General features: G+C 39.2%; 1 protein-coding gene across 2 annotated transcripts; it reads left to right on the top strand.

Moving 5' to 3' along the window:
- Nucleotides 1-12,452: 12,452 nt before the first annotated feature.
- On the top strand, nt 12,453-62,066 carry GMPS (guanine monophosphate synthase). 2 transcript variants are annotated; one of them, XM_037526241.2, is made up of 16 exons: nt 12,453-12,523; nt 24,315-24,496; nt 30,154-30,268; nt 37,115-37,212; nt 39,900-40,003; nt 40,559-40,752; nt 40,969-41,134; nt 43,248-43,399; nt 43,893-44,066; nt 46,750-46,855; nt 48,523-48,638; nt 50,872-50,997; nt 57,413-57,528; nt 59,388-59,518; nt 60,735-60,907; nt 61,944-62,066. In XM_037526241.2, the coding sequence occupies exons 1-16, from the start codon at nt 12,479-12,481 to the stop codon at nt 62,043-62,045; spliced, it is 2,100 nt and encodes a 699-aa protein (XP_037382138.1). In that variant the 5' UTR covers nt 12,453-12,478; the 3' UTR covers nt 62,046-62,066. The 2 variants fall into 2 exon arrangements, with proteins under 2 accessions (XP_037382138.1, XP_054556963.1); XM_054700988.1 differs by lacking the exon at nt 12,453-12,523 and adding an exon at nt 13,439-13,513.
- Nucleotides 62,067-72,089: the final 10,023 nt, after the last annotated feature.

Below are 72,089 nucleotides of genomic sequence, written 5' to 3'. Positions count from 1 at the left end.
TGAGAGGATTCACCAGAGACAGAGTGGGGAACAGAACAGGCAGATTGACCGAAATACACTGCTGAGGGGAGTAGCGGGCAAGACAGGAGGTCTGCTGTGTTATGTGGTTTGCTCCCTGGACAGCTGGGGATCAAACACAGGCTGCAAATTGCTTCATAGTGCTGTGCTTAACCCCTTGTGCCACCAGAGAGGCCCTATTAGCCAGTTTAGAAGAACCAAGAGTGGTACAGGATGATCTCCTTTGCCCCCTGACAGCTATTCAGTTTGTGAGAAAAAAGAAAAACGAAAGAGTGACAGAATTTTACCAGAAGGATATTGATGGCATCCCCAATTCAGTGGAAGGGTGGGAGAACTGAGTTAGAAAAAACTCAGAAACCAATGTTAATCAAGACTTGAAAGCTGGAGTTATAGCCATGATTATAGAAAAATTTCCCCAAACTACTCCACTGCCAGTCCTGTGATCTGAGTTTCAACTTTTTCCTAGACTGTATTATAAAAATTAATACCACCATCTAGTGGCTCTTTCCTAAATGTGTGGGTGCAGATTTCTTGACTTCTCAGTTCACTATCATCTAAATGGTATCTTCTATATATTCCTCAGATTTCTTTAATTGCTTTTTTGTGGGGAGACAAAGGAAAGTTATTGAAATATACACCCAGAAAATTATAGTGTACAGCTCTGAATTTTGACAAATAGTAACCATCAAAATATGGAGCAGTTTCATCACTCCAAAAAATTACCTTGTGCTTTTTCAAAGTCAGCATCTCCACCCATCCTCCAGCCCCTGGCAACCATTGACCTGTTTTCTCTTCCTCTAGTATTACTTTTTCCAAAATGTCACGTAACTGGAATCATACATATATAGCCTTTTGAATCAGCCTTCTTCCCATCAGCATAACACATTGGCATTTATGCACATGTGGTCCTTATTGATAGTTTCCGTATTGATAATCTCTCACCTCTATCCTCCACCCTTTTATATTTGGCAGGGTAGTATTTCTTGTATGAATTACCAGTATTTGCTTGTCCATTCCCCAGTTCATACATTTGAACTGGTCATGGTGATTGTGAATAAAGTCAGATGTTCCAAGTTTGGGTGTATAGTCACTATAAATACTTGTGTATAGGTTTTTTACCTAATAATAAAACTTTGTAAGAAACTACCAAAATGGGGCCTCCCTGGTGGCACAAGGGGTTAAGCACTGCACTATGAAGCAATCCACAGCCTCTGCAGCAAGAGTTCTATTCCCGGCTGGCCAGGGAGCTACCCACATGGTGCACAGACCTCTCCTGCCTAGCCCGCTGCTCCCCTCAACAGTGTATTTTGTCAGTCTGCCTGTTCTGTTGCTGGCTCTGTCTCTGGTGAATCCTCTCACCCTCCCATGCATCTAGCCTGTACCCCGGTTCTTGTATAAAATAAATAAGTAAATCTTTAAAAAAAAAAGGGGGGGTTGGTTATGAGATGGAGAAAGTTATAAAGATGTGAGTGGGAGGCAAGGAAGTGGAGAAAGGACACTCCATGAGTATTGGGTAACCATGTTTGTTCCACACTAAAATTCCGTTGAGTATCTTTATAATACACTTTCACATTTTTTTAAAGATTTCTTTATTTATGCATACAAGAACTGGGGGACAGACTAGAGGTGTGGGGGGTGAGAGGATTTACCAGAGACAGAGTGGGGAACAGAACAGGTGGATTGACTGAAATACACTGCTGAGGGGAGCAGTGGGCAAGAAAGGAGAAGTCTGCTGCACCATTGTGGGTAGTTCCCTGGCCGGGGATTGAACTTGTGCTGCAGTGGCTGCGGATAGCTTCCTAGTGCTACATCTTATAACCCCTTGCGCCACCAGGGAGGTCCCACTTTCACTTTTAAAACAAGATTTATTTATTTATTTATTTATTTTAAAACCAAAGATAATAGTTTAATTTTTTTTTCGTTTTTTTTTTAAATAATAAATTTTATTTTTATATTCCCCATACAAATTGCAACCCCCCAATTCTGACCCCAATCCCTCCCCTCCCGCCCCCCCCCCAAAAAGTGTCTCTGGTTCATAGTTTTTTGTTGATTTTGATTTTCACTTTCTTATAGTTACTCATTTTCCTGGTCCCTTATTTAAGTTTTCCAGATTCCTGCTATGAGTGAGACCATCCGGTATTTTTCTTTTTCTTTTTGGCTTATTTCGCTGAGCATGATCCCTTCCAGCGCCATCCATGTTGCTGCAAATTGCATGTGTTTATCTTTTTTGAATGCTGAGTAATATTCCATGGTATATATGTACCACATCTTCTTGATCCAGTCATCTAATTTTGGGCATTTGGGCTGTTTCCAAAGCTTAGCTATTGTAAATAGTGCTGCTATAAACATAGGGGTGCAGGTGTTCTTTGGAATTGATGTTTCTGTGTCCTTTGGGTAAATACCTAGGAGTGGAATTGCTGGATCATATGGAAGCTCTATGTTTAGTAGGTCCAGAAATCTCCACACAGCAGATTTCTTTATTTATGCATACAAGAACTGGGGTACAGGCCAGAGGTGCAGGGGGGTGAGAGGATTCACCAGAGACAGAGTGGAGAACAGAACAAGCAGACTGAATGAAATACACTGCTGAGGGGAGCAGCGGGCTAGTCAGGAGAGGTCTGCTGCACCATGTGGGTAGTTCCCTGGCCGAGGATCGAATTCAGGCTGCAGAGGCTGCGGATCGCTTCATAGGTTGCATCTCAACCCCTTGCACCACCAGGGAGGCCCCCCAATTTCACATTTTTAATAATCTTTTGAAATACTTATTAATTGGCTACTTACCTTTTCCAGGAAGTTGCTCCCAGAGATGGAATTTTACGTTGGGCAACTCACAGTACCAATAGGTAAAGAAATCTTAGATGAAATGGGAATAGCTTTGAAAGGCAGATTTTGTAGTTTCTCCTTTTGGGAAAATAATCTAGTGTTATAACACTAAAGCTGGGCCATGTGCCTTTTTTTCTATCCATCTCAAATTTGTGCCATATTGGCTCACTTGAGACTCTGAACATAGAGCTGATCACTAGGAAGATAAAGTTTCAAAACACCAAGCTATTGGTTACAAATTGAGCCTTGTACTTATGTAAGTATTTTTATGTTTATTGCCAGGATACTGAATTTATGGACACTCTGCAAAGATAAGTGATTTTTAACATATGAAACAGTTTACAGTCCAAAGTTTAAAAATTACAGGCCTGGCTTGCATTTCTGTTTTTTGGCTTACTAACTTTCTAACCATAATCTAGTTAATTTCTCAAGTTATAAAAGGGTGACAGGGATAATAATATTACCCATGTGATATGACCGCTGGGAAGATTAAGGGAGAATACATGCAAAGAATTTACAATAGAGCGTGAACACATAAAATGAAATATAAGAACTACCACTACTACTAAGACTACTTCTACAACCACTACTACTACTGCTATTGCTACTATCATTACTAAGTCTTTTTTAATCACCTATATTAGAAAATTTTAAAAGACAAGACACTAAAAGTTGTAGCCCTCTTTTTCCAAGGACAGGATTTGTCCCTGGGGTAATTAATAAAAAGGTAATATAACAATGACAACATTCAATGGATTTCTGCTATAATAAAACATTTAAAAATATGATATATCATGTATGGAACTTGAGTCTTTTTTTTTAAGATTGATTGATTGATTGATTGATTTTTACAAGCACTGGGTACAGTCAGAAGCGCAGGAGGGTGAGAGAATTCACCAGGGCCAGAGCGGGGAGCAGAACAGGCAGAAGGACTGAAGCACACTGCTGAGGGGAGCAGCAGGCACGGCAGGAGAGGTCTGTGCACCATTTGGGGCCCTCTCTGGTGGCCAGGGATTGAACTGGCACTGCAGAGGCTGCCCCGGCAGCTTTGCAGCCCAGCGCTCAACTGCTGCGCCACCAGGAAGGCCCAGAGTCATTTTTATTACACAATCATTTATTGTTTATGAAAGGATTATCCATAAGATTTGTAAACAATGAACTTGTATGTGCATTTTTTTTTTCAATTTTCAGGTCATTTCACACTTAGAGCAAAGTTGCCATAACAGTACAAAGAACTTCAGTTAGGCCATTCACGTTTTGCCAACGGTTCTAACAGTACCCTTTATAGCAAAAGGGTTCAATCCAGGAGCATATTTTTCACTCAGTTGCCACCTCTTTTTAGTCTCCTTCAATCTGGAGTAGTTCTGAAGTCCTCCCTTGACCTTCATTTTCTAATTACTGTGCCTAATTGTATTTTTCAAGCATGGCATCACATTTCCAGTTCAACATGTTTTTTTAGAACCATCTCCTTGAATTTGGACAGAATTTGTGACTCACTCCATGAATAGAATGCAGATAAGGAAGCCTATGTGACTCTCCTAGGTCTAGGTTAGAAAAGGCGGCATAGCTTCTGTTTGATTCTCCCCCTGCCCTCTCTCTGTTTTTCCCTTCTTCCCCCTTCTCTTTTCTTTCTTTCCTTCCTGTCCCTGCTTCCCTGGGAGTGTTGTGTTGACAAATAGGAAATCCAGTCACTCAGAAACCTTGCTGATGGAGAGACCACAAAGAGGTAGAGATGCCTGAGGGACCATAGCTGCTCCAGCTCTCAGCTCTTTGAATCTCCCAGCTCAGGAATGTGAGTGGAAAAGCCTTCAGATGAGGGCCTCCCTGGTGGTGCAAGGGATTAAGACGCAAACTATGAAGCTGTCCACAGCCACTGCAGCAGGAGTTCGATTCCCCCTGCTGGCTAGGGAGCTACCCGCATGGCGCAGCAGACCTCTCCTGACTCGCCCGCTGCTCCTCTCAGCAGTGTACTTAGGTCAATCTGCCTGTTCTGTTCCCTGCTCTGTCTCTGATGAATCCTCTTACCCCCCACACCTCTGGCCTGTATCCCAGCTCTTGTATGCATAAATAAATAAATCTTAAAAAAAAAAAAAAAGGCTTCAGATGGTTCCAACGCCCAGATTTGGAGCCACTCTAGCTGAAGTCTAGTGGCGCTGTCTCTGGGCTGTACCAAATGACTCATCAGAATTCAGAAGAGCTGCCCTTGTCAAACTTTGTCCAAATTGCAGCAAAATAGTGTAGTTTTAAGTCATTAGGTACTCAGGTGTTTATTTTGAGACAGGGGATAAGTAGAATAATTGCTGACCCATTATTTCATTTGGGTTTGCCTTCATTTGGGTTTGTCTGAAGCTAATTCATAATTTGGTATTGTATCGTAGGCAGGATACCACTGAAACAATTACTTTGCTCAGTTCATTGCATCCATCACATGACACATGGTGTTGACTTATTACAGGCTACAGGTGATGCTGATTTGTTACATTACTGGTGATGTTAACTTCCTGGATGTCTTCAGGTGTCTCCACTGTAAAGTTGTTCTTTTCTTTGTATAATTAATAATTTTGTAGGGAGATACTTGGAGACAATGTAAATAAAACTTGTTCTTGATCCAACTTTTACCTACAAATTTTACCGTTCATTGATGCTCTTTGCCCTAATTTACTTTTTTTTTTTTGCATGTTTTATTTTATTTATTTGTTTGTTTGTTTGTTTTGTTTATACATGCACTGGGTACAGTCAGAAGCGCGGGAGGGTGAGAGAATTCACCAGAGCCAGAGCGGGGAGCAGAGCAGGCAGAAGGACCGAAGTACACTGCTGAGGGGAGCAGCGGGCGGCAGGAGAGGTCTGCGCGCCATGCGGGACCCTCCTCCAGTGGCCGGGGAGCAGCCGGGGATCGAACCGGCGCCGCAGAGGCCGCCGGCAGCTTCGCAACCCAGCGTCCAACCGCTGCGCCACCGGGGAGGCCCTGCCCTAATTTACTTTTTAATGATGCTTGCAAAATGATCTTCTGTTCCTCTGTACCTTTATAAGTTAACATTCTACTACAAGAAATTCATTTCCCGCCATTTGATCATTTATTTATATCATAATAGACTATAGATTCTCAGTTTAATTGGTGTATAATTATCATCATCGTTTATTTTGCTATGATATCCCATATTTGGCCAGTAAAAATTCTTTAAAACTAATTCCTGTTTCCCTCTGACATATTCCCATCATGCTCTGAGCACTTTCTTGTTTCTTGTCACAAAAAGATGTTTCTGATCATCTTGTTTTGGCCTTCTTCCTGAAATCAGTCATTTCTCCAAAAAATCTTGGTTGCTTTTGCCGAAGAATGGTATTTAAAACAAATGGGCCTCCCTGTGGTGCAAGGGGTTCAGATGCAACCTATGAAGCTATCCGCAGCCACTGCAAGCAGGAGTTAGATCCCCAGGCAGGGAGCAACCCACATGGCACAGCAGACCTCTCCCGACTTGCCCGCTGCTCCCCTCAGCAGTGCACTTCAGTCAGTTCTGCCTGTTCCATTCCCAACTCTGTCTCTGGTGAATCCTCTTACCCCCCCACCTCTGGCCTGTACCCCAGTTCTTGTATGCATAAATAAATAAATCTTTAAAAAAAAAAAAAAGACAGGTAAAGGAAGGACGACCTTATAGATTTATGATGCTTCAACTAATCATTACAAGAGGTTTCAGCCATTCATTTTTGGCAAAAATGAACCCTCCCAAAACAACTCCTTCCCCTCCCAAAAAACCTTTAGGCGAAACATATGAATCAGTGAAATCTCAAGCAACATAGGAGTGTAATCCCTGAGACAGGGAATAGAAGAGCTAAGCCCTTTACTTGCCAAAGTTTATTGCCTTGAGCATCTCCAGACTATTAATCATCACCATAACAATGATCATGTTCAGTGTCAAAGTTCTAAACACTTTAATTAAAAAAAAAAGAATTTGGGAGATTGGATATAAAAGCAAAACCCAATTACTTGTTGTATACAAGAAACACCTTATTTATTTATTTATAAAGATTTATTTATTTATGCATACACGAGATAGGGTGTAAGCTAGAGGTATGGGGGATGAGAGGATTCACCAGAGATAGAGTGGAGAGCAGAGCAGGTGGATTGTCTGAAATACACTGCCGAGGTGAGCAGAGGGCAAGACAGGAGAGGTCTGCTGTGCCATGTGGGTTAACTCCCTGATTGGGGATTGAACTCCCACTGCAGTGGCTGGGGATAGCTTCATAGTCCTGAGCCTTAACCCCTTGAGCCACCAGGGAGGCCCAAGAAACACTTTAAATACAAAGCCATCAACAGGTTAAAGGGTTATAAAAGATATCACGCCAAAACTGGTCAGGAAAGCAGACATGCTACTTTATTATTGAATAAAGTGGGTGTCAGAGAAAGGATATTACTAGGGATAAAGAATGCCGCCTCCTACACCCCAGCTCTTGTATGCATGAATAAATAAATCTCAAAAAAAAAAAAAAGAATTTCATTTCCTAGTGGTAAAGTAATAATTAAAATTTATAGAAACATTTATGATCCTGGGCCTCCCCGGTGGTACAAGGAGTTAAGCACAGCACTATGAAGCAATCCGCAGCCTCTGCAGCATGTGGTCCATCCTTGGCTGGTCAGGGAGCAGCCCACATGGCGCAGCAGACCTCTCCTGACTCACCGGCTGCTCTCCTCACCAGTGTATTTCTGTCAGTTCTGCCTTTTGCATTCCTCAGTTTGTCTCTGGCGAATCCTCACCCCCTGCATCTCTGGCCTGTACACCAGCTCTTGTATGCATAAATAAATAAATCTTTTTTTTTTTTTTAAGATTTTTATGCATACAAGAGCTGGGGTACAGGCCAGAGGTGTGGGGGGTTAGAAGATTCACCAGAGACAGTGGGAACAGAACAGGCAGATTGACTGAAATACACTGCTGAAGAGAGCAATGGGCGAGTCAGGAGAGTTCTGCTGCATCATGTGGGTTGCTCCCTGGCCGGGGATTGAAGTCGTGCTGCAGTGGCAGTGGATTGCTTCATAGGTTGTGTCTTAATCCCTTGTGCCAGCAGGGAGGCCCATAAATAAATAAATCTTTAAAAAAAATTATGACCCTGGGCCTCCCCGGTGGCGCAGCGGTTGAGCGCTGGGTTGCGAAGCTGCCCGCAGCCTCTGCGACGCCGGTTCAATCCCCGGCTGCTCCCCGGCCACCGGAGGAGGGTCCCACATGGCGCGCAGACCTCTCCTGCCGCCCGCTGCTCCCCTCAGCAGTGTACTTCGATCCTTCTGCCTGCTCTGCTCCCCGCTCTGGCTCTGGTGAATTCTCTCACCCTCCCGCGCTTCTGACTGTACCCAGTGCATGTATAAACAAAACAAACAAACAAATAAATAAATACTACATGCCTCTAAAAAAAAAAAAATTATGACCCTAATAACATAGTTTCAAAACATACAAAGATTGATAGAAGTTTATGAAATTTATAAAATCAGTTATATTTGGAGATTTCAGTATCTCCCCTTCTCTTGATAATTGATAGAACAAATGAATAGATAACCATTAAGCACAGTCTTGAACAATGCTATCAACTTGACCTATTTGCCATTTATAGAACACTTGACACTATAGCTGAATACACATTCTTTTCAAGTACACACAGAACATTTACTAAGATAGACTATCTTCTGAGACATAAATCTCAAATTTAGAAGGATTGAAGTCATAAAATATATAGTCTTTGATCACAATGTAATTAAACTAGAAACCAGTACCAGAAATATCTCTAGAGAAATCGCAAATATTTCTTTATTTATTTTTTAAAGATTTATTTATTTATGCATACAAGAGCTGCCATACAGGCCAGAGATGTGGGGCAGGGGGTGAGAGGATCCACCAGAGACAGAGTGCGCAACAGAACAGGCAGACTGGCTGAAATACACTGTGGAGGGGAGCAGCGGGTGAGATAGGAGAGAGGTCTACCTCGCCATGTGGGTTTTTCCCTGGCCGGCCGGGATCAAACTCATGCTGCAGAGGCTGCGGATTGCTTCATAGTGCGATGGTTAATCCCTTGTGCCAACAGGGAGGCCCCCCTCAAATATTTAGAAGCTAACATGCTCTTTAGATAATACATGGGTCAAGTAAGAAATAAAAAATAAAAATCATATATTATTTAGAATTGAATAAAAATGAAAAAAATAATATATTAGAATTTGTAGGATGTCACTAAATCAGTTCTTAGGGTATAAATTCATAGAAATAAATATTTGTATTAGGAAAGACGGTTTCAAAATATTGATCTCAGATTGCAATTTAAGAAACCAGAAAAAGAGTAAATGACAAAGTAAAAGAAGAAATAATAAATATCAAATGGGAAATCACTGAGTAGATAATGAAACCAGGAGAGGAAATAAATTTAATTTATTTAACAGCACTGTTCTTTGAAAGGATCAATAAAATTGGTAAATTTCTAGTCAGACTGATGAGGAAAAGTAGAGAAAACACAAATTATGAATATCAGTAATGGGAATGTTGGCATCACTATAGTTTTTTTTATTTATTTGTTTTTGCATGGAAGAACAGGGGTGCAGAGGTGCAGTCTGGAGGGGTGAGAGGATTCACCAGAGACAGAGTGGGGAGCAGAACAGGCAGATTTATTGAAATACACGCTGCTGAGGGAAGCAGCGTGCCAGATAGGAGAGTCTGCTGTGCTATGTAGGTTAGCTTCCTGGCTGGGGATCAAACTCAAGCTGCAGCCAGTGGTGACAGCATGATAGCGCTGAGCCTTAACCCCTACACCACCAGGGAGGTCCATCACTACAGGTTTTATTTTATTATTATTATTTTTTTAATAGAGGCATGTTATTTATTTATTTATTTGTTTGTTGTTTTGTTTATACAAGCACTGGGTACAGTCAGAAGCACGGGAGGGTGAGAGAATTCACCAGAGCCAGAGCTGGGAGCAGAGCAGGCAGAAGGACCAAGGTGCACTGCTGAGGGGAGCAGCGGGCGGCAGGAGAGGTCTGCGCGCCATGTGGAACCCTCCTCTGGTGGCCGGGGAACAGCCGGGGATTGAACCGGCGCCGCAGAGGCCGTGGGCAGCTTCGCAACCCAGAGCTCAACCGCTGCGCCACGGGGGAGGCCCCCATCACTATAGGTTTTAAATATTAAAAGGATTATAATAGAATATCATGACCAATTCTATGCATAGAATTTGACAGATGAAACAGACAAATTCCTTAAGAGACACAAATAGCCAAAGATTACTCAAGAAAAAAAATATAACCTGAAGAGTTCTATATCTACTTTTTTTTTTTTTAAAGACTTATTTATTTATTTATTTATTTATTTATTTATTTATACAAGCACTGGGTACAGTCAGAAGCGTGGGGAGGGTGAGAGAATTCACCAGAGCCAGAGCGGGGAGCAGAGCAGGCAGAAGGACCGTGGTACACTGCTGGGGGGAGCAGCGGGCAGCAGGGGAGGTCTGCACGCCATGTGGGACCCTCCTCCTGTGGCCGGGGAGCAGCCGGGAATCGAACCGGAACTGCAAGGGCTGCTGGCAGCTTCGCAACCCAGCGCTCAACCGCTGCGCCACCCGGGAGGCCCTCTATATCTACCTTTTTTTTTTTTTTTATTTGTTTGTTTGTACATGCACTGGGTACAGTCAGAAGCACGGGAGGGTGAGAGAGTTCACCAGAGCCAGAGCGGGGTGCAGAGCAGGCAGAAGGACCGAAGTACACTGCTGAGGGGAGCAGCGGGCGGCAGGAGAGGTCTGCGCACCCTGTGGGACCCTCCTCCGGTGCCCGGGGAGCAGCCGGGGATGGAACTGGCGCCGCAGAGGCTGCGGGCAGCTTCGCAACCCAGCGCTCAACCGCTGCGCCACCGGGGAGGCCTATATCTACATTTAAAAATGGAATTTGCAATTAAAAACCTTATCACCAAGAAAACTTCAGTCTCAGATGGTCTTAAGGAAGAAATAAACCAATTCTATACAACTATTCCAGAAATGATATTTCTATACAAACTTTTAACTTCTTTTTTTGAGGTCATCATTATGCTGATACTGATTGCAGCCCAAGAAATTACTAGAAAACTATAAGCCAATATTCCTCATGAACATGACTGCAAATATTTGAAACCAAATTTTTAGCAAATCCAATGCAATATATAAAAAAGAAAATATATTAGGATTAATTTTATCCCCAGAATACAAGGCTGGTTTAACATTTAAAAATCAATGTAGGGCCTCCCCTGGTGGCTCAGCGGTTGAGCGCTGGGCTGCGAAGCTGCCTGCAGCCTCTGCAGTGCCAGTTCGATCCCCGGCCACCGGCGAGGGTCCCACATGGTTCGAAGACCTCTCCTGCCGCCCGCTGCTCCCCTCAGCAGTGTACTTTGTCACTCTGTTCTGCTCTCCACTCTGGCTCTGGTGAATTCTCTCACCCTCGTTTGCTTCTGACTGTACCCAGTGCTTGTATAAATAAATAAACAAACAAACAAATAAATAAATCTTTTAAAAAAATGTTTAAAATAAAAATCAATGTAATTCACATTAACAAACCAAAAAATAGAAAAAACACAGAATAATATCACCAGTACAGAAAAAACATTTGGCAACATCCTTTCCTAATAAAAACTGTCAGGAAAAGAGGAAGAGTCACAAACATCAATTTGACAAATGGCATATATGAGAAACCGAAGATCCTAAAGGTTGTTTTCCCCCTATTGTGCCAGTAAGGTTGGACACAGAAATTTGGGAGAAATTTTGTTTTGTACTTGAGTTGGGGCCCAACTCAACTGGGGATGTACATATTGAACATCTGACTGGGGATGTACTTATTGCTAGAGATCTGGAACTCTGAAGAGTTTGTGTTCAGGGCATAGAACCTATCATGGTTATTTAAAAAAAAACTATGCATACAAGAACTGGGGTACCTGCAGGCCACAGGTGCAGGGGGGTAGGAGTGAGAGGATTTACCAGAGACAGTGGGGAACAGAACAGGCAGATCTACTGAAATACACTGCTAAAGGGAGCAGCAGCCGAGACAGGAGAGGTCTGCTGCGCCATGTGGGGCACCTCCCTGTCCGGGGATGGGGATCAAACTCATGCTGCAGTGGCTGTGGATTGCCTTATAGTGCTTGGTCTTAAACCCTTGCGCCACCAGGGAGGCCCTATCATGGTTATTTTTAAACAAGCACTCCAGGAAAGCACAGATAAAGAGTAAGATGAAAGTTAAAAATGGAAATACTGAAGAAACTGGTATTTGAGCCTCCTATTGTAGAATAACTATAGAAAGAGGGACAACAAAAGGTGACCAAGAACAATTAATAGAGGTGAAAAGACACCTCTGTGGTGCACTGTAAGGGAATCCTGTATCTAAAAAGGGGCGGGGGGTTAATAGAGTATAAAGTTATAAAACAATAAATGAAGATAAGGATTCTGGTACATGCTGATATTCTTTGCCATAAACGCAAATGACCACTAGAATGTATTTAAACTAGGCATTATCAAATAGAGATGGGACTTAGCCAATCCTCACTGTCCGCACAACACATTCCATTTCAGGGGGATGTTGTTGCAGCTTGAGGCGCTCTTATTGGCTACTACTCTGTTCTCTGCTTTGTTTATCCCCACCTGCCGACAGAGCTCAGTTTCCATGGCTTTAGAAAGTTCAAGCATCCACATCTCCACTCAAAAAAAGGTAAGTGCGAGCGAGATCTGGGCCATGGGCTTTTTGTACACGTAAATATTTTACCAATTAACTGTCTATCCTTCACCGGATCAGGTGCCTTTTCTTTCCTTCTACACAGAGGGACATTATCTCATTGAACCTCACAGTCCCCATTTGTAGAAAGCGGAGAACATCACTACTTTATGGGACTGGTTACAATAACAAAGAGTTTTTGGAGGCCAGGGTTGTGTCACTCCTGCCCCTTAATACCTGGAGTAGAGCCAAGGGCTGAGTTCTCCAGGGGCCCAGCTTTTCGTAGGCTACCTCCATGGCGCCGTCAGCCTCCCGCAGCCACCAGGAGCTGCAGGCGGGCGGGCGGGCGGGCAGGCAGGGTGCAGGCAGCAGTTTGAGGGCGGAGAGTCACGGATCCCGCCTCCAAGCACAGGCTGCGTGGTGCGGGGGCGTGGCTTGGAGGGGCGGAGCCTGTCGGGGGCGGAGCCGGGCCGTCCTGCGGCTCCTCCTCCTTGCGGGCTGACGGAGGCGGGGCCAAGGGCTCGTTTCTTCCTGGCGGAGCGGGCCTCGGTGGCGGGGGCGGGTCCTGGGAGCGTAGCCCCGCCCCAGTAGGCGGGCGGGCCAGAGGGGGCGGGCTTCCCTGCCCGGGGGCGGGCCCAGGGGCGGGGCCGGGCCCGCAGGCCCCTCCTCCCGAGGGTGGCCGGTTCCGCGGCAGCCGGGGGAGTCCGCGGCTGGGCTCGGCGGCTGAGCGGAGCGGGCTCTGGCTCCTCCCTGTGGCTGGCCCGGGCGGAAGCGGGAGGCGGGGGCAGCGTGCGCCTCGCAGATCTTCCCTCCCGCGGCGCTGGGGCCCGCGCTCCGCGGCCGCGGCTCGATTTGGCGCTTCGCAGGCGGCTCCCGGACCAGGCCTCCTGCGCCCCAGCCCGCGCGCGCTGCCCGGGCCCCGCCGCTCGCCCCGCATCGGCCGCCGCGGGCCCGGCCCGGATGGCTCTGTGCAACGGGGATTCCAAGGTCAGCCCAGGCGCGGGGTCCGGGGCTCGCCGCCCGCGCGGCCCTCCCGCCCCCTCCCCCAGCGGTCGGCATCCCGCGGCCGGCGGGGGTCGGGGGGCCGGCGGGGCCCGCGCGCGTCGCCCTCCCCGGGCGGCGGGCGCTTTGTGGCCGCGGCGGCTGCGGGTCCTCGTCCCGCGGCGCGGGCGTCGGGCGCTCAGCCCGCTGCGCCCCAGCCCCGCGTCCTGCGGCGGGCGCCGAGCCAGCCCTGCCGCGCGGGGAGGCGGCGCGCGGGGAGAGGGTCGGCGCGTGTGTGCGGGCGAGTGCGCGCGTGTGCGCGGCGGGCGCACCCCCAGCCCGGCCCCGCGGAGATCGGGGGCCTTTGTGGCGCTCGGGGACTCGAGGTCCGGGCCTCGTGCGCGCCGGTGCTGGGCGGGCCTAGCGCTTCCCGCCACCGGGTTTCCCGCCCGCAGAGACGCCCCCGGTCCCCGCGACTACCTCGGGGTCCCCCGGCGGCCCCGCTCGGGGGCGCACCGCCTTCGGCTTGCTCCCCCTGCGATCGCCCCCGCCGCCCCCTCTCCTGTCCGCGCGGCGCGATGCCTCCCCCGCTGCGCCCACCATCCTGCCTGGGAAGGAGCGTGTCCTCCCGCCCCCGGCCCGCTGGCTCCGGCTTTCGACTCGGTAGTTGCTGGAGACCTGCCTCCCGGCCGCGGCCCCTCTCCGCGCCCCGCCGCCCCGCGCCCGCCTGGGGAGCGGGTTCCCGAGCCCGAGACTTGCTCACCTGGGGCGGCGCGGGGAGGGCGCGCGCGTGTCGCCGCCCGCATCCCCCCTTGGTTTTCTCTTCTGTGCCATTTTCCTTCGACCTGGAGTTCTTTCAGACCCTCCCAGGGTCGCTTCAGTCGGCGGGAAATCGCAGTTTTGCATTGCGGTGACTTCAGGAGCACCTCCTGGTTGCTGGTAGGGCCTGGCTTTAGGAGCTGTAGGTTGCAGCCTAGGTGAGCGGCGTCGGAAACTTCAGGTGCGCGCTGGTGGTGGAAGTAGGCGTGTTTGTGCAGCGGCGATCCTGAGAGTCCCATCTCGGTGGGTCTTCTCTCAGCTGTTGCCTGGCATGTAGTAGACACTCAAAAAGTACTTGTTGAACAAATGAGTAAAGATTACAAAGTAGTTCATACTCTCTTTTTAAACCGAGGAAACATCCGCAGGTGAGCTGGAGCTCCTTTTTAGGGAATTGTCAAAGTGAGGAAAGACAAGCAAACCCTTGTCTTTGACCTCAGAAGCTAATGTGAACCTTACCACAGCTCTTTCCTGTGCAGTACTAACTTGCAAAGCATTTGTCTTTTCTTTAGTTTTGAGCCTTACAACTCTCAGAGGAAAGGTTCGTTTTTGTGCTGGTAGAGGAAGTGACTGCTGTTGGAAGGATTGAAACCTAATTATGGACTTTGAAATATGTATGTAGTGATTTCAGGATATTTTCACAAACGAGTAACAGCAGAAAATTCTAGGTTCAGTTGGTTTTCCAAATTTAACGTCAAGGCTTTAAAATACAGGTTTTCTCTAGTTGGTATTTTTTTGTGGGTTTTTTTTTTTGTTTTTTTTTTTTGGTTCAATTTGAATTTTAAAGAGACTCTTAATCCAGTTGATGTATTTGAGCCTCTGGTGAATTGCTGGTTAACTTTCATTTCTAGGTCTTTTATGTTTTATAGCATAGTCAAGCCTTTTTTTCCCCCCCCTAATTTTTAACAATTGTGGGTCGAATAGGAAGCATTTTCAAAAGAAGCAGTTCAGGAAAATAACATATTTGATTAACTCTAGGGTTATTTCTTATACTCCTAAGGAAAAATAAACAGCCCTACAATTAAACCATGACATGGCATTGATTATAAGAAACATTTCAAGGAAAGACATTTAACTATGGGGGCAGATATAATAAAGTAGTTGAAATAAGGTATTTTTAAGAGCTTCATCTGGAAATCTGAGTAGGCTTCTGTTTTCCATACCTGGCCATTGAAACCTTTCCATGTGAAATATAACACAACCACAGTTTCCAGATTTACTTTGTACATTCCTTTGACAGTTTTGTGTAAATCTTAGTTCATAACGTGTGGAAAGAGTTGATTTTAATTCCTGTTCTGGTTCATCTGAGGTTTTTTTTTTTTTTTTTTTTTCCCCCCCTTAATAGGTTTATTGTCTTTAAGAGAATTTTCGTAAAATATAAATATAAAGGCTTCGAATTTACTTACAAAGTTAAAACATAGGTTTAAAAAATAAACACACAACCTAGAAAATTTTAGTTTTATGTGCATTTTTCAAGCAACCTCAACATATTCTGCTAATTTTCAATATTTTACAGCATATAGAAAAAAGTAGCTCAAATTCTTACCTGGATTTTCTAAAAAAGATATGCATCTTAGTTATTAGGCAAATACTTAAAATTTGAAAGCATTTGGACTGTTCTCATTAGTTTTACCCACAAAATATCATTTCAGAGCTGGAAAGAACCTTTGATGTGTTCGAGTTTCCTAAACTGAAAAAAACAGCTAGGGTTAAACATTGAAGGCTGGGATTTTGTTTCCTTTAGTTAAGGAGGAGATATAATGTTGTTTAGTAAAGATTTTATTAAATGAAAGACAATAAGGCAGTTAGCTTTAAGATCTTTTTACATCTATTCAGTGTTGGGTAGGAGTAATATGTATACATTAAGTATTATATGTAACTTTTTTCAGTTGAACTAAGACTGGATTATCTGAGGAATGTTTTTGGACTGCTTGTCAAATTTCCCACTTTTGGGCCCTATCTCAGCCTCCAACTCTGGTTGGAGTAGAGATGTGGGACCTGCCCCACCATATGACTAAGATGTTGACTAGTGCATACAGAGGTGTTTTGTAAATACTGTATGTTATATGGAATCCTTAATAACATCTAATGTTAAAATTTTTAATTTGACATTTTAATTTAAGGTTTTTGTTTTATTTATTTATTTATTTATTCATTAATTAATTCATTCATTCATACAAGAACTGGGATGCAGGCCAGAGGTGCAGGGGTTGAGAGGATTCACCAGAGACAGAGTAGAGCAGAACAGGTGATCTATGAAATACACTGCTGAGGGGAGCAGTGGGCAAGACAGGAGAATTCTACACCATATGGGTTAGCTCCCTGGCCATGTGGGTTAGCTCTCTGGCTGAGGATCCAGCTGAGGCTGCCATGGCTGGGGATAGCTTGAGAGTGCTGAGACTTTAACCCCTGTGCCACCAGGATTGAATTGAGCAGAAAGATAACCTGAAATTGTTATCTTGCTTGTGTTGAGAATTAAATAACTGTTCTGATAACCCCATAGTACATTTATTTTAAAAGTCAGAGATGAATATTTTGTTGTTTCAAATTTTGTTCATCTGTGAAGATGTTAATCTAGAATGGAAGAACTGTTATACACTAAAGGGATGGTTTTTATTTTGTTCCAGGAATGGAAGGTTTTGAAATTCTTCCAGGAACCTCAGATGACCTTGCCTTTACATGGGCCAACTTATCACTTAAGGAAAATAATTGTCTTTTAAGGATTTTTTAAAAACATAGACTTGTTCTGTACTTGTGTTCAAATGCTTTTGATACTTTTGAAAAGGGCAATTTAATGAATTATTTTATAAAGGATACTGTTTAAAGTAATGAATAGTTACTTGCTATCCACAAAGAAAATTTTCCTCTGTTAATCATATGTAAATTGTGTTCATGTTTCCTGAGAACACAAACTCTGTAATGCTTAAAATGAATGAAGTCCTTGGGGTTGATACATATTCTCAAGCACTTTGTGAATCAACAAAAAAGCAATAGACTTAAATATTTGTATAGCATATAGTTCTGGGTTGTGTAGTATATTCTTAGGTCCATACTTATCATGTATAGAGACATTTCTGTATATGCTCAAGAATCATAGTGTTTCCAAAAAATCACTTTACTGTAGTAATAGTGTGACACAGGTTGATTTTCTTTGTAGACCTTTGCCATGAAGATCCTAAGAGATGCTTTTTGTAGTTACATCTAGATACTCTTTAATATGTAGTTCATTATAATATGATAGGGAATAAGACACTTGGTTATAGTCGTGTGACTGTATATCCTCTTTGTATAAGCCAGGACACTTGAGCATAAAAGGTGGAGCTAAAAATAATTTAAAATTATAATAAGTATTATAAAATAAAATGGTGAAAAATAATGGTGAATTTATACAGTATAATAATGGTGGCAAAACTTCTGTAGCAAGAGTTCAAATTATACATTATGAACAGAACACATAGTGTCTCTTCCTGCATATCTTACAAATAGCTTTTATTTCCCACTGTCCCAGCTTATTATGCCTGGAGGTTTTGCATATCTAGCAAGTTGAGAATGGCTGTGGCACAACTGGCAGGTATACTAAGTGTCTGTGATGGCTAGCAGCTTCTAACATTTCTCCTATCAGTACCCAGGATGATAGATTTGACTACCCTTAGTTGCCATTGACCAGCTGTACTTCATTTCATTAGGAAAGAGATGGGTTATCAGTGGTTGGCTTTAAAATTGAAAGAGAAATTAAAGTGAGACATGTTCATTGCACTTGCTCTACACACTACCAGACAAATGCCATGGCAGAAGGTGGAAATACAAAATGAAACTCTAACAAATCCATCCTGTCTTACTTTAATGCTGTTATGTTCAAATATGTTAAAATATGAACACTATGAGACATGTTAAACTGGGTGGGATGTGGGAATAACTAAATTAGGACTATTCTGGACAAAGCAGGGCATATGGTCACTCCAGTTGTAAAGCACATAAGCACATACTGTCCTGAGTATTGATGTTGATTTCTTTTTTTTTTTTTAAAGATTTATTTTTATTTATGCGTACAAGAACTTGGGTGCAGGCCAGAGGTGCAGGGGGTGAGAGGATTCACCAGAAACAGAGTAGGGAGCAGAACAGGCAGATCTACTGAAATACACTGCTCAGGGGAGCAATGGGTGAGACAGGAGAGGTCTGCCTGCCAGGTGGGTAGCTCCCTGGCGAGGAATAGAACTCATGTTGCAGTGGCTGGCCATAGCTTGATAGCTCTGAGACTTGACCCCTTCCCCACTAGGAAGGCCCCCTGGATGTTGATTTTTAAGTGAATATATTTAAAATTTGACTAAAATTAATGGCTAATGTGTAAACATTAGAATAACATTCTTTGAGTTAAAAACTATGCTGTTTTTCCTATCTTCTTCTTCCTTTTTTTTTTTAAAGACTTTATTTTTTTTAATTTTTTTTTTTTTATTTTTAAAGATTTATTTTTATTTATTTATACAAGCACTGGGTACAGTCAGAAGCGCGGGAGGGTGGGAGAATTCACCAGAGCCAGAGCGGGGAACAGAGCAGGCAGAAGGACCGAAGTACACTGCTGAGGGGAGCAGCGGGTGGCAGGAGAGGTCTGCGCGCCATGTGGGACCCTCCTTTGGTGGCCGGGGAGCAGCCCGGGATTGAACCGGCGTCGCAGAGGCTGCGGGCAGCTTGGCAACCCAGCGCTCAACCACTGCGCCACCAGGGAGGCCCTTTTCCTATCTTCTTAATAATGAGAATCAAATTACTTGTTTTCTAAAAATTGAGAATTAACAATGCTGAACTGAACAAAAAGTTAAATAATCTGCTCTAATTTGCCATAACATTTGCAATGGATATTTCCCGAACTTTTAGGGCTGCCTGGATGTGTAAGATTCTCTTATTTACTCTGTCACTATATGGGAAACATAAGAACGCTTTTTTATCTTTAAAACCTCATAGAGAGCTAGGTAATTTTTTTTTTATTTAAATGGGAGGTTTATTAGGGAAAGGGACAGAGTAATATAAGACATTTGCATAGACACAAGCCGGCAGGGAGAGCTGCCCCAAAAGGGACAGGTTTGCTGTCCCATGCTGTCCCATGAAGGCGGGCGGCCTTGAGGAGCAGGACCTCCGGCCTCCGCTGAGGGAGGTCAGTGAAGAGAAGCCCTGGCCAGGTACAGGTCACAGGCAGGAAGGAAGCTGCTGCCCTGCAGAGGGAGACAGGTGGTGAAAAGCGCTTGAATAGTCACAGGTGGGCAGAGGGAGTGCTACTGAGGGCTAGGTAAATTTAAATTACCCTAACCTTGTAATTGGAGAACTAGTTTTAGTAATTCTTAACCCTTTGAATCTCATTATGAATATGAATATGAGGCTTCGAATTCTAAAATTATTCCTTGGACAAATTTTAGCTGAACTCTAATTTGGATAATTTTAGATGAATAGAAGTACTTGCTTTGATGTTATTAGTAGTAGTGGAACTTTTTTATGCTGTGAATTCCCCCTTCATTTTATGAAAAATTTCAAACAAAAAAATTTAGGTTAACATTTATGCCTCCCATTTCTATTATTCACTTTTCTTATTATTTTTTAAAGATTTATTCTTATTTATTAATGCATACAAGAATGGGCATGTAGGAAAGAGGTGCAGGGGGTGAGAGGATTCACCAAAGTGGTGAGCAGAGCAGGCAGATCTACTGGAACACACTGCTGAGGTTAGCAGTGGGCAAAACAGGAGAGGTGACAGGAGAGTCTGCTGTGCATGTGCTTAGCTCCCAGACAGGGGATCCAACTCCTGCTGCAGCGGCTGGCCATAGCTTGATAGTGCTGACACTTTAACCTCTGCACCACCACGGAGGTCCGCATTTACTTTTCTTAAAAAATATTTGTTTTTATAAGAGCTTTATTGAGATAGACTAGGTAGAATTCACATATCATAAATATGTCCATTTGAACAGTTCAATGCAATGGTTAATATATTCACAAATTTTCCAACAAAGTTAATTTTAGAAGATTTTTATCACCCCCTACCCTTTTGCAATCAGTCCTCATGTGCCTCTTACTACCATTCCTAGACAACCACTAATATATTTCTGTTTCATTAGATTTGCCCATTTTGGACTTTTTCTAAGACTAGACTCTTAGAATAGATAGCATAATGCTTCTGTAGGGGAAGAAAAATTTTACCTTCCCTTTTAGGATTTTTAGCTTGTCTAACAATTAAATTGCTAAGTCAGATTAACAGGAGAAAAGTGTATGTATTTAAGGGAGCCCAATAAAGCCATGCTGGGACTCAAAAGGCAACCAGGTATACATTGATGGGTTTGGTTTATTAACAGTTTTGAGTTTTGTGTCTTTATTCATAAGAGATAATGGCTTCTAGTCTTGTGATGTCTTTAGTTTTGGTATCAGGTTACTGGTTTCATAGAAGGACTACCTGGTATACCATTGCTTTTTACATAGTTCTTAGCTTTATGTAGTAAGATTTTAGAGTGAGACTCTAAGTTAACATTTTAGTGGACCATCTGATTGGGTGAAATAACACATAAGACTTAGAGCATTATGCTGAGAAGGTAATTCTTCTAAAGGTAATCGGTATACTTCCAGTGGATATCACCTGAATCAGAATTCTTAGGGATGAAAGTATGGACCTTCAATGTATGGTTAGTCCACTTAAGTGTATTTAAGTGTAAGTCCATCTAGTGAGGGTCGCTAATAGTTGTTTTGTTCAGCTTATTTTTATTAGAGTTACATTGTACGTGTAGTGAAGTGCACAGACTGATCAATTTTCATTTGTTTATTGAGGTAACATTGACTTTATAACACTGCATTTTATTTAGAGGAATAGGCTCATACCTCCTCACATGTGTGTCACCACATCACACCCACCCCCAAAACACCCTGATTCCTTTACCATAGACCATATGAACACCTTGCCTATTTGTTGCCGCTCCCACTCTTGCCCTTCTAGTAACCTCAATTCGGCAGTCATATTTTTGGGACTCTTTTTTATATAAAAGATTTATTTTATTTATGCGTACAAGAGCTGGGGTATAGGCCAGAGGTGTGGGGGGTGAGAGGATTCAACAGAGACAGAGTGGGGAACAGAGCAGGCAGATCTACTGAAATAGACTGCTGAAAGGAGCAGCGGGAGAGACAGAAGGCGTCTGCTGTGCCATGTCGGTAGCTCCCTCGCTGGGGATCGAACTCCTGCTGCAGTGACTGTGGATAGCTTCATAGTGCTGGGACTTAACCCCTTGTGCCACCAGGGAGGCCCTTGTTTAATTGTATTTTAATGGAAACAATATGTGGTTTGTGGGCAAACAGGATTTGTAAATATAAAAAGATTTACCAGTAGAAGTGGACTATTTTTATTTCATTACAAATCTGAATTTTAAACTACAAAATAACTTGACAATAAAACTGATCAGAATGGAATTAAAATACATATTAAAATAATTTAATTAAAATAAAAAAAATTAGAATGGAATTAACAAGGTTAGGGTTTTAAAAGATGAAACCTTGTGTTGGAGCAATATTTTCATATAAAGCAATTTTCAGGTTTTTGATAAAATGTCTTTTACTTTGTCTTTGAACCATATTACCTTGTCTGTCTAGAAGGGCATATCTTGGGTTCACCAGGCCTAGTTTTCCAGAAGTTAATAGTGCTTCTACTTGGATTTTCATCACTTCATTAGTTTACCCCCTTAAATTAAAAAGCTAAAAAAATCAGTGCAATTTATGTCTTAAAGGTAAGAGAGCTAAGCATGATGCCATTTCATGCAGTGTTGCTCTGCATACTTCTACTTCTGCTATAATTGGCCAGGTAAAACAAAATCATAGTATCTTCTTGGTCAAGAATCTGCCACAGAGGGCCTCCCTGGTGGTGCAAGGGGTTAAGTCTCAGCATTGTGAAGCTATGGGCAGCCACTGCAGCACTAATTTGATCCCTGGCCAGGGAGGTAACCCACATGGTGCAGCAGACCTCTCACCCGCTGCTCCCCTAAGCAGTGTATTTTAGTCATTCTGCCTGTTCTGCTCCCCACTCTCTCTATGAATCCTTTCAGAGCCCCCCCACCCCCGCCCCAATCTGTCCTATACCCCAGCTCTTGTGTGCATAAATAAATAATTCTTAAAAAAAAAAAAAAGAATCTGCCATGGATGCTTCAGTATTTTTTTTAAGATTTATTTTATTTTTTTTATTATTTATTTATTTATTTATTTATTTATTCATACAAGCACTGGGTACAGTCAGAAGTGCGGGAGGTTGAGAGAATTCACCAGAGCCAGAGCGGGGAGCAGAGCAGGCAGAAGGATCGAGGTACACTGCTGAGGGGAGCAGCGGGCGGCAGGAGAGGTCTGCGCGCCATGTGGGAACCTCATCCGGTGGCCGGGGAGCAGCCGGGGATTGAACCGGCGCTGCAGAGGCTGCGGGCAGCTTCGCAACCCAGCGCTCAACCCAGCGCCACCGGGGAGGCCCAGTATTTTTTTTAATGTCACTTTCGGTGGTATTAGAAACATTTTCGTAATGATGTATGAGAATAATTTCTTGCTTACAAGTTTGTGAGTCAGTTCAATTTGCTGAACTCCATTACTCTCATTCTTTTCCTGGAGGCAGTAGGTTCATGGTGTATTCATGATGATGGCAGGTGGAAACTTTAAGCTGGCTTAAGATGTCACCTCTGCCCTTATTCCATTGGCAAAAGCAAGTCTTATTATGATTGCCAAGAGTGAAGAAATACATTCTGCCTATAATCAGACAAACTGCAGGTCACATGACAGAAGACATGGATTTGGAGAATAGTGAAAAATTAAAACCAATGATGTAATATGGAAAATTAAAAACCTATAAATGTGCACAAGGGGATCAAAGGGCATCATGTCCCCATCAGGCAGCTTAGTGGTTGTAAATGTGGTCAGTCTTTGTTTATAGATGTTTACTCAGTGTATCACAATAGGTGTTAACCTGTGCCTGGTCTCTATTTTTGTATGTAAGATTAATTGGTTGATTCTGGTGTTGCCAACTTACCCATCAATTATCAAGTTTGTTATCAATCTTTCACTTTATGATTTCAATAGCCAATACTTAATTCTGTACTTCTCGCAGAGCTGCAGCCAAAAAGCAAGTTTTAAAAAGAAATTTCAATACACTGATGATTACTTTTCTGTAAAATGCAGAACATTATTAGACAAATTAAGTATAAAAATCAAGTCATATAAAAATAAAAACCCCATATTTGTATTGTAGATTTAGTGGAAATAAAATTTTTCTGTTGTTTATGAATGCTTACAGAATGTTTATGTACTTACATGAATTGGTAATGGTTTGTGGACTAGCTCTGGTGTGTAGACTAGCTCCGCAAACCGGACTAGTTATTGTGCACCAGTAACTTAGATCGTTGTTTTATTAGAGGTTGCAAGACAGTGTAATTCTAATTATGTTTTTTATGGAATTCTTTTATAAATAATTTTTTAGTGTTATGTACTATGTGTATGTTTATAATTTTCCTCAGGTAGTATTGAAATTCTAATAAAGTACCTTGAGACATGCTTACCTTTTGGCAACAAATTGTCAGTTCTTTACTATTGTATTCCCATAGGAAAGCTGTGACTATTTGGTGGGGAGACCTTCAATTTCTTGTCCAATCTGGGACACTTGAGATTCAAAGGAGGCACCGCTAATATTAATGGCTCTATAACATCTATAAACCAGGCCTGTATTTTGTACAACTGGGTTATGTGTTCACCTTGCTTTTAGAAAATATTTGTAAGTTGCACTATGCATAGACTAATTGTCATGTAGTCAGTTTATGGTGCTTTAATTAAAGTGCTTATAGATATCTAAATCTTCCTGGTAAAAGAAGTCTCTTGAATTGGCAATTCAGAATCCTGAACTGTTTTCATTGCTCTGGGTTTTTGGTATTGATAGTGACCTACTGTTTTTTAAGGTAGTAGCTCTCTTTCATAATTAAGAAGACACTTATATTAATACTTGCAGCTGGAGAATGCTGGAGGAGATCTCAAGGATGGCCGCCACCACTATGAAGGAGCTGTTGTTATTCTGGACGCTGGTGCCCAGTATGGGAAAGTCATAGACCGGAGAGTGAGGGAACTGTTCGTGCAGTCTGAAATCTTCCCACTGGAAACACCAGCATTTGCCATCAAAGAGCAAGGATTCCGGTATGCTTTTCACTTATATGTTTCTGAGGAGATTGAACTTAGATACGGGGATAGTTTATTATTAATTTGCTTGGGCACTGAATTTTTTATGAAAGAGAAGCATGAATAGTTTTACAAGGAATTTCCTGTGACATTGATTTAAAAAATAATTAAAGGGAACATTTACTTTTCTCAGTTTAGAATATTACTTTAATTTTAATTGCACAGCTATAGAATTTATCTTTTGAATATTTTATTTCTTATAGGATTTCTAAGTCAGCATTAGATTTGGCTATTATGCATCCTATTCATCCTGGGGTATTTAATCATAGGAATATATATGGTGGCTAGAATACCAAAAGGAGAAGAATTGAGTACAGTGAGTCTTGCTTCCTATCCCAAGACAGACACTAGATTCTAAAATGTAAAGATTTCATAAGTTGAATCTGAAGGCTAATTACTCAGTTTGTATTCTTGGAATTAATCCAAAACAGCAGTTAACTTACATATAGTTTCTTTAACAACTATTTTGGGTTAAAGCTATACTATTTTTTTTTAATGATTTATTTATTTATGCAAATAAGAGCTGGGGTGTAAGCCAGAGGTGTGGGGAGTGAGAGGATTTATCAGAGACAGAATGGGGAGCCAAACAGGTGAGTGTCTGAAATATACTGCTTAGGGGAGATGCCGGTGAGACTGGAGAGGTCTGCTGCACCATGTGGGTTAGCTCCCTAGCTGGGGATTGAACTCATGCCACAGTAGCTGGCCGTAGCTTAATAGCCCTGAGACTTTAACCCTTGCAACACCAGGGAGGCCCACTATCCTTTTTTTTTTTTTTTTTGGAATTAATGTTTATTAATAATGTTCTTCAGGAGCAGGCATCTAGCTCTTAAGCTCTAATGTATGTTTTTTCCAAAATGTGTTTAATTTTTCCTAAAAACAATTTTCCATTGGGAAAATGCTTATTAACGTTAAAAGACTTTATAGACATATATACATTATCCTGTGATTTTTTTTTTTTTTTTGTGTGTGTGTGTGTGGGACCCTCGCCGGTGGCCTGGAATCGAACCTGCGCTGCAGAGGCAACCCAGCGCTCAACCGCTGTGCCACCAGGGGAGGCCCATATCCTGTGATTTTTGTTTCTGAAGTTAGAGTGAATTGAATGTCAGGAAAGGCAGGTTTAAATTTAACTCTATTTTAATCTTAGGACACAGATTAAAAACAGTTACCTTTAGATTAATGTATATATTTCAGTGAAGTACCATTACAACCTTGTTAATTTTTTCATAGCATGGGATTTCTCCCTCAGGTGCGGTCATCCTGTTTTTCCCCTCACCAAAGCATCCTTAATCCTCCATCATAGGCCTTGGGTCCTCCCCCCTCCCTGTTTTCTCCCCTCTCCTTCCTCCAGGATGCCTCAGACAGCTGTCCTTTTAAGCTGAAGTATTAAATTTTAGAGTAAAAAGGACTTTGAGGTCTATCTAATTCAACTCTTGATTTGCCAGCAAGAACCAGTTTTAGAGAAATGAAAATACTATGAGAAATCGAAATGACCCTCTGTCGAAACCAGGCCCAATCATTTCCCCTACCTAAAAAAACAAATCCCCTAGCAAACTAACCCAGACTCAATGTAGAGAAACCAAATACTTGGCAACAGAATTATAAGCGATTGTTTTTCTTATCATCTGGTCATACATAACAGTTATTTGGTTTTGCTTGTGCCCCAATATTCTTCTCTGTGAAAAACAGAAACTGTAGCATGGACTTTTATTCTAATCCTTCCTTTTGAGTGAGAGATTTGGCCCCTTTTCTAGAATAAATATTTGTTTTATGACATAAGGGACATCTTAACCTACCAATTTTTAGAACCTTGATCTGCCTGATATATAAGATTGGTATCTGGAATGACTTAGGGCTTATTAAGTCTTGTAATTGCAAGTTAGTTTCAAAGTGATAGCAGGGTGGAAACAAACCTTGGAATGATTTAGCTTTTATCAAGATGTATTAGATAAGAATTTTTGTAATTGATTGTTAAGTACTACTTAAGTTTTATCCTTGAATAAGCCCATTGCCTTTTTTTAAAAATTTATTTATTTATTTATACAAGCACTGGGTACAGTCAGAAGTGCGGGAAGGTGAGAGAATTCACCAGAGCCAGAGGGGAGAGCAGAGCAGGCAGACTGACGAAGTACACTACTGAGGGGAGCAGCGGGAGGCAGGAGAGGTCTGCACGCCATGTGGGACCCTTGCGGGTGGCCAGGGATTGAACCAGCGCTGCAGAGGCTGCAGGCAGCTTTGCAACCCAGTGCTCAACCGCTGCGCCACCAGGGAGGCCCAAGCCCATAGCCTTTACTTTTAATTGCATTAAGAATCTTATGGCGGGCCTCCCCGGTGGCGCAGCGGTTGAGCGCTGGGTTGCGAAGCTGCCCGCGGCCTCTGCAGCGCCGGTTCGATCCCTGCTGCTACGTGGCCACCGGAGGAGGGTCCCGCATGGCGCGCAGACCTCTCCAGCTGCTCCCCTCAGCAGTGTACTTTGGTCCTTCTGCCTGCTCTGCTCCCTGCTCTGGCTCTGGTGAATTCTCTCACCCTCCTGCGCTTCTGACTATACCCAGTGCTTGTATAAGTAAATAAATAAATAAATCTTAAAAAGGAAAAAAAAAAAAAAAGAATCTTATGGCCCAGAATTTAACAGATTAATGACAGATGCTGGGTAGCCTCTTGGTGATTATCCTTTATAAAATGAAATATATGCTGGAATTCTAGGGGTCTTGATTATTAAGAGTGTTTTATAGAATTTTAGTTTCTGCATTTTTAAAACTTGCTATGAAGATTTTATTGGTAACTTTTGATTCAGATTATTGTAAAGAATTCAGCTTCTTCTTTTCCTACTCCCTAAGGTGTTTCTTTAGTGAGTCAGAGTTGTTAGGCAGTGTTCTAAAATTACTTAGCTTCTGTATTTTTTCATTTTTTCATTTTTGTATCTTTTTCCCCACCACCTTCCCTATACTATACCGCCATTTACTTTTTTCTCTCCTCCCACCTCAGAGCTCTTATGGTATTTGTCAATGTCTGCTAATTTTATAAGTATTTTACTTTGTCAAATTGTTATGTAAATGTCCAGTTTTGTGTGTGTGTGTGTGTGTGTGTGTGTATGTGTGTGTGTGATTCTGACTTGTTTTGATATATTTAATTCTGGGGCCTCCCTGGTGGCGCAGGGGGTTAAATCTCAGCACTATGAAGCTATCAGCAGCCATTGCAGCATGAGTTAGAGCCCTGGCCTGGCCAGGGAGGTAACCCACATGGTGCAGCAGACCTCTCCTGTCTTGCCTGCTGCTCCCCTCAGCAGTGTATTTGCAGTCAATCTGCCTGTTCTGCGTGTACCACTCTGTCTCTGGTAAAACCTCTCAACTGCCCCCCGCCCACTCCCCCGTGCTTCTGGCCTGCACCCAGCTCTTGAATGCATAAATAAGTAAATCTTTAAAATACATACACACACACACATAATTCCTTCAAACTCCCTCCATTTTGCTGTAAATGTTTGCATTTCAATTTTCCTTATGACTCAATAGTATTCTGTAGTGTGAATATACTACATTCTTGATCTAAGCATGATGGACATACTTCTATGTCCTAGCTTTTGTGCTAGGACACATAGTGCTGCAATTATCATTGTAGAGCATATAGTTTTTTGTGTTGATGGTTTTTTTGGATAGATACCAAAGATTTGGATTGCTAGGTCATAGCGTATTTTCAGTTTTAGTTTTTTAAGGTAAATCCAGAATGCTTTCCATATGGGTGTACCAGTTTATTTTCCCACCAACAGTGTAATAAATAGGGTTCTTCCTCTTTCTTGGCATTCTCTTCAACACTTGCTGGGAGTCATTTTAATAAATGTCATTCTCATGGCTGTAAGATGGTATCTCATTGTGATTTTTTGGTAAAAGATGTATTTATGCATACAAGAGCTGGGATGTAGGCCAGAGGTGTAGGGGTGGGAGGAGAGGATTCATCAGAAACACAGTGGGAAGCAGGACAGGTGGATCTACTGAAATATACTACTGAGGGGAGCAGTGGGCTAGACAGGAGAGGTCTGCTGTGCCATGTGGGTTAGTTAGCTCCTGCCATGTGGGTTAGGGCTGCAAAGGCTGGTGGTAGCTTGACAGTGCTGAGACTTTAACCCCTGCACCACCAGGGAGGCCCTCCAAAAACATCTTTATTGTTGATGTCATGGAACTAGTCACCAGTGTTTTCTATATATTTTATTGTGGCAAACTTCTGCATTTTTAAGGAGCTAGATTACGTATCTGCTCTTTAGGGTCAACCCCACACACCTTTAGAATTACTATTTTAAAGATGTCACATTTGTCATTAGAGTAGGTTGTCTTTAGTCTGATAGGAGATAGGGTAAAAAACATAATGTATGTCATAATTCTTGTTAAAATACAAAATTCAAAGAGTGGGGCCTTTGAGCTCTCTTAACTTATTATTACATATTTTTAAAATGCCCTAGGTTGCTGAGTAATTCTTATGAACTTGAGTTTTGATATATTATTCTGCATGTGTTATAAGCCTAGCATTTTTAGTTTGAATGTTACTCACGGCAGACAACCACTATAAAGTGAATTGTAGCCAATTGTGCGAATATGTTTTGGCTATATCTTGGAATATAGTATTATCCTTTAGAAATACAGATAAATTGGGATTCCTGCAAACTCTAACTTAAAGTGAAACTAGAGGCTACCTTGAATAAACTGCATAAATTGTGCCTGTGTTGCATAAATGGGCATGTGTGCCAGATGGGAGAACCATGAGTACATGAAGGTGTGAGTATTTTTGTAGTTCCAGTTATTTGTACCATGTGAGAGGAAAGGCCCAGTATTGCCAATTTTTTTTCCCCTTTAGAGAGTCCAGAAATCTGAATTTGAGTATAAAATTTGTAATATTAAAATGCTTTAAACTTTTTTGAGTGAATGATGAGTGCCAAATTAGACATATTAGTGGCCAGTTGGGGAACATGTGTCACAGTTTGCAGCTTTCTTTATAATAACAGTTTGATTTCCAACTTAACTCATAGAATGATCTGTAAATGGTAATGAAGTCAGATTATGATATTGGGTCAAAAGAGATTTTAACTCCTTTTCCTGGGTCTCAGGTAAGATTGTTGAGAATTTGTGGGACGGGAAAACAGGCAAAGTTAGGTAACTCTTCACATACTGCCATTTTTGCTGTAATTTGCTCTGAGTCACCCAGGACCAGGTATATATATGATATACCTGCCCTTGTCCTCTTGTAACATGGTTTACTTCTTGTCTTATATTTTCTCCATTCTCCATCTCCCTTTAGAATTCTCCTTTACTTCTTCCATCAATTAGGAAAACAGTCAAAACAGATTCACATTAACCTTCAAGAATAGAGACTTTGGTATTTATATTTAAAATTTGTTATTTTAATGAGTGTTGAATTGATAGTCTTCAGACATTGTAATAGAGTACAAATAATGAAGCTGTTGTAGGATATTAATTAGCTGTGAGAGGATCTGTATTTGCTACGTTGTATCAAAAGTATAACAAAAATGTCTGAATTTATATTGAATTCCCCTCACTGGTAAAAGGGAAGGAGAGCAAAGACTATATACAAATCAGCAGTGATTCATCAACTCTTTCCCTTTAAATCCACAGTGCTATTATCATCTCTGGAGGACCTAATTCTGTGTATGCAGAAGATGCTCCCTGGTTTGATCCAGCAATATTCACTATTGGCAAACCTGTTCTTGGAATTTGCTATGGCATGCAGGTACATCTGTGAATTTGTTCTAAGAGTTAACTTAATTTTATTCTGTTTGTGACTCCTGTATTAGTATTCTCTGTCTCTAGAGTATTTAGGGTATTCAGTTAGTTGGATGAGATAATTTGTGCATATTACAGCTTGAGTTGTACTAATATGACAGAGCTGACCTGAGTGGGAATCTGTTGTTAGAAAAGTAAACTATATTAATGCATACAACAAAATACTATCTATTAAAAAAATAAACTTAGATATTCAGATTTACATCAGAATTGCAGAATAGTACACAGAACTCCTATATACTTTTACCCAATACCCCAATTTTAACCATTTAAATAAGTTGCAGATGTGTTACTTTTTGTAGTCCCGAAGTACTATGCCAGTGTCCCACATAAGCACAGTAAACTATCAAAAAATTAGGACATTAACATTTAGTTAGCATCTAATCCAGAGATTCAAGTCTCACATTTTACTGTTTGTCTCATTAATGTCCCTTAAGAATTCTGGATCCAATCAAGGACTGTGTGTTGTGTTTAGTTACCATGTCTCTTGAGTATCCTTTAGTTTGGAACCATTTCTTCTCTTTCATCGCCTTCATAGTTTTAAGGAAAAGTACCTTCAGGTACTTTGTAGAATATCCCTCAATTTTGGTTTGTTTGTTTCCTCATTGTTAGTCATGTTTTGTATTTTTGGCAGGTTACTGTAGAAGTGATGCGGAGCTTAGGGCATCTCATTAGGGGACCCTTGGTGTCAGTTTGTGCTGTGACCAAATGTCATTCATTAGCTTTGGTCTAATGTAATGTTATTAAGTATATATGCCTTGGAGTTGATCAAAAGCAAGAGCTAGTTGAGATCTTGAATATAAGAATATCAAGAGATATTCTTCTGTGAGTTAAGTGTTTAGAAATGTCTTTAGGCTGCTGTGGTACCTTTCTTGCTTACTTTATTTTTAAAATTTTTTTTAAAGATTTATTTATTTATGCATACAAGAACTAGGGTACAGGCCAGAGGTGCTGGTGGTGAGAGGATCCACCAGAGACAGAGTGGGGAACAGAACAGGCAGACTGACTGAAATACACTGCTGAGGGGAGCAGCTGGGGAGACAGGAGAGGTCCGCTTCGCCACGTGGGTTAGTTCCCAGGCTGGGGATTGAATTAGTGCTGCAGAGGCTGCCGATAGCTTCATAGTGCTAAGACATAACCCTTGGTCCACTAGGGAGGCCTCTTGCAGGGTAAGGTAAAAATGTCAGGCTTTTCTGCCCTCCCGCCATCAGGATAGATGATGGATCCTTGCAGTCCTGAATGCATGCCTGATGGCGGGCACCTGGAGTAGGGTGTGGGCATAGGTAGATGGGATTCACCTGAGCTGAGACTGGGCTTTTAAGGGAGGCGTCACGGGGACACCAGCAGAAGCCGAAAGAGAAGCCGAGAAAGAAGTAGCAGAAGCTGAGAGAGAAGCAGAGAACGCTGGAGAGCCCAGATAGAGTGAAGACTTGCTGGGGGCTGGGAGACCTGCCAGCCTCCCGGCCCGCCAGCACCCTTGCCTGCTGTGTACCGGGTAAACCCCAATAAAAACCTGCAAAAGCCACTGAGGGCTCCAGACCACCTCCTTTACCTGGTCTGCTGGATCAGAAAACCTGCACTGGCCCATTCCTGCCCTACACCCCTCAAATTATGTTTTTTACCCACTTCCCCCTAAACACTTTCAAACTGAGAATTTTCTGCTGTGATGAAAGTAGCCAAATACAGTAACTATAGATTTACTTGTTCATGAATTGTCTTGATTGCTTCCCTTTTTTTCACTTTTGGCTTTATTGGAAGGGAAGACAGGGTCAGAATACAAGTGGAATTAACTCCTCGCCCCACGTGGAATTAATCTTTTCGTGAGATCCTAATTGGCCAAAATGGAATTGGTGTTAATTAAAATATCAGCTTTTCAGTTTCCACATGATATTCTGATGTTTCCTAATTAATAAAGAATTACCTGTTAATTTTCAATTTCTTGTGGAATGGCTAATAATAAAGACGTTGTATTCTCCTGATGACTGAGTTGTTTCAGTCTGTGGATTGAGAATAATTTCAAATGCTAGTAGTTGTGGAAGATAGTGAGTTTTTTCAATAATATTCTGATTGAAACTTGTACTTTAATGTGAATCTTGCACAGAGGGAAGCTCTTTCAAAGGTAGAAATTGAACAAACCGACTTGTTTTCTTCTAGCTGACGTAGGTGCTTTCAGTGAAGGAAGTAAATACAAATCAGTGTTCACATAAGAATATTTTATTCTGTCCTTGATACGAGGTCAGAATATTAGAAATTAGTGCTCTGTAATATAGCTTTACCAGATTTTGTTTTTAATTGTTTTATGGTTTTCCACTTTGATTTAGAGGAAATACTGATTACTATAAATATGTAAAGTACAAGGGCCAATATCTACAATAATGGATATTTACTTCTCTAGGCAATAAACACTTTACAGTAAAAGGCTCTTTTCCCCTGTTAATGTTCTCTGAAAATTCAAATGGTGATTATGAATTGGATTTAGATGGTAACTTATTTTTAGAATTTCCTATTTAGTGTCCTACTGAACATATTTTCTTAGAAGAGTATGCATTCCAATTGACTTGAACATTGGAAATTGATTTTTTAAATATATGTACTTTGCCAAGATGTAATATATTTACATAATTTATTGATCTCCCTTGCCAGAATAGTCAATATTAATCATACAGCACTACTTATAATTAAGTTAAACAGTCCTTAGTATCTTGAGGGATTATAACAACATTTTGTAAGGAAGAGTTTCATAAGATATGTTTTTAGGGTACAATTATAGTAAAATAGTCTGGGAGATGCTTCTTTAAGTGATAGTGACTGACTGTTGTCTACCATTTTGTCAAACCCCTATATAACTCTAATAAGGCTACATTTTTCTGTCATTTGATAGGGATGGTGTTAAGGCAGCCAGAACCATTTGTGCTCACTGTAAATGTGTGCAAAAAAAATTTGCCTGTATATCATCTGAACTTTAATAGTCACATGATAGATTAGGGTGATCTTGGTCCTTTGGGAAGAAATCAGATTTTTTTCAGAAAATATTGATAGAGATAACATCTAACCTATATGTTGTAAAGGACTGCCACTTCTAGAGACTATTGGTGGGTAATGTTAGCATGGACCGTCTCTGGTGTGCACCTCCTCTCCTGTTACTACCCTGGAATTTTAATAATTTCAAGGTCTTAAATACTAGCTGGGTTCTCTTGTCAGAGTTTTTCTAATTATTTTCCTGGTAATTCTTTGCCTTTGAAGAAAAAGTTTGTGCTGCTCATCGTTACCTTTATTTCTGTTACTGACTTACCACTCCCCTTTCCCCAGTGTGAAAAATAGAATATTAGCAGAACTTTTTTTTTTTAAGATTTATTTATTTATGTAAACAAGAACTGGGGTTCAGGCCAGAGGTGTGGGGGTGAGAGGATTCACCAGAGACAGAGTGGGGAACAGAACAGGCAGACTGACTGAAATACACTGCTGAGGGGAGGAGGGGAGACAGGAAAGGTCTGCTGCGCCATGTGGGTAGATCTGCAGAGGCTGCAGAGAGCTTCATATGTTGTGTCTTAATGCCTTGTGCCACCAGGGAGGCCCATTAGCAGAACTTTTGAAACTCCCTTTCTGTTTTCTTCCTATGTATTCTTCTCCTTTCAACCAAAGGTAGCTTTTCTCCTGGATTTTCTTATTCCTTTCTTTTCTTTATAGATTTATATATGTTTATATCCTTAATTTACTTTTGTTCATTGGCCTTGATATGAGTGAAATTATACTGTGTGTTTTCAACTTTGGTTTCGAGATTCATATATATTAATATATTAGATAGTAAGTTACTCACTTTTACTATTGAATTTACTTGAATATATCACAAAGTACATATTCCACTGCTAATGTTGCTGGTCTTTTTCCAGCTTTTTGCTGTTATAGTACTACCATGAATATTTTTATACTTCTGATACTGTACACACGTGGACTTTTCTCTAGGGTAACCATGAGTTGAAATGCTGAGTCTCAGCATTGTAGGTAAAAGCTATCTCCTCCCAATTTCTATTCCCACAGCAGTATGTTCTGCTTTATTTCCTGCCAAGTCTTAATATGGTCAGATTTTGTTTTGTTTTGCTTTTCTGGTGAGAAAGTGTTAAGTGGGATCTCGTTGTTGAGTATTCATTTTCCTTGTTATTGGAAGATTTCTGTGTTTATTTGCTATTTCACTGTTTCACTGTAAAAGTTTGCTCATGATTTTTGTCCATTTTTTATTGAATTGTCTTAAAAATTGTTTGCTGGCCACTGAGCTTTTGCCTATTACAATATCTTGATGTCTTTAGAGTGTGACTTTTTATTCTTTATAATTTTATTTGGTTTCTTTTTCCCTTCTAGAGTTCTAATAAGATCTTTAGTATAAGCTTTGATTTCTTTATATATTCCCATAGATTTTATTAAAGAGTTTTATTGCCAGAATTTCCTTCCCTTTCTTGCTCCCAAATCTATACCATATTGTAAAATCTTGGCATTTGAGACAGATGAGAGAATCCAATCTGATTGCGGGGGTGGGGGTGGGAGGGATAGACTTAGAGTATTACAGGGTATTCTTTGAGGAGGACCTTTGAGTTATCAGGAATTCACATTGAAAACTATTTCAATATTCATAGGCTATTAAAAACAAAAATTTAAGAAGTAACTTGTTTTTGTTATGTGTAGAGTTAGCCCCTTCTCCCCTAAGCTTACACTAAGCAGGTTAACTCTTTGTACTTTCAAACATAAGTGGCATAATCAGAAACCAAAAGTAAGCATGAAAGCCTTCTGAACAGGTGAGAAAGTCTTTAATTTTACTGCTAGCTCTTAGCTTTGTAATAGTATTTCATTTAGACTTTGGACTTCCAAATTGTTCCAACAGCTTTGGTTATGTGATCATTGCCATTCTCCTAATTAGGAACTACAAGTTAGGGGAGGTAGAGATGCACAAGGCTCAGTGAGAAAATAGAAGAAAATTCATTCTTCATTCAACAAATTTGAGTGGCCACTCTGGACCTCTGGGACTGTGAAGAGAGCTGAAGACGTTGGGAAAACATAAAACATGGTCTGATGGTCTGTTTTGGTAATAGCACTAAGCTTCCATAGCTGGAGTAGAAAATGAGGGGAGATGAGAATTGAAGCCAAAAACAAAACAGGGGCCGTGTGATACGTCTTTATACATGTATGGACAAGAGGTCAGCAAACTGGTCTGTTGAACAAATCTGAACCACTGCCTGTTTTTGTACAATGGGCAGACTATGGTTTTTATATAAAGTGGTTGGCAAAAAATTGAAAAAAAATTATATTCTCTGCCATAGGAAAAGTAAATGAATTCAAATTTCAATGTCCATAAATAAAGTTGTATTGGAACATGGCTGCATCTGTTTCTTTTAAGTGCTAACCATCAGTGCTTTTGTTTTACAATGGCAAGAAGTGAATACTTGCTCCAGAGACAGTAGTGTCTGCAGATACCAAAAGATATACTATACTTAGATATACTAAAAAATATACTCTCTGGCTTTTCTAAGGCTAAAAGACATACCCTTTTTACAGAGAAAGTTTACCAACCCTTGCATATCATAGACAACAGTGAATTTAATCATGGATGAACACACGTTTATATAGCTAATCTTGTTGGCTGTCTGGATCATGGGTGGGGTGTGGGTAAAACTAGAGCAAAGGAACTGAGCAGCCTGCAGTGTTGGTTATAAACTCAAGTCAGTTAGTGTGCTGCAGGTTATTTCATATCTGAGTGTTCAGGTTGAGAAATGAGTAAACTGGTTAGCAAGTTCCTTTACTACATTTGACCCAGACTTTTATTGCAGGAAGTCTTACCGTGAATGTTTAGGGAGAAGCAGAAGGCAGCTTTTGCTAATGGCTTTGAAGGTTATGTTTCTCTGTCATGAGAAGGAACATGTGTTCACTCGTCTTCCTGTTTTTCTTTTGGGGCCTGCCTGGTACATTGTTAGGGCAGACACCGATTATGGATCAGCCACTGGGGTGATTTTATTGGTGAAGACTTAACCCTTTGCACTCCGAACCATTCTGGACATTGGCTACCAATGTCCCCTGAGAGGGGACAGCTTGGAGTGCAAAGGGTTAATGTTTGTAAAAGTCTTGTGTGTATTTACTTGGTGTTGGTGGTGTGGTTTGGCCATATGTAACTGATAAGGAAGAAAAGATTAACACTCAATGAAGAATGAAGAGACCCATTTTTTGAAATAAGAGTCTATATGGGATTTGCCTGGGTGAGCTTAATTGAAAGGCTAGATTTTCTTGCTTATCCCATTTTCACAGCACAACCTTCTGTAGACTTTCAGATTGTGCCTTTGGGGCCAGAGATTAAACAGCTTGGAGGAATTTATACCTGTCTAGTTCTAATGCTACAGCACTTCTTATTGTCTACTGTAGCTTTTTTCTAAGCTTCGAGTATCTTTTAAAATGGTTTTAAATTAAATTCAGGTGTAAGTATTAGAAATCTCTTTTTTTTTTTTTTTTTAGAAATCTCTCTTTTTAACAGTTGAATTAATTAAAATACTCTAAATGGAAAATCTGCCAGTGTTTTAACAGAAATTAACCTCAGGTTAAGTTTCTAATTTAGTTTTGTTTGATAACCTTGCCTCTTAATAACTGTGTAATTATATATAATATCAAGTTATCCACATTTGTCAAACTCCTCTAATTTTTGGACATAGCATAACATCTTGAAAACAAGGAATATAAATTATTAAATTAACTTTAAAAAATGGCTGGGTAATTTTTTCTTAATTTGTATTAATGTCAGTTTATTTACTCTGAACAGATGATGAATAAGGTATTTGGAGGAACTGTGCACAAAAAAAGTGTTAGAGAAGATGGAGTCTTCAGTATTACTGTGGATAACTCATGCTCATTATTCAGGTACTATATTTTTACATGAATAAGAATAATAAATTAATTTATCATTAATGACTGGAATTCTTTTCTTGGACCCCTCTGCAGTATTATACATTGTACTGCCAGTATTTCAGTTTTCTCTTTTTATTCTGATGGAGTGTGATTTTAAACATGACTGTGCTGGATATGGCAGATATGTTTAAAACTGTCTCACATCCCTACATGCATGTGTGTTCCTCTTCCCTCACCACATTCTTTTTTTTCTTTAATTTATTCATTTATGTATGCAAGAACTGGGGTACAGGCCAGAGGTGTGGGGGGTGAGAGGATTCACCAGAGACAGAATGGGGAACAGAACAGGCAGATCAACTGAAGTACACTGCTGAGGGGAGCAGCGAGCGAGTCAGGAGAGGTCTGCTGTGCCATGTGGGTTGCTCCCTGGCTGGCAGGGGATCAAATTCATGCTGCAGAGGCTGCAGATTGCTTCAAAGTGTGGTGCTTAACCCCTTGCGCCACCAGAGAGGCCCCCCTAATCTAAACAATTTATTAACAATTTATTGATGAATAAATTATTTATTAGCATTCTAAAATCATTTATCTTGTTTTACTATTAAAAAAAATTGCTGAACTTTTTCATCCAGTTTTCTGAAAGACCAGAAAATTTACATTTCAGTTACTTGCTTTCTGTTTTTTGACTATTTCTCTTTTTTATGATACTCCTTTGGGTGGACTGTTTAGTAGGGTTACTTTTTTTAGCCTAAATCTATTTTATTTTAAAACCACATATTCCACAGCTGCATGTAGGATGGTATCAATTAATGAGCACACATAGTTAACTTTTTTAAGATTTACTTAATTTATGCATATAGGAACTGGGGTGTAGGCCAGAGGTGTGGGGGTGAGAGGGTTCACCAGAGACAGAGTGGGGAGCAGAACAGGTGATTGTCTGAAATACAATGTTGAGGGGAGCAGCTGGTGAGACAGGAGAGGTCTGCTGCACAATGTGGGTCAGCTCCCTGGCTGGGGATAGAACTCAGGTAGCAGTGGTTTGCGGTAGCTTGATAACACTGAGACTTTACTGCACCAGCAGGGAGGCCCCATAGTTAACTTTTTATTATTTCTTTTAACTATGCTGATTATTTTTAATAGGGTTATTATGATTTATTGTTTTTTTTTTTTGAAGATTTTATTTATTTATACAAGCACTGGGTACAGTCAGAAGCGCGGGAGGGTGAGAGAATTCACCAGAGCCAGAACGGGGTGCAGAGCAGGCAGACTGACGAAGCACACTGCTGAGGGAGGCAGCGGGCGCACCATGTGGGACCCTCGCCAGCAGCCGGGGATCGAACCGGCGCTGCAGAGGCTGTGGGCAGCTTCGCAGCCCAGCGCTCAACCGCTGCGCCACTGGGGAGGCCCAGGATTATTATGATTTATTCTTAAAGTCTGTTGAATTGTGCCTAGATTAATTCTTAATGATTTACTCCAAATCAGACAAATCAGAAATTCAAAAATGAGATGATTTTTATCTTAATTTTTACATAAAACTGTGGCTAGCTATTTAATATTGAGGAAAAGCAAAAAATAAGTTTATCAGTATCCAAATTCTCACTTTTCAAATGAAAATTAATTTTAAAATTTAGGTTTTACAGCTCAAAATAATTTTACAGACTTAGCTACTCATTGCCAAAGTATATTTGAAGTCAAATGCTTGTTCTACTTCATAACTGAGAGGTGTTGCTTACATTAATTCTTTTCCTCTAGTGACTAGTCATGAGAATAGCTTCAGGAATCTTGCTGGTGGAATGTAAATATTGCAAAAGACTTTTTTTTTTTTTTTTTAGGATTTTTATTTATTCATGCATACAAGAGCTGGGCTACAGGCCAAAGATGTAGGTGGGGGTGGGGTGTGATGAGAGGATTCAACAGAGACAGAATGGGGAACAGAACAGGCAGACTGACTGAAATACACTGCTGGAGGGGAGCAGAGGGTGAGACAGGAGAGGTCTGCCTCGCCATGTGGGTTTCTCCCTGGATGGCTGGGGATCGAACTCGTGCTGCAGAGGCTGTGGATTGCTTCGTAGTGCGGTGCTTAACCCCTTGAGCCACCAATGAGGCCCATAGCTAGCTACTATTTCTTTTTTTTTTTTTTTTTTAATAGAGGCATGCTTTATTTATTTATTTTATTTGTTTGTTTGTTTTGTTTATACATGCACTGGGTACAGTCAGAAGCGCGGGAGGGTGAGAGAATTCACCAGAGCCAGAGTGGGGAGCAGAGCAGGCAGAAGGACCGAAGTACACTGCTGAGGGGAGCAGCGGGCGGCAGGAGAGGTCTGCGCGCCATGTGGGACCCTCCTCCGGTGGCCAGGAAGCAGCCGGGGATCGAACCGGCGCCACAGAGGCCGCGGGCAGCTTCGCAACCCAGCGCTCAACCGCTGCGCCACCAGGGAGGCCCGCTAGCTAGTATTTCTAAAGCAAAAAAAAAAATAGACTTCTAGTTATAAGAAGGATAAATTCTGAGGAGCTAGTGTACATTTGTGTGATGGATGAACTGACCAACTTATGGCAATTTCACTATATATGTCTATTAAGTCATCATATTGTATACTTTAACACAATGTAGTATGTCCTGTATGTCAAAGATGGAAAAAAGTAAAAGGAAACATTAATCATGTCTTTAATATATTTGTGTTTGTGTATTATTATATATTTAGGGGCCTTCAGAAGGAAGAAATCGTTTTACTTACCCACGGAGATAGTGTAGACAAAGTAGCTGATGGATTCAAGATTGTGGCACGTTCTGGGAACATTGTGGCAGGTGAAAATTCTGAAACTTTCACAGATTTCAGTTTAAAATTTGTATTGGAATTTAAGCATATGTTTCTCTGACATATTTTTGATTTTTCTTATTTCTTAAAGGTGCTGTCAATGTCATAAAAACAATGATTAATTTATAAAGGGAATTTAATATTAAAAGTGATAGCTAGAAGTTACTAGCTTGCTTGAAGTATTTTTAAAATGTCCATCCTAGGTTTTTTTAGACTTATAACACCAGTTATATTTTCACAACCACAATTAAGTTATAATTGCATTAAATAGACAAATTCAATTAAAATAACCTGGGTGGAATAGCAGTATGCTACTGTGAAATAATCTCTATAGGTCTTTTTTTTGCTGTCATATGGCTTATTAATTGCTACATAAAAATGATCTTTATAAAGAAAGATCATGGCAGTGTAGTTTTTATTATGTATTTTTTCCTATAGTATCAATGTTACATTTACAGAGGAAGAAATTGTGAAAGGTTATTGTGGGTATTGGTTGAGTCATTGCAACATAAAAATTTTTATTTGTTATTATTTTCTCTGTAAAGGAATAGCAAATGAATCTAAAAAATTATATGGAGCCCAGTTCCACCCTGAAGTTGGCCTTACAGAAAATGGGAAAGTAATACTGAAGAATTTCCTCTATGATATCGCTGGGTGTAGTGGAACTTTCACTGTTCAGAACAGAGAACTTGAGTGTATTCGGGAGATCAAAGAGAGAGTAGGCACTTCAAAAGTTTTGGTAAGCAATTTATATCTGAAAGTCTATACATTTATGTCAGTGTTGAAACTCAGACCTGGCTTCCTCACACTGTTCTCAAATGCTGCCTCCTTTCTGAGTTGGCATTGTTTTGGAGTGGTTTTTCAGTTATGCTTTAGATACAGAGTGGTAGCAGTCTCATAGTTTTTATTTTCTTTTTGCTTATTTTACTCAGTTTGATATTTTATTTCCCTATAGGTTTTACTCAGTGGTGGTGTAGACTCAACAGTTTGTACAGCTTTGCTGAATCGTGCTTTGAACCAAGACCAGGTCATTGCTGTGCACATTGATAATGGCTTTATGAGAAAACGAGAAAGCCAGTCTGTAGAGGAGGCCCTCAAAAAGCTTGGAATTCAGGTTAAAGGTATTGATGAACTCCAGAAAAATTACATGTCAGGACTTGTTTCATCAAATCTAATCTTATGGTTAATTGAGAACAGTGCTTTAACCAACTACAGTTTTCTCAATACACTCACCCCTTTGACAATATTTTTTTACATTATAATTCTGGTTCAAGAGGGGTTCCAGTATAAATTTAAAAGCTGTTGCTTCCTCCTAGTGTTGAAGATAAATGAGTAAGCTTACATTTTCTACTTATCATTCTGTTCTCTTCCAGTCATTCTCTTTCTTAAGCATATTTTTTCCCCACTCATAATTTATGCATGAAAATGTCTAAGCCTTGCAAAACATATGCAAATATAGTTTATTTATTTATTTATTTTAGTTTCTTCTTTATTTTTTATTATTTAAATTTTATTTTTATATTCCCCTTACAATTACAGCTCCCTTATTTTGACCCCAAGCCCTCCTTTCCCCGCCCCCCCCATATAGTTTAATTTACAAACAAAATCTTGTACAGAGAAGAGGAGTGAGAAGTCCATCATCACTTTTTCTTTAAAGGAAGACTTCTTAGATTTTAGCTATATTTCATTTGTGGATTTTCTTTTATACTTTATATAAACAAAGTTACAGTGAAATCAGGTCAGTAATTTAATTATAGAAACTGTAAATATTGAATTATTTGGAATTGATGCAAATATTATAATGCTTAATTAGATATTCAGTGCAAATTATAAAGTGCAGTTAGACATGCAGTAAAGATGAATCCAAAAAATTGTAATGCCACAAGGGTAAGGAATGGACCTGGTAACTGACTAATATGCCTTTAACAAAATGATGGAAGGCGAAAAGCAGATTTTCTCTGATTAGCTAATGAAGCTTAACTTTCAGCACCCCTCATTAGCCAACCTTTTCCTAAAAACTGGGACAGTGGCTAGTAATGTCTTGATGTGGTCATATAAGAGTTTTTAATGATTTGTGATTAAGTTCGCTTTGAGTTTTCACTCTAACTTGCTCTGTTGTTGGTGTTGATATGGCCACAGGCATTTTGGGATTAGTCTTAAGAAAAACATTAAATTGGAGATACATTTAGTTTGTATATAGTGGTATTATGTGATTTGTAGTTGTTACTGTGCATCATGAAATTCATGTTATCCTTAGTATTGTGACTTTTAAAATACCTCATTTACTGTTATTTCTCTTGAAGGGGGGGCATTTCAGATTATCCAACTTTTAGTCTCACAAAAGTCCTGATCCATCCCTGTTATGAGACATAGTGGAATCTTAGGGTGGGGTTCGGGGAAGAAGCCAACAAAAAAGCAGAACTTTAAGGAAGAAATGACATTGGCTTACCTATGGGCCATGATTCTTTGGGAGAACCTAAAATGGATTTGTTGAGAATCTGAGAAAGTAGTTTTCCTTAATATAGGAACAGACTCCTGCTATCCCTTCCCATCAGAAGACTGAAGTTATTCCCTATAGAGGTTGAATAAGAAAGCGTTCTATTGGATATATCAATACCAGGTTTAGTTGAGGTTGTAAGTGAATTCTACATTAAAAGCAGGACTAAGTAGAAGTCTGTACACTGAATGAATTCATCTTCTCTGGGGTGATTGACCAGTTTTTCGAAAGAAGCATAAATTCAAGAGTGGCTCCCCCATGAAATCACCAGCTGTCTTAGCATGTGATGCCCACCAGTTACTCAGCCTTATTACCAAAGAGAGAGCACAGTCAGTTTTTTAAGATGTTGCTCTTAAATATAAAAGCCAGTATGCTTATCAGCATCAGTTTTTCAAGAGATGAATGTGCAGTTCTGAGGACTTGGTTATTATATAAGAACCACTGTTTTTGATTCCCTTTGGAACTATGCTTGTTGCTCTGGTGAAGCTGTGAATAGGTGGAAAACAACCAGCATAATTTGTTTTATTATGGCCCTAAATCATTAAATGCCATAGATTTCTCAAAAGGACTCAATTAACGGGTGCTTTTGTCTGGACTTCGTTAATCATGATTTATTAGTAGTTATGAAAGATACAGGCAAATCAAAAGATTTATGTAGATTTTCTGTCTGTAATTTGACCTATTCTTTATTATTTTTTAATAATTTGTTTAAAACATGTTTCTCCCCTCTTTCCTAGTGATAAATGCTGCGCATTCTTTTTACAATGGAACAACTACTTTACCAATATCAGACGAAGACAGAACTCCACGAAAAAGAATTAGCAAAACATTAAATATGACCACAAGTCCTGAAGAGAAAAGAAAAATTATTGGGGATACGTTTGTTAAGGTATCTGTATAATAGACTCATTTTGTACTATTTTTGATGTGAATTTTAGTATTTGGTTTTTCTTGTCATTACAGCAAGTAACCATGTTTGCTAATTGTGATTATTTTTTTGCCTGAGAGTTTTATTATTTATTGTTATTATAACTGTGACCAGTAGAAATTTTTAAATGTTTTAAAGGACATGTACACTTAGGTTGCTAGGCTATTATTTTAATGGTTTAAGAACAGGTGTTTTTAGTTGATATCAGACTTTAGTTCTTTGGGAATTTATTTCATTGTCTAGATTTTAGACTCTTGAAGGAATCTTGCGTACTTTTTTTCAATTCAGGTGAAAACACATGGTCTTAATGCAATTTATTTGGGGGGAGGGTGGTAGATTTCCTTTCCTGGTCAGTATTCCAAAATAACTATGAGAAATGTAGCTGAAAGTATAACATTTTCCTGTCTGTGAAAAGTTTCACCTGTTATGACAGTTTTACTCCCGTTGGTTATAGATCGCCAATGAAGTAATTGGGGAAATGAACCTGAAACCAGAAGAGGTATTTCTTGCGCAAGGTACTTTACGGCCTGATCTCATTGAAAGTGCATCCCTTGTTGCAAGTGGCAAAGCTGAACTCATCAAAACCCACCACAATGACACAGAGCTTATCAGAAAGTTAAGAGAAGAGGTAAAAACTTAGGAGAACTTCTCCTTAGACTTTCACCCTTCCTCATCCTCTTTTAAGCGAACAGTTAAATTGTGTTATGTATACATAACACATTTACATTCCTGTGAAACAGATCTCTTAACATTTTCTTCTTTCAAAGTTGTAATTCTATGCCCATTGAATAGCAGCTGCTTTAACCTTCTCTCCCTTTCCCCAACCTCTGGTAACCACCACCCTAGCTTTCTATTTCTATGAAGTTAACTGTTTTGATCGCTCATATCCATGCAATCATATATTATTTATCTTTTTGTGATTGACTTCACTTAGTATAATGTCCTCAAAATTCATTCACGTTGTACCATGTGACAGGATTTCCTTTTTAAGACTAATATTCTGTTTTTTTTTTTTTTTAATTATTTATGCATACAAGAACTTGGGTATAGGCCAGAGGTGCAGGGGGGTGTGAGAGGATTCACCAGAGACATAGTGGGGAGCAGAACAGGCAAATTGACTGAAATACACTGCTGAGGGGAACAACTAGCGAGTCAGAAGAGGTCTGCTGCGCCATGTGGGTAGCTCCCTGGCCAGCTGGGGAATGAACTCGTGCTGCAGTGGCTGTGGATAGTGCTGCAGTGGCTGTGGATAGCGTCAAAGCTTGCAGCGTCTTAACCCCTTGCACCACCAAGGAGGCCCCTGAGTAATATTCTGTTGAATATATATATACATTTTGTTTATCCTTTTTAACTGTTGATGGACATTTGGGTTATTTCCACTTTTTGGCTATTGTGAATTGTGCTGCTGTGAACGTAGATTTACAAATATCTTTTGGAGACACTGTTATAAATTCTTTTGTATACATACCAAGAAGTGGGATTGCTGGGTCACATGGTAGTTTTATTTTTAATTTTTTTAAGGAGCCTCCTTCATGTGTCTATAGAGGTTACATCATCTTACCAGCCCACCAACAATGCACAAGGGCTCCCAGTCTCTCTACAGTATGCCCCCATACATATGTCATTTTGAGTGTGTGTTTGTGTGTGTGTGTGTGTGTTTTCTATAGCCATCCTAATGGGTATGGATTATCTGTCTCTATATTTTATACATCCTAGAGGATGTAATGTGGTGTATCATTGCAGTTCTGGTTTGCATTTTGCTAATAACTGATGTTTGAGAATCTTCTCAAGTACTTATTGGCCATTAGTGTATCTATTTTTGGCATAGAAGAACTGGGGTATGGGTCAGAGGTACAGGGGGTGAGAAGATTCACCAGAGTCAGAGTGGGGAGCAGAACAAGCAGACTGAAATACACTGCTAACGGGAATAGCGAGACAGACAGGAGAGGTCTGCTGTGCCTTATGTGAGTTAGCTCTGTAGCTGGGGATCGAACTCAGACAGGCCGTAGCAGTGATAGTATGGAGACTTAACCCTGAGGCCGCCAGGCAGGCCCTGTGTATCTTTAGAGAAATGTCTGTTTAGATCTTCTGCCCATTTTTAATTGCTTTTTTAAATTTCATTCTTGAAAGTGTTTTTTAAAATATTTTACATATTTTAATTTTGCATATTACCTACATACAGTTTACATACTTTATGATTTACCTTCTGTGGCTTGGTTGTCTGTTCACTTTCTTGGTGGTGTCATTGGGAGACATCTCATTTTGAAACACCAGTTTATTTCCTAATTGCCTTTGGAATGGTGGATAGTTTGTTTTGATTTATTTATGTTTAAAAGTCTTATGTGTGCTACACATTGGAATACTACTTATCTGTAAAAATGAAATCTTAACTGTAGCAACATAGGTAAAACTGGAGGGGATTATGCTCAGTGAAATAAGTCAGAAGGAAAAAGACAAATACTGGATGGTTTCACTCATGTGGAAACTGACAAAAACAAACAACCCCTTGATATCTCACCACAGAAATGAAGTTACCAGAATGGGTGGATGGGGAGGTGGGAGCAAATGGGGAAGAGGGCCCAATGGACTGTGATGCAGGATTATTGGGGTTTGGTGATGGGTGTATTATGATAATGTACATTTGTAGTGCTGTGAACTTGAACCTTTAAAATATGTATGGGGGAATATAAAAATAAAATTTAATATTTAAAAAAAAAAAAAGGAGATGCTAATTAGTCAATCATGTTTTAGTCTCTAGAGTAATCACTGAAAGAATAAATGTATAACTAACAAAGTAATAGAGTAGGGGAAATTAGGTATAAAAAATAATTGATTTATCCAGAGGCAAGCAAAGAGGAGGAAAAAAAAAGAACGTAGGAAAGATAAGGATAATCAAAAGCTATTATAGCAAAACGATAGACATAAACCCAAAGATATCACTAATTATGTAAGTGCACAAGTCTAAGTATTCCATCTAAAAGAAAACTGTCACAGGGCATTAAATTGAAAGAAAAATAAAAATGAGAAAGTAAAAAAAAAAAAAAAAAAAAATGTAATGTGACCCAGTATTACCTCAATAAACATAATTTAAATGTGACAAAGGCTTATGTTTAAAATGTTTTTCAGAGAAATAAAATCACTGAAATATTCATTTAATTCCTTACAAGTATAAAGGAGGAAATATTTTAAAAGATGAAAGTTTAAAAACTGCTTCTTTCAAGTAAAGTGAAAGACAACAGGAAAAGCCAGTAACTTGTTATATTTTATTTTCCTTGTCATTTGTTATTAATTGACATTTTTCCTTCCGGTAGGGAAAAGTAATAGAACCGCTGAAAGATTTTCATAAAGATGAAGTAAGAATTTTAGGCAGAGAACTTGGACTTCCAGAAGAGTTAGTTTCTCGACATCCATTTCCAGGTGAAAAATTGAATTGAATTCTGTTTGATTTGTCATTTTGAAATAATTGGTTATCTTAGGAAATATGTAACGAGAGAGGAAGAGTGGGTGGGGATAAATATTCTTTTTAACATCATTTTATTAAATATTCATTTTTTTTTTTTAAAGATTTATTTTTATTTTATTTATATAAGAACCAGGGTGCAGGACAGATGTGCGGGAGAGTGAGAGGATTCCCCAGAGACAGAGTGGGGAACAGAACAGGCAGAATGACCGAAATACACTGCTGAGGGGAGCAGCGGGCAAGACAGGAGAGGTCTGCTGCGCCATGTGGACTGTTCTCTGGCCAGCCGGGGATTGAACTCTTGTTGTGCAGAGGCTGCAGACTGCTTCATAGTGCGATGCTTAACCCCTTGTGCCACCAGGGAGGCCCAGTAGCACTTACTTACATCAAATTTCAAATCAGCGCTTCACAATGTTCAGTCAGTAGCCTCTGTTGTTGGCAAAGGGATGTGTGTGTGAATGTGATGGAAGCAGACTGAGTGGTCCTGTGCCACAGGTCCTCACTCTAGCTGGATTCACATGACTTGTAAAAAGTCTGTGTGTGGGTTTTCTGTTATGTAAGATTTCACTGGTAAGAAGGATTTGCTGCTTTAAAAGATAGAAATATTACTTATCTTGAACAAACTGTTTAAAGATGAAGAATGAAACTGAGGGATTAATAGATATAGCTAAGATTTTGCCAGACTCCTCAAAGGATGCCTTTCTACTGTTAAAATAAAATGACAGAATCCAGGTTTTCTTACATCCATGCATACCATGTGATTTTATCCTTCTAAGTATTAAGTGAGTAGAATTGTTCTGGATTGAAATACTCTTATATATTTGATATTTTCTTTTTATTTTCCCTTTACTTCCCTACATCCCTGATTTTTTTTTTTAAAGCAGCATATTCTTCCTAGAATTAGATTGGTAATTGATGGTGGGTGATGACTGATAAGGTTTTTTTTTTATATTGTCCTCTTATATATGTTTGAAAATTCCCTTCACAAAATTTTTCATATAAATTTGCACAGATAATATCAATTAAATATTTATTGGATAATTTTATGACATTTAATACATGGATTAAATAGGAGAAATTATTGAAGTAAAGAGGATTGAACATTCTAAAAAATGGTTTGGATGGGAAAGGTAATAGCTACATTTGAAATTAAATACTTGTAAAAATTTATACTGGTTATGTAATAATTATATCTGAACAAAACTGGAAAAAAACTATTTATTTTTAAGATTTATTTATTTATGTATGCATACAAGAGCTGGAATATAGGCCAGAGGTGTGGAGGGGGGGTGTGAAGATTCACTAGAGACAGAGTGGTGAACAGAACAGGCAGACTGTAACACACTGCTGAGGGGAACAGCAGGCGAGGCAGGAGAGGTCTGCGACCCCATGTGGGTAGCTCCCTGGCTGGCCAGTAATAGAACTTGTGCTGCAGTGGCTGCAGATAGCTTTATAGGTTGTTTCTTAACCCTTGGCGCCACCAGGGAGGCCCTGGAAAAAACTTTTAAAGTGGATAGATTTTATTTTGGAAGAATTACATTTTTGGAACAATGACATTTGTAAATTAATATAAACTTTATATTTAACTTGAAAAATTAAAAACCATTGCTACTTTTCTATCTAGGTCCTGGCCTGGCAATTCGAGTAATATGTGCTGAAGAACCTTATATTTGTAAGGACTTTCCTGAAACAAACAATATTTTGAAAATAGTAGCTGATTTTTCTGCAAGTGTTAAAAAGGTAATAATTTGCTTTGCATTTGTATATTGTAGGAGCTTTAAACAAAGCCAGCCACTACAAGAAATTTAATGGATTCCTGCTTGACTGTAGTTTTTATAGTGAATTTGTTAAGTTTTCGTTGTTTGAAAATTCATAGTAATTTTACCTTTGAAATAACTGTGAGGATTCTACAGTCTGTTAAATGCAGACTTCTTTTTCTAAGCTATGTAACAGATTGGATACCCTGAATTCCTGAAAGTGGTAGTTATAAAATATTTCAAACATTTCTTCCATATGTGTTGCAAGAAAGTTAAGGAAGTTATTTTATCTCTAAATTGACGATGAGTGGAAAAGTCTCCTAGTCCTTAGATTTCTCCAAATCCATGGATTTGGTGCCTTAAATTCATAATGTGTGTGATCTGAAAAGCTCAGAATACCAAATCAAAGTGGATCTTGGTTGATAGTATTTCCAGGTGAGAAATTACTGTAAATTCTTTTTGGAATAGCTTCAGCCAGCCCTGGAAGAATTCCCATAGAACATTTCAACAAATATGAGCTTACAGTCAAATATTACCAAGTAGATATAGAAGTAAGGTACCAAGAATGAATGTTAGTGGAAACAATCAGCAGAACAGATCCTCACTTTGGCTACTAGGATTAGCAGATAGGCAGTATATAAAGTACGTAGAATTAAAAGACTCAATTGATAATAAGAATAAGGATTATGATAAGAGACTACCAAAAATGACTTGGGCCCCTTTAAAAATAAATCAAAACCAACTAAGCTCTAGAAATGAAAATCACTGAGATGAAAGAGTAAATTAATGAATTCAGATACAGAAATTAAGAAATTAGGAGAAAGCAAAACAAAAATGAGAAAAGATTAAGATTGATTGAGAACATCAATTTTAAATTATGTCCCGAAGGAGACATTGAAAATAACTGAATTCCTCCATATCAATGAAAGCCACTATGACTCAGATTCAGGAATTTTAACACATCACAATTAAGATAAAGGCAAAGAACTCAGCACATAGTACTTATACCCAGAGAAACTACAGACTTCCCAAGACAAAGCCAGCTGAAGAGAAAAGATTGATTACCTTACAAAGGGAAGACTAATTTTGAAAGCATCAGTAAAAGCAAGGAAACCTGAGTGCCAAGAAAAATAATTGTGAACAGTAGTTATCAGAGATAAACTGTCTCCTAACAACTAGGGTAAAATAAAGATATTTTCAGGTAAACAGAATTTACTACTGACTTTGTTATTTAAGGGATTAAACACAGTGATTCTCCATCCTAGCTGTGTGTTAGGATCATTTGGTGGAGCTTTTGAAGTGTGCTATGCTTGTACTAAAATTTCTTACTTAATTGCTCTAGTATAGGACGTGAGCTTACCAAGTAATTTGAGTTTGCAGCTAGGGTTGAGAACTGCTGTTTTAAAGGACTGATTTTAGGAGAAGCAAAAATTATAGGAGAAAAATCTGAATACAAAAAGGGAAACAACAATATGTAATTAAAATAGCACACAAGGGTATTGATTGGAGTTAAAGTTTTCAAAGGTGCTTGTGTTGTTTGCCAGGAATTTGGAAATATATCTTCTTTTGTTAAGTGTCTATGTTAACACTTACGGGAAAATATTAAAAGAATGAAGTTGGGTTTTAACTTCAAAATCAGTAATAGGGACATAAAACTGGGAGCAAAGATCAGTTCAGAAGAATGTAAGAAAGGAGAAAAAATATGTAAAAAATGGAAGAATATGTAAAAAATCGGTAAGAAATGAACGATTAAAGTGGTAGAATGAAATTTAATCATAACCATTAACCCTCAATTTAGAATACATCTTTAGCTAAGACATAGATTGTCAAATTAGTTGAAAAGGTGTGAAGTAAAAGAAAAGAAAAATAATGGAAATAAAAAAAGGAAGTGCAGCTAAATTAATTTCAGACAAAGCTGACTTCATGGTGGAATGTTTTATTTCTATATAAGGAGAAAGTTTGATTTACATGCGGTGTGTCCCTTGCAGGTGACCCCATTAAAGCCTCAATGTGTGTAAATCTCTAATCAGCATGTCTTATTCTGATGTTTAACTTCTTATAGCGCTAACTCTTGGAATGAAATTCTGTTAGAGATGCTAACTAGTTATAATATATAACTGGTTATAACCAGTAAGTGTAGCTATGTAGAGTTATAGATACCAAAGGAATGAATGCCTTTTATTTGATACTTTAACAATTGTCTCTGGTTTTTGCAGCCACATACCCTATTACAAAGAGTCAAAGCCTGCACAACAGAAGAGGATCAGGAGAAACTGATGCAAATTACAAGTCTGCATTCACTGAATGCCTTCCTGCTGCCAATTAAAACTGTCGGTGTGCAGGTGAGTTGTACGAATTCATTGTGGCATAATGATCTGCAGTTTGTTCTTTCTACTAATATCGAAGTAAGAATAACTTAGGATAATGAAATATAAAAATAACGTACATCATCTATCTAAAATTAAAGGCTCAAAGAATGATTTGCTACAGGGTGAGCTTGCTTGCTTCTGACTTAAAGGGCAGGTATCAAGAATTCATATTGTCATTTATCCTTTGTGTGAAATACACTGCGGCTTTGGAATTCTTTAACCTCAAGAAAGTTCTCAGATGAACATGCTGTACCATTTAGATCTTGTTCTTGGCATGTGTATTCTTTAAACTGTGTTCTCTGCCTCTACAAAAGGTCCTCTATTAGCCGTGATAATGTATAACACACATTTTCTGTGATTTATTCTGCCTTTCCAGTTGTAAAAGGATGTGAAGATAAAATAGATAGTTGTCACTTTAAAAATGCTATTCACAAATAGTGTCTGGAGAAAACTTGGGAGAGGGCAGGGAGGAGGGCTTCTTTTCTGTTGTGTAGTGTGTAGTTCAGTGTGTACTTAATTGTAAATTAGAAAACATGTCAACACTTCATTTCAAAATGGTATGAGTGCCAGTTATTGGATGTGTTTATAATGTCCTCTTATAGTAAAATTATATGTAGAAAGAATTAACTCTGTTTTAGAGATTATTTATCTCAAACTTATTAAATATACTCTTCTCCTGAATATAGAATCTGAATCATCAGCTTAAATTCCTCCTCCTGAATTCACATAGCTGTCTGTAAATAAGATAATAAAAATTTATTGTTACTTTTTTTTTTTTTTTTTTTTTTATAGAGGCATGTTTTTCTTTATTTATTTGTTTGCTTGTTTGTTTGTTTTGTTTATACATGCACTGGGTACAGTCAGAAGCGCGGGAGGGTGAGAGAATTCACCAGAGCCAGAGCGGGGAGCAGAGCAGGCAGAAGGACCGAAGTACACTGCTGAGGGGAGCAGCGGGCGGCAGGAGAGGTCTGCGCGCCATGTGGGACCCTCCTCCGGTGGCCGGGGAGCAGCCGGGGATTGAACCGGCGCCGCAGAGGCCGCGGGCAGCTTCGCAACCCAGCGCTCTACCGCTGCGCCACCGGGGAGGCCTATTGTTACTTTTAAATTAAAATATTTTCATGCCCTTCTGCCTATTACCCCTTGCTGGTACCAGTTCTCTGATCACTTCAACAAGTGCAAAGGCAACAGTCTGAAAGTCTATCCCTATTACAATCCATAAAAGCTAAAAATGAAGAGACAAAAGATAAATCACAAATGCTGGTGCAAAAACCCGAGAGAAATCTCAGTCCAGCAGAACTGTGGAATATTCCTGAAGATGACTTCAAGGTAACAGTTACAACAATGCTCACAAGAATCAAAAACAATGGATGATGTAAAATAGGAATAAAGGCTGAGAAAACGTGAGATAGTTACAATCAAAATAATGGATTTTTAAAAAACTCTATAACTGGGCAGGTCGTGGCCTTTCTGAATCATTGACCGTGTGGGTTGGAGTAGCCTGAGCCAATAATCTGGTGCCAACTTGTTTTAAGGCCTTATTAAAAAGTTTGGATCCCCATGAAGTCCTACTGTACTCAAGTTTACCAGGAGATTGGGTTGATGGGCTTAATCACTTATAAAATCAGGAGTGCTGATAGAAGAAGTAAAGCTTTGGAAGCTTCTAGTCCCATACCTGCCTGTTGCCATCACTAACCAACTGTAGTTGGAGTACAGGGCAGATGGAGCACAAGCCTGGCTGTAAATTGCAACTTTGTAGGTGGCAGTGTGGAATATCACTGTATATTTGATTAAGGACCCTTTCCTTCATTGCATGAGCCAGTCCCTGTGAGACACCAAAATAAAACAACAACAACAACAACAACACTATAACCAATATAAAAACACAGCAGAAGGTCTCAATAGTGGATGTACAGAAGCATTGGAGAGACTTAGTGCACTCCAAAGCACAATGTCAAGGAGCATACAAAATAGAACAACAAAGAAAAAGAAGAATTAAAAGAATGAAAATCGTGAGAGTCCTTTGGGATAAACTGAAGAGAAATAATGTCTGTATCGGGATTCTCAGAAGGAGAGGAAGAGGAGAAAGGCACAGAAAGCTTATGTAAGGAAATAATTGCTGAAAACCATCTCTGTCATGGAAGTGAACCAGACATTGTAATCCAAGAAGCCCAGAATTCCAAAGAAAATAATACCAGACTAATCTATAATAAAACACCTTATAATAAATGTGTTCAAAGCCAACTGACAAGTGTAGAATACTAGAAACATCAAGAGAAGCAAGGGTAACCAGTCAGGAAACACCACAGTTAGCACATCTGCAGATTATTTAGTAGAAACACTGCAAGCAAGAAGGGAATAACTAGCCACTTTTAAGGTACTTAGGAAAGATTTCCAGCCTAGAGTCCTTGACCCTGCAATATTGTATATAGAAGAGTAAGGAGCTTCATTGAAAAGCAAAACATTTATCAAAACCAAGCCACACATGAAAGCAATAATAATATAAAGCACCAGAACAACAAAGGTGGTGTTAACAGCCACCTAAACTATAACATGGAGGAGGAGAGTAACAGCATGGCCCATCGAAATGAGTCAGAGACCATTTTGTCCAAAATAGAAACAACCCATCATATGCTAATCTCAGTAGAACCTTCAAACCAAATCAACAGAAGTGGTACATAAGACAGTGGAAATGGAATCGCAATGAAACATAAAAATAAGACATACTGAAAGAAAAAAAAAACCCTAAATGTTGATAAGCACTTATATCTTAATAATTATCATAAACGTATTGACCTGAATAAATCAGTTAAAAGATGTAGTGTGTGGGTGAATTGGTGGTGAGAATTTTATGAGGACTACAACCAAGAGGAGAAAGCATACATTGTACAAAAAGGAAGAATTATGTAATATATAAAGATGAAGCATGGCTGAATGGACTTCAAATCAAAAGTACAACCATGTGCTGCTTATAAGAAACCTACCTTGCCAACAAAGACAAGCATGGAGTTAGAGTTAAAGGCTGGAAGAGAATCCAAAAAAATCCAGAAATAGACAGCTATACTCAGATCAAATAAAATAAGCCTCCAGCTAAAATGAGATAATTATGTTATGATTATAGGCCTAGCACAAGAAGAAATAACACTCTCTGGATTACATATGTACCAAATAGCAGCACACCAAAAAACAAAAGTCAATAAAGGAGCTCTATAGAAAGAGACTGGCAGTAACACAGTAATATTAGTGAATTAATACTCCATTTACAACTATGGACAGATAACAAGAGAGAATAAAGAATGAAATCTTAGTTTTAAATGAGGAGGTCAGATAAAATAGGTTTAATAGATTTCTGCTGATTACTCCACCCAAAAAAAAAGTGCACACATTTTCTCAAGTGAACATGGAAGATTTTTGAGAATAGACCATATATATGGGACACAAACCAATTGTCAATAAAACTACAAAGATTGAAGTTGTACCCGCATCTCTGATCATAATGCCATAATGGTGGAAATCAACTATAAAAACATAAGCAGGAAAACTACAAATACATGGGAACTATAATATGCTGTTCAATAGCTGTTGGATATGAATGAAAATTAAAACAAATCTAACCTTGAAATTAATGAAAATGAAGATACAAGATAGCAGAATATGAGATGCAACAAAAGCTCTTAAGAGAGGTGATTTTAAAACAGGCCCACATTAAAAAGCAAGAGAAATTCCAAGTAAACAATTTAATACTGTAACTAATACAACTTGAAATAGAGGGACAAACAATAACCAACGTTAGTAGAAGAAAGGAAAAATAAGAGTGGAAATAAAATGAAGTTCATTAAGATTATAGAAAAGAAGCAAAACTAAGTCTGTTCTTTGAGAAGATAAATACACAAAGCACTAGCTAGGCTAACAAAAGAAGAAGCATTAATGAAATGAAAGAGAAGAAATTAGCACAGATAGCAAAGAAATATAAAGGATCCTAAGAGATTACCCATGACCAACTAAGAAATATAAAGGATCCTAAGAGATTACTCATGACCAACTAAATCGCCATAAGTTTGATAATCTAGAGGCAATAGACAAATTTCTATTATCAATATAGTTTGGCAGGACTGTACCAATAAGAAACTGAAAAATTGAACAAACTGATCACAAGTATGGACATAGAACAATTAAAAATCGTCCCCAAAACAAAAGTGCAGAACAGACAGCTTTACAAATGATTTTTATCAAGCTTTCAGAGAAAAACTAATGCATATATTGTTCAAAATACAAGAGAGAATGGTCCCTAATATATTTTACAGTGCCAACATTAGCTTAATACCAAAACCATATAAGGTTAAAAAGTTTTTACATGGGGCAAAAGATCTATAAGAGTAAAGACATCCTATTGCATGGGAGAAAATATTCACACAATATATAACCAATAAGGCATTAATATCCAAGATATATAAAAAGCATACAAATTCAACAACAGAAAACAAACAAACCTAATTAATAAATGGGTAGCAGATGTAAACACACTGTTCACCAAACAGGATATCCAGAAGGCTAACAACTATATAAAAAATGTTCATTGTCATTTCCAATGACAGCTGTGAGTTAAAATTGTAATATCTCACACCCTGACAATAACACACATTAAAAACAACCCCAACAATAAGCGTTGGAGAGGATGCAGAGAAAGAAGAATGCTATTACCCTGTTGATAGTAATATAGACTGGAGAAGCTATTATGGAAAGTGATCTGGATTTACCTTCAAAAACTAAAAGTGGAAATAGTATATGACCCAGCAATACCATTCTTGGTTATCATGAGATTATGGACCCATTAATGCATAAAATGCCCTACAGTATTTATTATAGCACTGTTTATAATCGGTAGGACATGGAAGCATGTCCATCAGTTAATGAATGACTGGATCTAGATGTGGTGTAGTCACACTGTAAAATATGATTCAGCCATAAGGAAAGATGAAATGCAGCCATTGATAGCACAATGGAGAGAGTTTTGAGGGAATTATGTGTAGTAAAGCAAGTCAGAGTAATAAATATAAATAGTGGACATTTATGTATGGAGAATTAGATAAAATACTTAAAAATCTAGCAGACATCAATACCTTGAAAGCTGTGAGCTTAGGAGGGTGTGAGGATGAAGAAAGGGACAAGGTAATATGAGGGATGGTGGTGAGAAAAAATTTGAAATATTTTAATTCATCGAAATGATAGGCCAGCTATTTCAGTTATAGAGTTCTTGTCCCCCACCTCCATTTTAAAGGCTACATGTGTAACAATTTATATTGAAATAAAGATAAAACTTCATGATAGAAGTTTGAAGTAATTTATTGGATTAGCTTTTAAAATAAAGCTCATTTTATCTCCTATTACTATCAAAATAAAATTTTGTTTTGTTTTTAGATTTCTAATTTATTCTAGTCTCAGACTTTTGAAGCTGAGACTCTTGGAAGCCCAGCTAAAACTCATAATTCATGGTTAGTGAAGCAAGTTTATATTCTGAATATCAAAACAAACCATACTTTAAAAAGTCAAGATGCAGCACATTTGAAAAAAAATGCTCTCTGTCCGTATTCTCCCATTAAATGGTGTATGTCTTTCCAGAAACACTTAACTGTAAAAAGGAAATTATGAATGCACATTGTCACCTTTTTTCTTTTAACTGAGCGCCATGAACTTATCTTCTCACACCAGGACAAGTAGATGATTATTCTTTTAAATGAATACCTTGAATTTGTTATGTTTCCACGCCTTATATTCTATGCATGGTTATACTATCATTTGTTTAACCATTTCCCTACCATTGTACATTTAAACTATTTTCAATTTCTCACTATTGGCATTTCGGCAAGTAACAGCTTATATCTTTAAGCAATTGCTCATCTGTTTTTATAAGACCATTTCCTGGATTACAGCGCCAAGTACATTGGGATAGATATAATCAAGTTAGCATGAGGTCTCATTCTCAGTGTACAGTTACCCAATGAATCTTTCAAAATTGCTTCTCAGTTTAGTAAGATTTTTTAAGTCAAATTACTTGAATGAACTAAGACAGTGAAAAGGCAGTCAATATTATTAACAAGTTTTATTATCATTAGATCAGTTTAAAAGAAATTGGTAAGTAAATCTTTATGAGATTATTTTTCTTTGACTTGAGAATCCTTTATCCACCTAATAAACATGGGCAGGTATTAGTGATGAAAGCTTAATGTATCTCGGTGATATGTTGAATAAATTCTTGGAAGTATCATCATACTTTCTTGATACTGAACTGATGTAAGTAGAATTTAACATATGACTTTATTTTATTGTATCTTTAGAGAAGTCCCTGTACTTTTATTCAAACATGTATTGTCAATTGTGTCTTTATTTTTAGGGTGACTGTCGTTCCTATAGTTACGTTTGTGGGATCTCAAGTAAAGATGAGCCTGACTGGGACTCTCTTATTTTCCTGGCTAGGCTTATACCTCGTATGTGTCACAACATTAACAGGTATGTTCTGCAAGGTAAGGTGGTGAGGCATAAAGGTAGGGTATAAAGGAGGGATGTGTTTTTTAAGGTCTTGCCAGGATTGAAACAACCAGAATCGTCAAGTATAGATACAGTATATGCCTGTAGGTCACAATAGAGCGTACATTCAATGATACCTGTGTTTTGTTCTTTCATTGTATTGCAATCATTTGCTTACCAAAACAATTTTTTTTGTTGTTTTGGTGAGAAATATGAAGGGTTTTTATTTTAGTTTAAAATGTTTATGGTAGCTTTTAAAACGTGTCTTCCAAAGTAGTGGCTTATGCCATCTTGGTTTTTTGGTAACATGTTTTAATCTAGAAGGATGGACTGAAAGTAAATATGTATAGATTACAGAATTACCAATAGCAACTTGGTGAATTCAGTAATCATCATCCCAGGGGAATAATCATCACATCATCACCCTCCTCCTCTCAAGGGAAGTCAATGATATAGTATATGCCAGATATTTTTAAAAGAAGTACATTAAATGTCTAATGTATTTGGTATTTAGTGTTTCAGATCCAGGTTTTGTTTGTACATTACTTTCTAGTGTTATACACATTTATAACATGTGTGATACTCAATATTTTTTTCCATATACATTTCAAAAATCTCATTTGATGCCAGACTGCTAATTAAATGTTCTTCTTAATAGTGGCTTATGCTATTTCTTAACAGTTCTGAGGGCTAGAAGTCTGAAATCAAGGTGTGAGCAGGGCCTTGCTTTCTCTTGCAAGGTTGATAGGAGGATCCTTCCTTGCCTTTTCTAGTTTCTGATCTTTGCCGGCAGTCCTTGGCTTGTGGCAGTGTAGCTCCAGTCTGTCAGCTGTCTTCAGTGGTCCTCTTTCCTGTGTATGTGTCTGTGTTTCTAAATTTCCCTCTTCTTGGAAGAACACCAGTTACTGGAGTGGTGTCACCCTAATCCAGTAGGACCTTGTCTCCTGATGATACCTGCATGAACCATTTCCACCCATAGATTCTTTTTTTTTTTTCTTAAAGATTTGTGTATTTATTAATGCATACAAGAGCTGGGGTACAGGCCAGAGATGCAGCAGGTGAGAGGATTCACCAGAGACAGAGCGGGGAACAGAACAGGCAGACTGACTGAAATACACTGCTGAGGGGAGCAGCAGGCAAGACAGGAGGGGTCTGCTGCGCCATGTGGATTGCTCCCTGGCTGACTGGGGATCGAACTCGTGCTGCAGAGGCTGCGGATTGCTTCATAGTGTGGTGCTTAACCCCTTGCACCACCAGGGAGGCCCTCCACCCATAGATTCTTGATGGACATGAAGTTTTGGGAACACTCTTCAACCTAACACATTATATAAAAAGAGAATTATGATAATGACATCTATCTTTGCACATTTTGGGGTGCTAGTATCCTAGAGAACATACTTTTTTTTAAAGATTTATTTATGTATACAAGAGCTGGGGTATAGGCCAGAGGTACAGGGTGTGAGAGGATTCACCAGAGACAGAGTGGGGAGCAGAATAGGCAGGTTGACTGAAATGCACTGCTGAGGAGAGCTGCGGGGAAGACAGGAGAGGTCAGCTGCACCTTGTGGGTTGCTCCCTGGCTAGGGATTGAACTCATGCTGCAGTGGCTGGCGATAGCTTGATAGTTCTGAGACTTTACCCCTTGTGCCACCAGAGAGGCCCCTAGAGAATATACTTGGAGGAAGATACATAGAAACTCCTTTACTCTTACATCCTGTCTTAACTAATTGGGGATTTGTAGTAGATAAGAGAGGCACTGAGGAATAAATGAATGTTATTCTGTATGCTTTGCTTCTTACACTAAAAAATAATTTCTCTAAAATTTTACCTTCCCCTTCTAGAGTTGTCTATATATTTGGCCCACCAGTTAAAGAACCTCCTACAGATGTTACTCCCACTTTTTTGACGACAGGGGTGCTCAGTACTTTACGTCAAGCTGATTTTGAGGCCCATAACATTCTCAGGGAGTCTGGTATGTTGCTCATTTTATTTACCTCTGCTTGCTGGCATTAGATATTAGAAACTTGACAGTATATGATTCTGGTAGGAGGATCTAGTTTTAATTTTTAGGTGATTTCATTTTTATTATTTAATTATATAACTAGTTCTGTGATGTTGCCTTTTCTATAACTCTTACTCACCTTTGTTGTCCTTTGTGGACATGTGTAGAGTGGCAAAAAAATTGGAACCTCCCAACTTGCACATTCCCAGCTGAGGTTGGCTGAGGTGACATGCAACTTTTTTTTTTTTTTTTAAAGATTTATTTATTTATTTATACAAGCACTGGGTACAGTCAGAAGCGCGGGAGGGTGAGAGAATTCACCAGAGCCAGAGCAGGGAGCAGAGCAGGCAGAAGGACCGAAGTACACTGCTGAGGGGAGCAGCGGGTGGCAGGAGAGGTCTGTGCGCCATGTGGGACCCTCCTCCGGTGGCCGGGAAGCAGCCGGGGATCGAACCAGCGCTGCAGAGGCTGCAGGCAGCTTCGCAACCCAGCGCTCAACCGCTGCACCACTGGGGAGGCCCTGACACGCAACTTTTTGTTTCAGTTCCCTATTTTAAACAAGTGTCCTTTTTTGTAGTCATTTTTTGAGCTATTGTTTGCATTTTTGTTGATTCCACTGTTGAAAATGGCCCCCATGCTTAGAGCTGAGGTGCTGTCTAATGTTCCTAAGCACAAGAAGCCTGTGATGTGCCTTATGGAGAAAATACACAGGTTAGATAAGCTTTGTTCAGGTGTGAATTATAGTGCCTGAACCTATAGAGCATAGCTTCAATGTTAATCCATAATATTAAATAAGGTGTCTTTAAATAGAAGCATACATAAAACAAGATTACATACTTGTCAGTAGATGAAAATGGATGACCAGTGCTTGCAGGAACCTAACTGTTTCTCCTGGGGCAGTGGTTCAATATTTGTTAATTCACTGTTTGCAGCAGTATATATAGTACATAGCTACCATAACAAGAATTGACTCTGTGTGTATATGTAATTACACCACTGTCACATGTCACGGTTATCAAATTATTTATAGACTTAGATTATTTACAATGTTAGTGAAACAGTGCATGATGTCAGTCCTAGCGAGTGTGTGTCGTTTTAGATATTGTCTGGAAGGATTTATGTGAACTGGGTTACAGTGTGTTTCCATGGTGTGGTGATTGTTTCGATGTGTTAACTTGCTGTCTAGGGTATGCTGGAAAAATCAGTCAGATGCCAGTGATATTGACACCATTACATTTTGATCGGGACCCACTCCAGAAGCAGCCTTCCTGCCAGAGATCTGTGGTTATTCGAACCTTTATTACCAGTGATTTCATGACTGGTATACCTGCAACACCTGGCAATGAGATCCCTGTAGAGGTAATCTATATATATTATTTTTAATCTATATATTATTTTTAATCTCATAATTTTTTAATAAGGTGAATGGAATAGACTATGACAGTGTTGTTATTTGTGGGGTTGATTTTATTAAAATGTGTTCTTTTTTTAATCTCTGTATGGTTGTTTATAAACTGTGAAAAGGGGCCTTAAATTTATTGTACCTCCACATGTCTGATTACTGTGTGGAGTGGAACCAACTCTAACTTATAATTTTATCTAATCTTGCCAACTTCTGCTTTATAGATAGTATTCTCCCAACAAAAAAGAAAACCCTAGAAGTGAAGGAAAATTTATTAGTAATAGGGATGCAATCTGATGGCATTATGGCCAGGCACCCATGAGTTGCCTCCTGCTGTATTTACTACCAATTCTATTTTGAATCACCATCTCCCCCTCCTTTTATCCCCCCACCAGCATGTGATTACAGAACTCTGCATAGTAGCAAATGGAAAATAAGACTATTAGTGGGACCACTGCTCCAGATGTATAATGCACGGCTCTAGCTATAGCTGGACAGCTGGCTGGGTAATGTGATGTAGAGTCTGTTTTCTCTTTAGTTCAGACTTGCCAATTCTCTGACCTGTCAAGTGAGGCCTCTCCCTCCTCCTGTACACTTGGCAGTATTGTTATTATAGGGGCATCATGTGCCCCAGCAGTGGTCACCGAGTTCTGTGTTTGACCCACAATTTGTGAAGCATTGACATAAATACATAAAATAATGTGCTTGGAAGCCATAGCAATGTCAAATTGCTATCAGTGTTTCTGAGCATTTATTATGGACTAGTAACAAACATTATTTGCCAAGTCCACTCTGAGTGGTACTGCGTTGAAGTCACTTAAATCTATAAAGGAAATAGGTTCACTACATAGAACTAATCAGACCATCCCTTGTACATTGAGGACAATAGTACAGATAGGTCACATTTTTAATTTCAAATGTAAGCTTTCTAGATCTGTTGGATACATGCAGTGGATCCTGGCTCTTCTATTGATAATCTTTGTTTTATAACAGGTGGTGTTAAAGATGGTCACTGAGATTAAGAAGATTCCTGGTATTTCTCGAATTATGTATGACTTAACATCAAAGCCCCCAGGAACTACTGAGTGGGAATAATAAACTACTTGTTCTGTTAAAGTACTGTGTGCAGTTTAAATTGATTAGAAACCATTCTCAGTATTGACATGCAGTGGTGTGAAAAAGAGTTCCTGGAGCCACTACATCACATCTGAGTTCTCTACAGCAGAACCCTGCAGTTTTAAGAGCTGAGTTGGGGATTACTTAAAAGGGCCCGAGGATTTGTAAGCGTGTAATCCAAGCACCATTGCCCACATTCAGACAGATTGACTTGGTTGTACCTTTGCCTCACTTATTCTTCATGTTTGATCTCACTCATGTTGTTTCTGTCCATGAGAATGGATGAAGGTGAATGAATTTTGGGGTGGTAATGGACTGCTGTTCCCTTGCCAGTTTCTAAGCGCTCTTAGTATGCCCATTTTATTTACCATTGTTACTTAGTATGTATAGTTTTTAGAGAAACTGAATTTCCCTGTAAGTAACCTTCTTACAAGGGCTGGGGTCAGGGATGAACATATCAGATAAAGATGTAGGTGGGTTATTCCAACCATTTTTGCAGGTCACTGGAGCTATAAAATGTAAACTACCTTAAGATGGAAAAGCACTAGGAATTTGTGAAGTACTTTGGAATTTTATGATACCATAACCATGGGAGGAAGAAACTCAGTTTAACATGTTTTCAGATCAGGTTCCATGTAGATGCCATGTTGCTCTTCGCTACTGACCTGCTCATTAGTTTAAGGAACCTTGGCCTCCCTGCCTGACATTGCTGGCTACTGCAGCTCTGCAGAGGAAGTCCTCTGTTCTTACCCTAAGAATCGCTGTGTCTTGGGTAGTATAGATAAAGTTTGAACATTTGTATCTCATTTGATTGTTAGCGCACCAGTTCTGAGATCACAGAAACTACTCACAGCTTACAAATGCACACCTGCAGCTTCTATCATCTATTACAGAATTTTGTAAGGAACAATCAGATATACTCTTGAAGGCAAGTTTATCACCCACTGCTCAGAAGACTGTGGCCAGTCTTTGTCCATGCAAAGTATTGTCAAACGTTGTAATCTTTTAACCAAGAAGAGTCATGGACTGGAGTAGAACTTTTGTCACAGGTTTCTGCCAAATTCTTTATAACATTCATATAAGTACTGTAAAAAGACAGTACTAGACCTCTACAACCATTTCTCAATATTTTAGCTGATACTAATATTTAAGAACATTACTATGTTTTTCTCATACCAATTTTGTCTCAGGTTGCTGGCTTTTATCGAATTATGACCTTTTGTATTAATCAGGTACGTAATTTTGTTTGGGATTCAGTGTAAGATAAACAATAAAATTATGCATGCCAGCGTCTCCTTTTCATTCAGACTGGACCAGAGGACAACTGTTGCTGGAACAGCAAGGAAAAGCTTCTGTCTATGGTAACATATATACCCAAGACAAAGGAGTATTTCACTTCTACAAAACTTGAAGTGTTCATCCTCTGTCCTGATAATGAGGTACTGATGGTGGCTTTTTGGAAGGAGGATGTCATAGTGATCTGACCTTGGAGTCTTATTTAGGACTGCAATAAGAGGTATTAAAAGACAAACATTTGTGTTTGTGAAAAAAATTCCTCTTCTAGCAAAAGTGTCATGTGATTTGTATAAACAAGTATTAGGACTCTAGAAAGAATATATGAGTGTTTTTTTTCCCTTAAAATATGTTCTATAGAACACTGCTATGTGAAGATGGCCCACATTAAAATACTTAGGTGGTCATCTGAGTTTAGAAAGTGCTAGTCACTTGTCCTTCCATCTTGGAGATTTACCATATACATTGTATTAAAGCTCTGAGTAATTTTGAAGTTGAAAACAGGTGTTAACTGTTTTTGTATTTAAGGTTTTTTTTTTTAAGATTTTATTTATTTATGCATACAAGAACTGGGGTATAGGCTAGAGGTGGGGGGGCCTTTAGAGGATTTACCAGAGACAGTGGGGAGCAGAATAGGCGGGTCGACTGAAATACACTGCTGAGGGGAGCAGCGGGGGAGACAGGAGAAGTCTACTGCGCTATGTGGTTTAGGTCTCTGGCCGGGGATTGAACCCCATGCTGCAGTGGCTGGCGATAGCTTGATAGTGCTGAGACTTTAATCCCTGCAGCACCGGGGAGGCCCCCTGGCCCTAAATTCTTAATAAGTAACGTGAAAAAGCATCTCAGGAGACATAATGGAAAGACAAGTGGTCAAAGGCAATCATCAAAAAAACAATGTAAAATCAAATGGTAGATTATTTGAAGTCGTAGCAAAGTTTGACCACTTAAGACTCTTAGAAATACTCACCAATGTGTTCCTGCTATCACTCTCTTTACTGTGTATTTTTGGAAACGTTCACAGTACATGCTTTGGCTTAGGAGAATGAGAAATCTTCGATAATCAATTTATCATGCAGCTGATTGTTGGCAGAACTGGTGCTGGATCCCAGGCTTTTTTGATCTCCACATTGAGGAGTCACGTTTGAGGTGTTTCAAGGCAAGAGTTTTTTTTTTTAGGAAGTTCTCAGTGTGTCATTTGACCATTGCGGGTATTTCCAAAATGTTAATTTGACCATTGCGGGTATTTCCAAAATGTTAATTATCTTAAACTGTGTGTTGAATTGCTTCTGGAGAATACTATCTTTTAGGAATTCCTCTACACTCTTATGCCTAACATTATACCCCTGTTTCTTCCTACCATATCACACTACTCTCCTCCCTCAACACCCAAGACTTCCTTTCTCCCATCTCCTGAATTCTTTTTGTAATGGGGTGAGAACACGCTTCATCATTACCTCAATGATGCTCCTTTCACTGACTCAAGTTCAGGATGTTACTGGAAACAATACCAGTTGGATGTCGCTTTCCTTAGAAAGCACCCCCTTTAACCTAAGGTTGTTTAGCCAAATGGGTGATATAGGCAGCCTTTTAACTTCCAGGGCATTTTATTTTACGACAAGCAAAGAGATAGGGATGCTCCAAAATTCACCAAAATGCCAGGAAAAATGTACCCCTATCCTGCAGCCACCTCTCTTTTTTTTAAGATTTATTTATTTATGCATACAAGAACAGGGGTACAGGCCAGAGGTGCGAGAGGTGAGAGGATTCACCAGAGACAGAGGGCAACAGAACAGGCATACTGACTGAATATACTGAGCAGCCACCTCTCTAAATCTGACGGACCCTAGCTAGCCAGATTACAAAACTGAGCGTGAACTGTTAAGACACCTACTGAGAAACATTTATGCAACTATTTTGAATATAATTATCTGATGAGCTAGAAGTTATCCTTTAATAATCTTGAGTTCTTTGTATGAGAATCCTTTGAGCAGATTCATCTTAACTTACCCATTGTAGTCTTTGTTCAGTGGTGAATCCTGTGGGCCTTGGTAAAGACCCTAGATTATCAAATAATGAGGCGGGAAAGTTTAACTATTTGTTGAATATACTAAGTTCAGTATCTGGAAAATCCTCTAAGTTGTTCAGGAAACTTAAACTTCAATAATCCACATGGAGTGTGTGCCTTTGCAGAGTGCAGATGTTTTAGGTAAGTAAGTTTCTGTTTGGATCTTTTATGAGCATTGTTAAAACCTTATGATAATAAATGAAGTGAATGGAAAGTTTTGAGCAGATTTTTTTATAAAAAGTATTTGTTAATTGGAATGAATAGTTCTGAAATCACTAATTTTTTGTGGTATACTGAAACTTATATGTTGTGGTAATGTTGACATAAAAGTGGCTTTGCTAAATTAATCTGAAATAGCTAATGCCTTTTGTCCTCAATATAGTTCACAAGGGAGGAAATGATGACTTCCATAATTTGTAATTAAAACTTCAGTATTTATGAAAAAGTGGAAGAGTGAAAAAGCAAAGTAATATTCAGAATTTGGTAAAGAAAAAATTGCATGTACTTTCAAGAGTTTCTGCATAGTAAACGTAGATTTACAAATGTAGATAACATAAATATACATCTATAAATGTAGATAATAAATCTTAGATATATAGGAGGAAGTCAGTCCAGGTGGTAACAATGTATATAAAATACTGTGTAACTTTTATTGAATGGCTAGCTAAATGTGTGTTGTGTTCCCTAAATTAAAGTTCTACACACACACACACACACACATTCTCACACACTCACCGTTTGCAAGCATGTTAGCAGAGTTGACCAGCCTTTCAAAGTAAATGTTTATATTGGTGATTTGCCAATGTGAAGATTAGAGAAAAATACAACATTCAGAAACAATTCACTTATTTCAGGTGACTGCATTGCTTTGGCCTATTTACTTTCAGATATTTAACCTGGTCTTGTCTTCTGTTATCCTGCAAGACTGTTAAATTCAAGTATATTTTGAAAGTTTTTACTGTTTAAGCATGGCTCAAAGCAAAAATATTACTGAATTTTTATCTTAAACTCATTCTACCTTCAAAAAATATTATCAAAAACTTTATACTACAGCTAAGGTTTTCTTGTTGTTTGGTAGATTATTAACAAATTCTGTTACATACGTTAGATGCCAGGAAAATATGCTAGGAATCCCACTTGAAGCTTTGCTTTTATCCAAATACTGTGTTGAATTCTAACAAAATGTTTTTTCATATTTTGTATGCTACTTCATATGTAGTTTTATATTACCTGTTCCTTTAGGTAAATAATCTGTGACCTGTCAACATATATTCTTTCAAAAAAGAGAAAATTGTGTTTAAAAACTCCCACTTCATGTGGCTCTATTAAGTAGTAGACAACATGAAAACTTTGTCAAGAAGTGTTTACCCAGTTGCATTAGGATAATTGACATTTTTTGCAAAAAGTTTCAGTGGGTTGAAAAAATGTATTTAGCTAAATGTGAGAAAATTCCATCTGCTGATTCTTTTGGAAAGCAACTTTTATAATGTTGGTGAGGCAGTAATGAATTGAACTGCTTATTTATAGTGCTTTTTTTGGAGGGGAGCAAAAATAGCAAAATTATACATACCATGATATGTTTTCAATAGTGAGTTTTTCAAGCATACCCAGATTTTGTGCAACTGAAACCCTCTTCTGTTCCTGTTGCTCAGATTCAGGAATTATACTAGTACTTCTCTTAGTGATTGAATAAATTTTATAGCTCATGGTTGAGATTTCCCCAAAATGTTAATAAGTATCCAGAGATTTTTAAATAAATGTGATTTCTTTGGGTGTTTTTAAAATATAATTCAATGTTTATGCTTATCTATTTTCAGTTAGGTTTTTGCTTAAAAACAAACTTTAGGTTTTACCACTGATTAAGAAACATTTGAAAGATTTTTTTTCTGGTCAGACTCTTAAAGTATCTGATACTATAATGATGATTTTAGTACAGAGATTCCCAAACTTTCTCCTTTCACAATTCTTTTAGTAATTTTTTATATTATGACCATTGACCAAGATAAATACAAAACAGTTACATTCATTAAATGATAGTAATGTTCAAATAATTTAAAAAATATGCACTAATAATGTAGTAGTTGTTTGAAGGTATTATACATGTTGAAAGAACAACCAGTTTTTCTCTGGAGATAATTACTGATGGCAATGATGCGTTTGTTGGGCACTGTACAACCTATTAAACTTTGGAATAGATTGAACACTGCTCTCCTCAATTTCTGTTCCATGTTGGCTTTTGCACCATATTTTTCTCAATAACAGATAGAATGGATTATGGTCCGTTGTTGAAAGTGACCCCCACATGCTGTGAGTTTACTGCAGTGGCTGGGGTTACTTTGGCAAAAGTTTTAGAGCTTTGATATCTGAGCATTGTTTTCTCTTCTCAGTTTAGTTGATTAGGAATCCAAATACACTTGCATCCTTAATTTTGTTTTTTTTTTTTTTTTTTTTTTTTTTTTTTTTTTATAGAGGCATGTTTTATTTATTTATTTATTTGTTTGTTCATTTGTTTTGTTTATACATGCACTGGGTACAGTCAGAAGCGCGGGAGGGTGAGAGAATTCACCAGAGCCAGAGCGGGGAGCAGAACAGGCAGAAGGACCGAAGTACACTGCTGAGGGGAGCAGCGGGTGGCAGGAGAGGTCTGCGCACCATGTGGGACCCTCCTCCGGTGGCCGGGGAGCAGCCGGGAATCGAACCGGCGCCGCAGAGGCTGCGGGCAGCTTCGCAACCCAGCGCTCTACCGCTGCGCCACCGGGGAGGCCCTGCATCCTTAATTTTGAAGGAGTTCTTTTGACATTTAAAAATTTGAATATTTGGAAAAATACTGATATTTTAAAATTTCAATGTACTTTTCTAGGAGTAGAGAAACATACCGTATGTTACATCAACTACATGTATAGAGCGTGTCTTAGATCCAAGTGTGATAAATACTTGTACTGTGGAGCTTGCTTTGCCAGGTAACTTTTTACTACAGAGGTTTAAAACTATATATTTTTAGACATACACTGTAGAAGTGAGTATTTTAATTTACTGAATTTAGACTATGCAAATGTGTATTGGCAAACACACTTTTAATTGTGCTAAGCAGTCTGTGATGGCCCTCCCTTGAATATTTTTATTTTATTTTTTTAAGATTTATTTGATTATTTATGCATACAAGAATTTGGGTGTAGGCCAGAGGTACTTGGGGTGAGAGGACTCAGCAGAGACAAAATGGGGATCAGTACAGGTGGATCTACCAAAATACACTGCTGAAGATAACAGCGAGCATGACAGGAGAGGCCTGCTGCTCCAGGTGGGTTAGCTCCCCGGCCTGGGATCGAACTCATGCTGTAATGGCTGGCAATAGCTTGATAAGCTGAGACTTTAACCCCTGTGCCACCAGGGAGGCCCCCCCCTTGAATATTTTTAGTTTAGAGATTTCATTTAGCAAGTGAGGAAAAGGAAATTTGTATTGCTTATACATACTAGTTCAGAGATAAATTGAAATTAAAGCTTACTAAAAGAGGGCCTCCCGGTGGCGCAGCGGTTGAGCGCTGGGTTGCGAAGCTGCCCGCAGCCTCGGCAGTGCCGGTTCGATCCCCGGCTGCTCCCCGGCCACCGGGTGAGGGTCCCACAGGGCGCGCAGACCTCTCCTGCCGCCCGCTGCTCCCCTCAGCAGTGTACTTCGGTCCTTCTGCCTGCTCTGCTCCCCGCTCTGGCTCTGGTGAATTCTCTTACCCTGCCCGCGTTTCTGACTGTACCCAGTGCTTGTATAAATAAATAAATAAATATTAAAAAAAAAAAACAAACATAGCTAGCTGTCTTGTATAGAGTGTCACCTTTCTGTGATTTCATTACCCTAACTCTCAGGAAAATTATTGTAAATAATGTAAAAAAAATTTCTGAGAAATAGGAATAGTCTATCATGACATCTTAGAGTAAGATTCCTAGTTCTGTGTAATTTGGACAATGTATGTTATAATAATTTATTACAAGTTTTGCTGATACACTATCATCCTGAAATTCAATAAACTTCATTTACTTCTAATTTACACTACATGTAATTCTCTTTCCTTGGGCAGTACCCCAGTTTCCTGGGCAACAGTTAAAATGTTGGAATAGTGCTGTGTGGGTCAAGTGAAGAGCTATATGAAAAATGCCTACATTATGTATGAGGATATGCTTTATCTGTAAAGTGCTTGTGTAAGTATGGCCTGTCATTTAAAGCCAATGGCAGTGTACATGGAACAAATGATGTAGGATTACTAATTCCATTGTACACAGGACAATTCAGATAGGTCTACACTGTGTGGGGTCCCCACATAGTGGGATAACGCACTTTTATCTATGCAAGGGCTACATATGCATCTACAAAAGTTAAGCTGCATATTAACCCTAACAGGAAACACAGTATATTGCCTTTTAATCTGCAACCTTGTACTTGGGAAATAAAAACTTCATTGTTCAGTGTCTCTTCTGATTGTGGTGGTGTATGTAATAATGAGACATCTGTTTTCTCATCATAGTTGGGGAAAGAAATTTCGTATGAAATGTGTGTATAGATGTGTTAAGTCAATATGTGAGTAATTAGAATGAAATGTTCAGGCAATTTTTATAAAATGTTCAGAGATGACAACACTAAGCTCGTGTGATGGTCAGGTGCTTTATTTCACCACACAGGTTTGAGCAGAGTCTGGAAAGTAGGCTATGTATGGAGAAGTAGAAAGTGTGAAGTGTTGCGGGTGCATGCAGGTTAGAAGGGGCTAAAAGTGAGGAGATTTTTACCAGCCTGTGTTGTTTGGGAGGGTGGAAATGAAGAGTAGGTGCAAGGTACAAGTGGAGGAGGGGGGACTGTGATTCAGCTGAGGGGCTGAATTGCATCCAGCTGGGCGTGAGTCTTGGCTGGACCAGAAGAGCTGGAGAAGCTCTACTCTGCTGCCAGCACCTGAGAAAGGGTACAAGCCCTGTTTTTTTTTTTTTTTTACTGTAATAAGGGCTTTTTGAATAGGCTGTTTAGTCAAGCCCTTTTCCGTATTATTTATCACTAGCATGTTCTATTTGAGAAAAGCTTTTAGTGGTGGGTGTTTTATGGCCCTTGTCCACCAGTCTGGCCCAGCTTTACCTTTGCAGTCATGTTGATCCCCTTGTGGGTCCCTTGTGTCTCTTGCTGTTTCACTTCTCACTTTTGCCCCTATATTCTCCCCCCCCCCAGAGTGCCAAGCTCAGAGCCACATGCCCGGTCTGCAGACAAAGTCAGCTTTCAGTACTCGTGAGGGTCTCCTCAGACGTCACTGTCCACCCTCATATCTGTAGACTGTCACTTCCCAACCCCCACTATTTGTTGAGGAATTCCATGCTTTTATTTCTTCTATTTTACTTGTTTATTTTTTTTCAGCAATACTTGAGTATTTGAAAGCAGGGTAAATGATCTTTTAATCTTTGAATTAATAAGAGCTTGATTCATAAAATGTCAAAATGATTTTTTTTAAAGGACTTTTGTAAAAATAGAAGACTTACTTCAAAGGAATACATTTCGAATAATAGAATCCCAAATATCACAAACCTACGTGAAGAAGCTAAGCTTAGACGGGTAACCTAACCTGCATCCTTGAGTCCACACTTGAACTCATCAAACAGGAAACTGCGTCTTTCTCTAATGTGTAATGCCAGCTTTTTGTGTTACAGCCCAAAGTGCTGTGCTCTTGTTTTGTTTTTTGTTTTTTTTTTTCCTTTTTAATTATAGGCGGGAAGGCTGATTCTTTGGCAAATTGTGTTTCAATTGTAAATTAAAATATGAGTGCTTTGGAGAATAGCAGGCAATTATTAGAGATTTGTTTGGTCTTTTGATGAGGCTGTGAGGGAGGGGGGTGGTGGTAATGACTTCCCTGTCTAGGAAGCAGAAAACCCCAGAATTCAAGTGGACAGCGCCCTGAATTTCCATGGTGCTTGTGGTGAGAGTGGTCTCTTGGCAGTTCAAATTTCATTTAGAAGCTGTCTGCTTTAGTCTTTCTCTGAACTTCTTGCAACTTCTCTTTTATGAAGATAACTGCAAAGTTTTAGAAAAGAAGATTAGACAGGATTTCGGTGTTTTTCATTTTTTGTTACTGCCGGGGGACACAAGTTGATTGCTCACAAGTAAAGAATAGAGGTGTTAGGTTTAGTTTTGAGTACTTACATGCTACTGAGTGGCTGGCAACCTGATGCTGTATTTATTTGTGGCTTACTGGTAGAAGAGTGAGAGATTTACTATCCATTCTCAAACATTTTTTTGAGTAAGGGGTAATGTATGTAACTTGACATTTATTGTTCTCCAAGCAAACATTGGTTCACATCGGAGAGACACAAAGGTGTGCAGATTATGCAGTTGTTAGCTAACGTTAAGCAAAATGATGGTTCAAGTGCTGAAAATTTGAGCAATAGAGGGAGAAAAAACCTTAAATTTGCAGTTTGAGCAGTGAAATTCTGGACTAATAAAATCCATACATCCTGGTGTAATACTTCAGAAATAATGTTAGCGTTACTCAAGAGTGCTTTGCACACAGTTGAGCACACCCCGCTCTCCAATGCTCATCTCTATCCTCATACCCAGACTGAGGCACAAACCCTTTATCAACTTAGTTTCTGGTTCTACCTGGAAAAGATTCCAATTTTATTTGGTTACTGCTTTTCATCCTTCAGCT

This window comes from Talpa occidentalis, unplaced genomic scaffold (assembly GCF_014898055.3).
Source record: "Talpa occidentalis isolate TD23 unplaced genomic scaffold, MPIMG_talOcc4v2.1 talOcc4.4, whole genome shotgun sequence".
Taxonomy (NCBI): Eukaryota; Metazoa; Chordata; class Mammalia; order Eulipotyphla; family Talpidae; genus Talpa; species Talpa occidentalis.
Note: the sequence above shows the minus strand (reverse complement) of the source record. Positions and strands in the feature narration are given on the sequence as shown.

What these genes read in the sequence shown, in the direction of transcription:
- GMPS (XM_037526241.2), top strand. Translation starts at nt 12,479, where the DNA reads ATGGCTTTAGAAAGTTCAAGCATCCACATCTCCACTCAAAAAAAG. An exon ending in GAATTTGCTATGGCATGCAG is followed by an intron (nt 30,269 to 37,114) that starts GTACATCTGTGA and finishes TACTCTGAACAG; the next exon opens with ATGATGAATAAGGTATTTGG. An exon ending in AACTCATGCTCATTATTCAG is followed by an intron (nt 37,213 to 39,899) that starts GTACTATATTTT and finishes TTATATATTTAG; the next exon opens with GGGCCTTCAGAAGGAAGAAA.